Below are 72,089 nucleotides of genomic sequence, written 5' to 3'. Positions count from 1 at the left end.
ACTGTCTTAGAGAAAGGCTTCTTGAGGGGAAAGCTGTAACTGTGTGAGATGATTTCACAGAACACAAAGTAGTTTCTCAGAAAGCTTCTTTCTCTTTGTTATCGGAGGATATTTCCTTTGGCCTTAGTCTTCAAAGGGATCTGAATATCTGTTCTCAGATTCCACAGGAATAATGCTAGCAATGTGATCCACGAAATACAGATGTAACTCTGTGAGGGAATGAACAGAACACTAAGTAGTTTCTCAGAAAGCTTCTTCCCAGATTTCATCTGAGGATATTTCCTTTTTCACCATAGCCTCTATGGGCTTCCAAATATCACTTTGCCAATTCCACAAGAACTGTCTTAGTGAAAGGCCTCTTGAGGGGAAAGCTGTAACTCTGTGAGATGATTTCACAGAACACAAAGAAGTATCTCAGAAAGCTTCTTTCTCTTTGTTATCAGAGGATATTTCCTTTGGCCCTATAGTCTTCAACGGGAAACGAAATATCTGTTCTCAGATTCCACAGAAATAAGGCTAGCAAAGAGATCCACGAAATACAGATGTAAATCCGTGAGTGGAAGTCACACATCACAGAGCAGTTTCTCAGAAAGCTTCTTTCCCGATTTCATCTGAGGATATTTCCTTTTTCACCATAGCCCTCTAGGGGCTTCCAAATATCACTTTGCCAATTCCACAAGAACTGTCTTAGCGAAAGACTTCTTGAGGGTAAAGCTGTTACTCTGTGAGATGATTTCACAGAACACAAAGAAGTTTCTCAGAAAGCTTCTTTCTCTTTGTTATCGGAGGATATTTCCTTTGGCCCTATGGTCTTCAAAGGGATCCGAAATATGTCTTCTCATATTCCACAGAAATAGGGCTAGCAAAGAGATCCACGAAATACAGATGTAACTCTGTGAGTGGAAGTCACACGTCACAGAGCAGTTTCTAAGAAAACTTCTTTCCAAATTTCATCTGAGGATATTTCCTTTTTCAACATAGCCCTCTATGGGCTTCCAAATATCACTTTGCCAATTCCACAAGAACTGTCTTAGCGAAAGGCTTCTTGAGGGGAAAGCTGTAACTCTGTCAGATGATTTCACAAAACACAAAGAAGTTTCTCAGAAAGCTTCTTTCTCTTTGTTATCGGAGGATATTTCCTTTGGCCCTATAGTCTTCAAAAGGATCTGATTATCTGTTCTCAGATTCCACAGAAATAAGGCTAGCAAAGAAATCCACGAAATGCAGATGTAAGTCTGTGAGATGAATGAAGAGAACACTAAGCAGTTTCTCAGAAAACTTCTTTCCAGATTTCATCTGAGGATATTTCCTTTTCATAATAGCCCTCTATGGGCTTCCAAATATCACTTTGTCAATTCCACAAGAACTCTCTTAGCGAAAGGCTTCTTGAGGGGAAAGCTGTAACTCTGTGAGATGATTTCACAGAACACAAAGAAGTTTCTCAGAAAGCTTCTTTCTCTTTGTTATCGGAGGATATTTCCTTTGGACCTATAGTCTTCAAAGGGATCCTAAATATCTGTTGTCAGATTCCACAGAAATAAGGCTAGCAAAGAGATCCACGAAATACAGATGTAACTGTGTGAGTGGAAGTCACACATCACAGAGCAGTTTCTCAGAAAGTTTCTTTCCAGATTTCTTCTGAGGATATTTCCTTTTTCACCGTAGCCCTCTAGGGGCTTCCAAATATCACTTTGCCAATTCCACTAGAACTGTCTTAGCGAAAGGCTTCTTGAGGGGAAAGCTGTAACTCTGTGAGATGATTTCACAGAACACAAAGAAGTTTCTCAGAAAGCTTCTTTCTCTTTGTTATCGGAGGATATTTCCTTTGGACCTATAGTCTTCAAAGGGATCCTAAATATCTGTTCTCAGATTCCACAGAAATAAGGCTAGCAAAGAGATCCAAGAAATACAGATGTAACTCTGTGAGTGGAAGTCACATATCACAGAGCAGTTTCTCAGAAAGTTTCTTTCAAGATTTCATCTGAGGATATTTCCTTTTTCACCGTAGCCCTCTAGGGGCTTCCAAATATCACTTTGCCAATTCCACTAGAACTGTCTTAGCGAAAGGCTTCTTGAGGGGAAAGCTATAACTCTGTGAGATGATTTCACAAAACACAAAGAAGTTTCTCAGAAAGCTTCTTTCTCTTTGTTATCGGAGGATATTTCCTTTGGCCCTATAGTCTTCAAAGGGATCCGAAATATCTGTTCTCAGATTCCACAGAAATAAGGCTAGGAAAGAGATCCACGAAATACAGATGTAACTCTGTGAGTGGAAGTCACACATCACAGAGCAGTTTCTCAGAAAGCTTCTTTCCAGATTTCATCTGAGGATATTTCCTTTTTCACCGTAGCCCTCTATGGGCTTCCAAATATCACTTTGCCAATTCCACAAGAACTGTCTTAGCGAAAGGCTTCTTGAGGGGAAAGCTGTGACTCTGTGAGATGATTTCACAAAACACAAAGAAGTTTCTCAGAAAGCTTCTTTCTCTTTGTTATCGGAGGATATTTCCTTTGGCCCTATAGTCTTCAAAAGGATCTGATTATCTGTTCTCAGATTCCACAGAAATAAGGCTAGCAAAGAGATCCACGAAATACAGATGTAACTCTGTGAGATGAATGAAGAGAACACTTAGCAGTTTCTCAGAAAGCTTCTTTCCAGATTTCATCTGTGGATATTTCCTTTTAACCATAGCCCTCTATGGGCTTCCAAATATCACTTTGTCAATTCCACAAGAACTGTCTTTGCGAAAGGCTTCTTGAGGGGAAAGCTGTAACTCTGTGAGATGATTTCACAGAATACAAAGAAGTTTCTCAGAAAGCTTCTTTCTCTTTGTTATCGGAGGATATTTCCTTTGGCCCTAGAGTCTTCAAACGATCGGAAATATCTGTTCTCAGATTCCACAGAAATAAGGCTAGCAAAGAGATCCACGAAATACAGATGTAACTCTGTGAGATGAATGAAGAGAACACTAAGCAGTTTCTCAGAAAGCTTCTTTCCAGATTTCATCTGTGGATAATTCCTTTTAACCATAGCCCTCTATGGGCTTCCAAATATCACTTTGCCAATTCCACAAGAACTGTCTTAGCGAAAGGCTTCTTGAGGGGAAAGCTGTAACTCTGTGAGATGATTTCACAGAACACAATGAAGTTTCTCAGAAAGCTTCTTTCTCTTTGTTATCAGAGGATATTTCCTTTGGACCTATAGTCTTCAAAGGGATCCTAAATATCTGTTCTCAGATTCCAGAGAAATAAGGCTAGCAAAGAGATCCACGAAATACAGATGTAACTCTGTGAGTGGAAGTCACACATCACAGAGCAGTTTCTCAGAAAGTTTCTTTCCGGATTTCATCTGAGGATATTTCCTTTTTCACCGGAGCCCTCTATGGGCTTCCAAATATCACTTTGCCAATTCCACAAGAACTGTCTTAGCGAAAGGCTTCTTGAGGGGAAAGCTGTAACTCTGTGAGATGATTTCACAGAACACAAAGAAGTTTCTCAGAAAGCTTCTTTCTCTTTGTTATCGGAGGATATTTCCTTTGGCCCTAGAGTCTTCAAACGATCGGAAATATCTGTTCTCAGATTCCACAGAAATAAGGCTAGCAAAGAGATCCACGAAATACAGATGTAACTCTGTTAGATGAATGAACAGAACTGTAAGCAGTTTCTCAGAAAGCTTCTTTCCAGATTTTATCTGAAGATATTTCCTTTTTCACCATAGCCCTCTATGGGATTCCAAATATCACTTTGCCAATTCCATAAGAACTGTCTTAGCGAAAGGCTTCTTGAGGGGAAAGCTGTAACTCTGTGAGATGATTTCACAGAATACCAAGAAGTTTCTCAGAAAGCTTCTTTCTCTTTGTTATCAGAGGATATTTCCTTTGGCCCTATATTCTTCAGGGATCCGAAATATCTGTTCTCAGATTCCACAGAAATAAGGCTAGCAAAGTGATCAACGAAATACAGATGTAACTCTGTGAGTGGAAGTCACACATCACAGAGCAGTTTCTCAGAAAGCTTCTTTCCAGATTTCATCTGAGGATATTTCCTTTTTCACCATAGCCCTCTATGGACTTCCAAATATCACTTTGCCAATTCCACAAGAACTGTCTTAGCGAAAGGCTTCTTGAGGGGAAAGCTGTGACTCTGTGAGATGATTTCACAAAACACAAAGAAGTTTCTCAGAAAGCTTCTTTCTCTTTGTTATCGGAGGATATTTCCTTTGGCCCTATAGTCTTCAAAAGGATCTGATTATCTGTTCTCAGATTCCACAGAAATAAGGCTAGCAAAGAGATTCCCGAAATACAGATGTAAGTCTGTGAGATGAATGAAGAGAACACTTAGCAGTTTCTCAGAAAGCTTCTTTCCAGATTTCATCTGAGGATATTTCCTTTTAACCATAGCCCTCTATGGGCTTCCAAATATCACTTTGTCAATTCCACAAGAACTGTCTTAGCGAAAGGCTTCTTGAGGGGAAAGCTGTAACTCTGTGAGATGATTTCACAGAACACAAAGAAGTTTCTCAGAAAGCTTCTTTCTCTTTGTTATCAGAGGATATTTCCTTTGGAACTATAGTCTTCAAAGGGATCCTAAATATCTGTTCTCAGATTCCACAGAAATAAGGCTAGCAAAGAGATCCACGAAATACAGATGTAACTCTGTGAGTGGAAGTCACACATCACAGAGCAGTTTCTCAGAAAGTTTCTTTCCAGATTTCATCTGAGGATATTTCCTTTTTCACCTGAGCCCTCTATGGGCTTCCAAATATCACTTTGCCAATTCCACAAGAACTGTCTTAGCGAAAGGCTTCTTGAGGGGAAAGCTGTAACTCTGTGAGATGATTTCACAGAACACAAAGAAGTTTCTCAGAAAGCTTCTTTCTCTTTGTTATCGGAGGATATTTCCTTTGGCCCTATAGTCTTCAAAAGGATCTGATTATCTGTTCTCAGATTCCACAGAAATAAGGCTAGCAAAGAGACCCACGAAATACAGATGTAAGTCTGTGAGATGAATGAAGAGAACACTAAGCAGTTTCTCAGAAAGCTTCTTTCCAGATTTCATCTGAGGATATTTCCTTTTTCACCATAGCCCTCTAAGGGCTTCCAAATATCACTTTGCCAATTCCACAAGAACTGTCTTCCGGAAAGGTTTCTTGAGGGGAAAGTTGTAATCTGTGAGATGATTTCACAGAACACAAAGAAGTTTCTCAGAAAGCCTCTTTCTCTTTGTTATCGGAGGATATTTCCTTTGGCCCTATAGTCTTCAAAGGGATCCGAAATATCTGTTCTCAAATTCCACAGAAATAAGGCTAGCAAAGAGATCCACGAAATACAGATGTAACTCTGTGAGTGGAAGTCACACGTCACAGAGCAGTTTCTCAGAAAGCTTCTTTCTAGATTTCATCTGAGGATATTTCCTTTTTCACCATAGCCCTCTATGGACTTCCAAATATCACTTTGCCAATTCCACAAGAACTGTCTTAGCGAAAGGCTTATTGAGGGGAAAGCTGTGACTCTGTGAGATGATTTCACAAAACACAAAGAAGTTTCTCAGAAAGCTTCTTTCTCTTTGTTATCGGAGGATATTTCCTTTGGCCCTATAGTCTTCAAAGGGATCCGAAATATCTGTTCTGAGATTCCACAGAAATAAGGCTAGCAAAGAGATCCACGAAATACAGAAGTAACTCTGTGAGATGAATGAACGGAACACTAAGTAGTTTCTCAGAAAGCTTCTTTCCAGATTTCATCTGAGGATATTTCCTTTTTGACCATAGCCCTCTAAGGGCTTCCAAATATCACTTTGCCAATTCCACAGGAACTGTCTTCGCGCAAGGCTTCTTGAGGGGAAAGCTGTAACTCTGTGAGATGATTTCACAGAACACAAAGTAGTTTCTCAGAAAGCTTCTCTTTGTTATCGGAGGATATTTCCTTTGGCCCTATAGTCTTCAAAGGGATCCGAAATATCTGTTCTCAGATTCCACAGAAATAAGGCTAGCAAAGAGATCCACGAAATACAGATGTAACTCTGTGAGTGGAAGTCACACGTCACAGAGCAGTTTCTCAGAAAGCTTCTTTCCAGATTTCATCTGAGAATATTTCCTTTTTCACCATAGCCCTCTATGGGGTTCCAAATATCACTTTGCCAATTCCACAAGAACTGTCTTAGCGAAAGGCTTCTTGAGGGGAAAGCTGTAAATCTGTGAGATGATTTCACAGAACACAAAGAAGTTTCTCAGAAAGCTTGTTTCTCTTTGTTATCGGAGGATATTTCCTTTGGCCCTATAGTCTTCAAAGGGATCCGAAATATCTGTTCTCAGATTCCACAGAAATAAGGCTAGCAAAGAGATCCACGAAACACAGATGTAACTCTGTGAAATGAATGAACAGAACACTAAGAAGTTTCTCAGAAAGCTTCTTTCCAGATTTCATCTGAGGATATTTCCTTTTTCACCAAGGCCCTCAACGGGCTTCCAAATATCACTTTGCCAATTCCACAAGAACTGTCTTAGCGAAAGGCTTCTTGAGGGGAAAGCTGTAACTCTGTGAGATAATTTCAGAGAACACAAAGAAGTTTCTCAGAAAGCTTCTTTCTCTTTGTTATCGGAGATTATTTCCTTTGGCCCTATAGTCTTCAAAGGTATCCGAAATATCTGTTCTCAGATTCCACAGAAATAAGACTAGCAAAGAGGTCCACGAAATACAGATGTAACTCTGTGAGTGGAAGTCACACATCACAGAGCAGATTCTCTGAAAGCTTCTTTCCAGATTTCATCTGAGGATATTTCCTTTTTCACCATAGCCCTCTATGGGCTTCCAAATATCACTTTGCCAATTCCACAAGACCTGTCTTAGCGAAAGGCTTCTTGAGGGGAAAGCTGTAACTCTGTGAGATGACTTCACAGAACACAAAGAAGTTTCTCAGAAAGCTTCTTTCTCTTTGTAATTGGAGGATATTTCCTTTGGCCCTATAGTCTTCAAAGGGATCCGAAATATCTGTTCTCAGATTCCACAGAAATAAGGCTAGCAAAGAGTTCCACGAAATACGGATGTTACTCTCTGAGATGAATGAACAGAACACTAAGCAGTTTCTCAGAAAGCTTCTTTCCAGATTTCATCTGAAGATATTTCCTTTTTCACCATAGCCCACTATGGGCTTCCAAATATCACTTTGCCAATTCCACAAGAACTATCTTAGCGAAAGGCTTCTTGAGGGGAAAGTTGTAACTCTGTGAGATGATTTCACAGAACACAAAGAAGTTTCTCAGAAAGCTTCTTTCTCTTTGATATCGGAGGATATTTCCTTTGGCCCTGTAGTCTTCAAAGGGATCCGAAATATCTGTTCTCAGATTCCATAGCAATAAGGCTAGCAAAGGGATACACGAAACACATATGTAACTCTGTGAGATGAATGAAAAGAACACTAAGCAGTTTCTCAGAAAGCTTCTTTCAAGATTTCATCTGAGGATATTTCCTTTTTCACCATAGCCCACTATGGGCTTCCAAATATCACTTTGCCAATTCTACAAGAGCTGTCTTAGCGAAAGGCTTCTTCAGGGAAAAGCTGTAACTCTGCGAGATGATTTCACAGAACACAAAGAAGTTTCTTAGAAAGCTTCTTTCGCTTTGTTATCGGAGGATATTTCCTTTGGCCCTATAGTCTTCAAAGGGATCCGAAATATCGGTTCTCAGATTCCACAGAAATGAGGCAAGCAAAGAGATCCACGAAATACAGATGTAACTCTGTGAGATGAAAAACAGAACACTAAGCAGTTTCTCAGAAAGCTTCTTCACAGATTTCATCCGAGGATATTTCCTTTTACACCATAGACGACTATGGGATTCCAAATATCACTTTGCCAATTCCACAAGAACTGTCTTACGGAAAGGTTTCTTGAGGGGAAAGTTGTAATCTGTGATATGATTTCACAGAACACAAAGAAGTTTCTCAGAAAGCCTCTTTCTCTTTGTTATCGGAGGATATTTCCTTTGGCCCTATAGTCTTCAAAGGGATCCGAAATATCTGTTCTCAGACTCCACAGAAATAAGGCTAGCAAAGAGATCCACGAAATACAGATGTAACTCTGTGAGTGGAAGTCACACGTCACAGAGCAGTTTCTCAGAAAGCTTCTTTCTAGATTTCATCTGAGGATATTTCCTTTTTCACCATAGCCCTCTATGGGCTTCCAAATATCACTTTGCCAATTCCACAAGAACTGTCTTAGCGAAAGGCTTCTTGAGGGGAAAGTTGTAACTCTGTGAGATGATTTCACAGAACACAAAGAAGTTCCTCAGAAAGCTTCTTTCTCTTTGTTATCGGAGGATATTTCCTTTGGCCCTATAGTCTTCAAATGGATCGGAAATATCTCTTCTCAGATTCCACAGAAATAAGGCTAGCAAAGAGATCCACGAAATACAGATGTAACTCTGTGAGTGGAAGTCACACATCACAGAGCAGTTTCTCAGAAAGCTTCTTTCCAGATTTCATCTGAGGATATTTCCTTTTTCACCATAGCCCTCTATGGGCTTCCAAATATCACTTTGCCAATTCCACAAGAACTGTATTAGCGAAAGGCTTCTTGATGGGAAAGCTGTAACTCTGTGAGATGATTTCGCAGAACACTAAGAAGTTTCTCAGAAAGCTTCTTTCTATTTGTTATCGGAGGATATTTCCTACGGCCCTGTAGTCCTCAAATGGATCCGAAATATCTGTTCTCAGATTCCACAGAAGTAAGGCGAGCAAAGAGGTCCACGAAATACAGATGTAACTCTGTGAGATGAATGAACAGAACACTAAGGAGTTTCTCAGAAAGCTTCTTTCCAGATTTCATCTGAGGATATTTCCTTTTTCACCGTAGCCCTCTATGGGCTTCCAAATATCACTTTGCAAATTCCACAAGAACTGTGTTAGCGAAAGGCTTCTTGAGGGGAAAGCTGTAACTCAGTGAGATGATTTCACAGAACACAAAGAAGTTTCTCAGAAAGCTTCTTTCTCTTTGTTATCGGAGGATATTTCCTTTGGCCCTATAGTCTTCAAATGGATCTGAATATCTGTTCTCAGATTCCAGAGAAATAAGGCTAGCAAAGAGATCCACGAAATACAGATGTAACTCTGTGAGATGAATGAACAGAACACTAAGGAATTTCTCAGAAAGCTTCTTTCCAGATTTCATCTGAGGATATTTCCTTTTTCACCATAGCCCTGTAGGGGCTTCCAAATATCACTTTGCCTATTCCACAAGAACTGTCTTAGCGAAAGGCTCCTTGAGGGGAAAGCTGTAACTCTGTGAGATGATTTCACAGAACACAAAGAAGTTTCTCAGAAAGCTTCTTTCTCTTTGTTATCGGAGGATATTTCCTTTGGCCCTATAGTGTTCAAAGGGATCCGAAATATCTGTTCTCAGATTCCACAGAAATAAGGCTAGCAAAGAGATCCACGAAATACAGATGTAACTCTGTGAGATGAATGAACAGAACTGTAAGCAGTTTCTCAGAAAGCATCTTTCCAGATTTCATCTGAGGATATTTCCTTTTTCACCATAGCCCTCTATGGGCTTCCAAATATCACTTTGCCAATTCCACAAGAACTGTCTTAGCGAAAGGCTTCTTGAGGGGAAAGCTGTAACTCTGTGAGATGATTTCACAGAACACAAAGAAGTTTCTAAGAAAGCTTCTTTCTCTTTGTTATCGGAGGATATTTCCATTGGCCCTATAGTCTTCACAGAGATCCGAAATATCTGTTTTCAGATTCCACAGAAATAAGGCTAGCAAAGAGATCCACGAAATAAAGATGAAAATCCGTGAGTGGAAGTCACACATCACAGAGCAGTTTCTCTGAAAGCTTCTTTCCCGATTTCATCTGAGGATATTACCTTTTTCACCGTAGCCCTCTATGGGCTTCCAAATATCACCTTGCCAATTCCACAAGAACTGTCTTAGCGAAAGGCTTCTTGAGGGGAAAGCTGTAACTCTGTGAGATGACTTCACAGAACACAAAGAAGTTTCTCAGAAAGCTTCTTTCTCTTTGTTATCGGAGGATATTTCCTTTGGCCCTATAGTCTTCAAAGGGACCCGAAATATCTGTTCTCAGATTCCACAGAAATAAGGCTAGCAAAGAGATCCACGAAATACAGATGTAACTCTGTCAGTGGAAGTCACACATCACAGAGCAGTTTCTCAGAAAGCTTCTTTCCAGATTTCATCTGAGGATATTTCCTTTTTCACTATAGCCCTCTATGGGCTTCCAAATATCACCTTGCCAATTCCAAAAAAACTGTCTTAGCGAAAGGCTTCTTGCGGGGAAAGCTGTAACTCTGTGAGATGATTTCACAGAACACAAAGAAGTTTCTCAGAAAACTTCTTTCTCTTTGTTATCGGAGGATATTTCCTTTGGCCCTATAGTCTTCAAAGGGTTCGGAAATATGTGTTCTCAGATTCCACAGAAATAAGGCTAGCAAAGAGATCCACGAAATACAGATGTAACTCTGTGAGTGGAAGTCACACGTCACAGAGCAGTTTCTCAGAAAGCTTCTTTCCAGATTTCATCTGACGATATTTCCTTTTTGACCATAGCCCTGTGGGGCTTCCAAATATCACTTTGCCAATTCCACAAGAACTGTCTTAGCGAAAGGCTTCTTGAGGGGAAAGCTGTAACTCTGTGAGATGATTTCACAGAAGACAAAGAAGTTTCTCAGAAAGCTTCTTTCTGTTTGTTATCGGAGGATATTTCCTTTGGCTCTAGTGTCTTCAAAGGGATCAAAAATATCTGTTCTCAGATTCCACAGAAATAAGGCTAGCAAAGAGATCCACGAAATACTGATGTAACTCTGTGAGATGAATGAACAGAACACTAAGGAGTTTCTCAGAAAGCTTCTTTCCAGATTTCATCTGAGATTATTTCCTTTTTCACCATAGCCCTCTATGGGCTTCCAAATATCACTTTGCCAATTCCACAAGAACTGTCTTAGCGAAAGGCTTCTTGAGGGGAAAGCTGTAACTCTGTGAGATGATTTCACAGAACACAAAGAAGTTTCTCAGAAAGCTTCTTTCTCTTTGTTATCGGAGGATATTTCCTTTGGCCCTATAGTCTTCAACGGGATACGAAATATCTGTTCTCAGATTCCAGAGAAATAAGGCTAGCAAAGAGATCCACGAAATACAGATGTAACTCTGTGAGTGGAAGTCACACATCACAGAGCAGTTTCTCAGAAAGCTTCTTTCCAGATTTCATATGAGGATATTTCCTTTTTCACCATAGCCCTCTATGGGCTTCCAAATATCACTTTGCCAATTCCACAAGAACTGTCGTAGAGAAAGGCTTCTTGAGGGGAAAGCTGTAACTGTGGTAGACGATTTCAAAGAACTCAAAGAAGTTTCTCAGAAAGCTTCTTTCTCTTTGTTATCGCAGGATATTTCCTTTGGCCCTATAGTCTTCAAAGGGATCCGAAATATCTGTTCTCAGATTCCACAGAAATAAAGCTAGCAAAGAGATCCACGAAATACAGATGTAACTCTGTGAGATGAATGAACAGAACTGTAAGCAGTTTCTCAGAAAGCATCTTTCCAGATTTCATCTGAGGATATTTCCTTTTTCACCATAGCCTTCTATGGGCTTCCAAATATCACTTTGCCAATTCGACAAGTACTGTTTTAGCGAAAGGCTTCTTGAGGGGAAAGCTGTAACTCTGTGAGATGAGTTCACAATACACAAAGAAGTTTCTCAGAAAGCTTCTTTCTCTTTGTTATCGGAGGATATTTCCTTTGGCCCTATAGTCTTCAAAGGGATCCGAAATATCTGTTCTCAGATTCCACAGAAATAAGGCTAGCAAAGAGATCCAAGAAATACCGATGTAACTCTGTGAGTGGAAGTCACACGTCACAGAGTAGTTTCTCAGGAAGCTTTTTCCCAGATTTCATCTAAGGATATTTCCTTTTTCACCGTAGCCCTCTATGGGCTTCCAAATATCACTTTGCCAATTCCACAAGAACTGTGTTAGCGAAAGGCTTCTTGAGGGGAAAGCTGTAACTCAGTGAGATGATTTCACAGAACACAAAGAAGTTTCTCAGAAAGCTTCTTTCTCTTTGTTATCGGAGGATATTTCCTTTGGCCCTATAGTCTTCAAAGGGATCTGAATATCTGTTCTCAGATTCCAGAGAAATAAGGCTAGCAAAGAGATCCACGAAATACAGATGTAACTCTGTGAGATGAATGAACAGAACACTAAGGAATTTCTCAGAAAGCTTCTTTCCAGATTTCATCTGAGGATATTTCCTTTTTCACCATAGCCCTGTAGGGGCTTCCAAATATCACTTTGCCTATTCCACAAGAACTGTCTTAGCGAAAGGCTCCTTGAGGGGAAAGCTGTAACTCTGTGAGATGATTTCACAGAACACAAAGAAGTTTCTCAGAAAGCTTCTTTCTCTTTGTTATCGGAGGATATTTCCTTTGGCCCTATAGTGTTCAAAGGGATCCGAAATATCTGTTCTCAGATTCCACAGAAATAAGGCTAGCAAAGAGATCCACGAAATACAGATGTAACTCTGTGAGATGAATGAACAGAACTGTAAGCAGTTTCTCAGAAAGCATCTTTCCAGATTTCATCTGAGGATATTTCCTTTTTCACCATAGCCCTCTATGGGCTTCCAAATATCACTTTGCCAATTCCACAAGAACTGCCTTAGCGAAAGGCTTCTTGAGGGGAAAGCTGTAACTCTGTGAGATGATTTCACAGAACACAAAGAAGTTTCTAAGAAAGCTTCTTTCTCTTTGTTATCGGAGGATATTTCCATTGGCCCTATAGTCTTCACAGAGATCCGAAATATCTGTTTTCAGATTCCACAGAAATAAGGCTAGCAAAGAGATCCACGAAATAAAGATGAAAATCCGTGAGTGGAAGTCACACATCACAGAGCAGTTTCTCTGAAAGCTTCTTTCCCGATTTCATCTGAGGATATTACCTTTTTCACCGTAGCCCTCTATGGGCTTCCAAATATCACCTTGCCAATTCCACAAGAACTGTCTTAGCGAAAGGCTTCTTGAGGGGAAAGCTGTAACTCTGTGAGATGACTTCACAGAACACAAAGAAGTTTCTCAGAAAGCTTCTTTCTCTTTGTTATCGGAGGATATTTCCTTTGGCCCTATAGTCTTCAAAGGGACCCGAAATATCTGTTCTCAGATTCCACAGAAATAAGGCTAGCAAAGAGATCCACGAAATACAGATGTAACTCTCTCAGTGGAAGTCACACATCACAGAGCAGTTTCTCAGAAAGCTTCTTTCCAGATTTCATCTGAGGATATTTCCTTTTTCACTATAGCCCTCTATGGGCTTCCAAATATCACCTTGCCAATTCCAAAAAAACTGTCTTAGCGAAAGGCTTCTTGAGGGGAAAGCTGTAACTCTGTGAGATGATTTCACAGAACACAAAGAAGTTTCTCAGAAAACTTCTTTCTCTTTGTTATCGGAGGATATTTCCTTTGGCCCTATAGTCTTCAAAGGGTTCGGAAATATGTGTTCTCAGATTCCACAGAAATAAGGCTAGCAAAGAGATCCACGAAATACAGATGTAACTCTGTGAGTGGAAGTCACACGTCACAGAGCAGTTTCTCAGAAAGCTTCTTTCCAGATTTCATCTGACGATATTTCCTTTTTGACCATAGCCCTGTGGGGCTTCCAAATATCACTTTGCCAATTCCACAAGAACTGTCTTAGCGAAAGGCTTCTTGAGGGGAAAGCTGTAACTCTGTGAGATGATTTCACAGAAGACAAAGAAGTTTCTCAGAAAGCTTCTTTCTGTTTGTTATCGGAGGATATTTCCTTTGGCTCTAGTGTCTTCAAAGGGATCAAAAATATCTGTTCTCAGATTCCACAGAAATAAGGCTAGCAAAGAGATCCACGAAATACTGATGTAACTCTGTGAGATGAATGAACAGAACACTAAGGAGTTTCTCAGAAAGCTTCTTTCCAGATTTCATCTGAGATTATTTCCTTTTTCACCATAGCCCTCTATGGGCTTCCAAATATCACTTTGCCAATTCCACAAGAACTGTCTTAGCGAAAGGCTTCTTGAGGGGAAAGCTGTAACTCTGTGAGATGATTTCACAGAACACAAAGAAGTTTCTCAGAAAGCTTCTTTCTCTTTGTTATCGGAGGATATTTCCTTTGGCCCTATAGTCTTCAACGGGATACGAAATATCTGTTCTCAGATTCCAGAGAAATAAGGCTAGGAAAGAGATCCACGAAATACAGATGTAACTCTGTGAGTGGAAGTCACACATCACAGAGCAGTTTCTCAGAAAGCTTCTTTCCAGATTTCATATGAGGATATTTCCTTTTTCACCATAGCCCTCTATGGGCTTCCAAATATCACTTTGCCAATTCCACAAGAACTGTCTTAGAGAAACGCTTCTTGAGGGGAAAGCTGTAACTGTGGTAGACGATTTCAAAGAACTCAAAGAAGTTTCTCAGAAAGCTTCTTTCTCTTTGTTATCGCAGGATATTTCCTTTGGCCCTATAGTCTTCAAAGGGATCCGAAATATCTGTTCTCAGATTCCACAGAAATAAAGCTAGCAAAGAGATCCACGAAATACAGATGTAACTCTGTGAGATGAATGAACAGAACTGTAAGCAGTTTCTCAGAAAGCATCTTTCCAGATTTCATCTGAGGATATTTCCTTTTTCACCATAGCCTTCTATGGGCTTCCAAATATCACTTTGCCAATTCGACAAGTACTGTTTTAGCGAAAGGCTTCTTGAGGGGAAAGCTGTAACTCTGTGAGATGAGTTCACAATACACAAAGAAGTTTCTCAGAAAGCTTCTTTCTCTTTGTTATCGGAGGATATTTCGTTTGGCCCTATAGTCTTCAAAGGGATCCGAAATATCTGTTCTCAGATTCCACAGAAATAAGGCTAGCAAAGAGATCCAAGAAATACCGATGTAACTCTGTGAGTGGAAGTCACACGTCACAGAGTAGTTTCTCAGGAAGCTTTTTCCCAGATTTCATCTAAGGATATTTCCTTTTTCACCGTAGCCCTCTATGGGCTTCCAAATATCACTTTGCCAATTCCACAAGAACTGTGTTAGCGAAAGGCTTACTGAGGGGAAAGCTGTAACTCAGTGAGATGATTTCACAGAACACAAAGAAGTTTCTCAGAAAGCTTCTTTCTCTTTGTTATCGGAGGATATTTCCTTTGGCCCTATAGTCTTCAAAGGGGTCTGAATATCTGTTCTCAGATTCCACAGAAATAAGGCTAGCAAAGAGATCCACGAAATACAGATGTAACTCTGTGAGATGAATGAACAGAACTGTAAGCATTTTCTCAGAAAGCTTCTTTCCAGATTTTATCTGAGGATATTTCCTTTTTCACCAAAGCCCTCTATGGGCTTCCAAATATCACTTTGCCAATTCCACAAGAACTGTGTTAGCGAAAGGCTTCTTGAGGGGAAAGCTGTAACTCTGTGAGATGATTTCACAGTACACAAAGAAGTTTCCCAGAAAGCTTCTTTCTCTTTGTTATCGGAGGATATTTCCTTTGGCCCTATAGTCTTCAAAGGGATCTGAATATCTGTTCTCAGATTCCAGTGAAATAAGGCTAGCAAAGAGATCCACGAAATAGAGATGTAACTCTGTGAGATGAATGAACAGAACACTAAGGAGTTTTTCAGAAAACTTCATTCCAGATTTCATCTGAGGATATTTCCTTTTTCACCATAGCCCTCTTTGGGCTTCCAAATATCACTTTGCCAATTCCACAAGAACTGTCTTAGCGAAAGGCTTCTTGAGGGGAAAGCTGTAACTCTGTGAGATGATTTCAGAGAACACAAAGAAGTTTCTCAGAAAGCTTCTTTCTCTTTGTTATCGGAGGATATTTCCTTTGGCCCTATAGTCTTCAACGGGATACGAAATATCTGTTCTCAGATTCCACAGAAATAAGGCTAGCAAAGAGATCCACGAAATACAGATGTAAATCCGTGAGTGGAAGTCACACATCACAGAACAGTTTCTCAGAAAGCTTCTTTCCCGATTTCATCTGAGGATATTTCCTTTTTCACCGTAGCCCTCTATTGGCTTCCAAATATCACTTTGCCTTTTCCATAAGAACTGTCTTAGCGAAAGGCTTCCTGAGGGGAAAGCTGTTACTCTGTGAGATGATTTCACAAAACACAAAGAAGTTTCTCAGAAAGCTTCTTTCTCTTTGTTATCGGAGGATTTTTCCTTTGGCGCTATATTCTTCAAAGGGATCCGATGTATCTGTTCTCATATTCCACAGAAATAAGGCTAGCAAAGAGAATCACGAAATACAGATGTAACTCTGAGAGTGGAAGTCACACATCACAGAGCAGTTTCTCTGAAAGCTTCTTTCCAGATTTCATCTGAGGATATTTCCTTTTTCACCATAGCCCTCTAAGGGCTTCCAAATATCACTTTGCTAATTCCACAAGAACTGTCTTAGGGAAAGGCATATTGAGGGGAAAGTTGTAACTGTGGTAGACGATTTCACAGAACTCAAAGAAGTTTCTCAGAAAGCTTCTTTCTCTTTGTTATCGGAGGATATTTCCTTTGGCCCTATAGTCTTCAAGGGATCCGAAATATCTGTTCTCAGATTCCAAAGAAATAAGGCTAGCAAAGAGATCCACGAAATACAGATGTAACTCTGTGAGATGAATGAACAGAACTGTAAGCAGTTTCTCAGAAAGCATCATTCCAGATTTCATCTGAGGATATTTCCTTAATCACCATAGCCCTGTAGGGGCTTCCAAATATCACTTTGCCAATTCCACAAGAACTGTCTTAGCGAAAGGCTTCTTGAGGGGAAAGCTGTTACTCTGTGAGATGATTTCACAGAACACAAAGAAGTTTCTCAGAAAGCTTCTTTCTCTTTTTTATCGGAGGATATTTCCTTTGGCCCTATAGTCTTCAAAGGGATCCGAAATATGTCTTCTCATATTCCACAGAAATAGGGCTAGCAAAGAGATCCACGAAATACAGATGTAACTCTGTGAGTGGAAGTCACACATCACAGAGCAGTTTCTCAGAAAGCTTCTTTCCAGATTTCATCTGAGGATATTTCCTTTTTCACCATAGCCCTCTATGGGCTTCCAAATATCACATTGCCAATTCCACAAAAACTGTCTTAGGGAAAGGCATATTGAGGGGAAAGCTGTAACTGTGGTAGACGATTTCACAGAACTCAAAGAAGTTTCTCAGAAAGCTTCTTTCTCTTTGTTATCGGAGGATATTTCCTTTGGCCCTATAGTCTTCAAAGGGATCCGAAATATCTGATCTCAGATTCCACAGAAATAAGGCTAGCAAAGAGATCCACGAAATACAGATGTAACTCTGTGAGTGGAAGTCACACATCACAGAGCAGTTTCTCAGAAAGCATCTTTCCAGATTTCATCTGAGGATATTTCCTTTTTCACCATATCCCTCTATGGGCTTCCAAATATCACTTTGCCAATTCCACAAGAACTGTCTTAAGAAAGGCTTCTTGAGGGGAAGCTGTAACTCTGTGAGATGATTTCACAGAACACAAAGAAGTTTCTCAGAAAGCTTCTTTCTCTTTGTTATCGGAGGATATTTCCTTTGGCCCTATAGTCTTCAAAGGGATTCGAAATATCTGTTCTCAGATTCCACAGAAGTAAGGCTAGCAAAGAGATCCACGAAATACAGATGTAACTCTGTGAGTGAAAGTAACACTTCACAGAGCAGTTTCTCAGAAAGCTTTTTTCCAGATTTCATCTATGGATATTTCCTTTTTCACCGTAGCCCTCTATGGGCTTCCAAATATCACTTTGCCAATTCCACAAGAACTGTCTTAGCGAAAGGCTTCTTGAGGGGAAAGCTGTAACTCAGTGAGATGATTTCACAGAACACAAAGAAGTTTCTCAGAAAGCTTCTTTCTCTTTGTTATCGGAAGATATTTCCTTTGGCCTTATAGTCTTCAAAGGGATCTGAATATCTTTTCTCAGATTCCAGAGAAATAAGGCTAGCAAAGAGATCCACGGAATACAGATGTAACTCTGTGAGATGAATGAACAGATCACTAAGGAGTTTCTCAGAAAGCTTCTTTCCAGATTTCATCTGAGGATATTTCCTTTTTCACCATAGCCCTCTATGGGCTTCCAAATATCACTTTGCCAATTACACAAGAACTGTCTTAGCGAAAGGCTTCTTGAGGGGAAAGCTGTAACTCTGTGAGATGATTTCACAGAACACAAAGAAGTTTCTCAGAAAGCTTCTTTCTCTTTGTTATCGGAAGATATTTCCTTTGGCCCTATAGTCTTCAACGGGATACGAAATATCTGTTCTCAGATTCCACAGAAATAAGGCTATCAAAGAGATCCACGAAATACAGATGTAAATCCGTCAGTGGAAGTCACACATCACAGAGCAGTTTCTTAGAAAGCTTCTTTCCCGATTTCATCTGAGGATATTTCCTTTTTCACCGTAGCCCTCTATGGGCTTCCAAATATCACTTTGCCAATTCCACAGGAACTGTCTTAGCGAAAGCCTTCTTGAGGGGAAAGCTGTTACTCTGTGAGATGATTTCACAGAACACAAAGAAGTTTCTCAGAAAGCTTCTTTCTCTTTGTTATCGGAGGATATTTCCTTTGGCCCTATAGTCTTCAAAGGGATCCGAAATATGTCTTCTCATATTCCACAGGAATAGGGCTAGCAAAGAGATCCAAGAAATACAGATGTAACTCTGTAAGTGGAAGTCACATATCACAGAGCAGTTTCTCAGAAAGCTTCTTTCCAGATTTCATATGAGGATATTTCCTTTTTCACCATAGCCCTCTATGGGCTTCCAAATATCACTTTGCCAATTCCACAAGAACTGTCTTAGCGAAAGGCTTACTGAGGGGAAAGCTGTACCTCAGTGAGATGATTTCACAGAACACAAAGAAGTTTCTCAGAAAGCTTGTTTCTCTTTGTTATCGGAGGATATTTCCTTTGGCCCTATAGTCTTCAAAGGGATCTGAATATCTGTTCTCAGATTCCAGAGAAATAAGGCTAGCAAAGAGATCCACGAAATACAGATGTAACTCTGTGAGATGAATGAACAGAACTGTAAGCATTTTCTCAGAAAGCTTCTTTCCAGATTTTATCTGAGGATATTTCCTTTTTCACCAAAGCCCTCTATGTGCTTCCAAATATCACTTTGCCAATTCCACAAGAACTGTGTTAGCGAAAGGCTTCTTGAGGGGAAAGCTGTAACTCTGTGAGATGATTTCACAGTACACAAAGAAGTTTCTCAGAAAGCTTCTTTCTCTTTGTTATCGGAGGATATTTCCTTTGGCCCTATAGTCTTCCAAGGGATCTGAATATCTGTTCTCAGATTCCAGTGAAATAAGGCTAGCAAAGAGATCCACGAAATACAGATGTAACTCTGTGAGATGAATGAACAGAACACTAAGGAGTTTCTCAGAAAGCTTCATTCCAGATTTCATCTGAGGATATTTCCTTTTTCACCATAGCCCTCTATGGGCTTCCAAATATCACTTTGCCAATTCCACAAGAACTGTCTTAGCGAAAGGCTTCTTGAGGGGAAAGCTGTAACTCTGTGAGATGATTTCACAGAACACAAAGAAGTTTCTCAGAAAGCTTCTTTCTCTTTGTTATCGGAGGATATTTCCTTTGGCCCTATAGTCTTCAACGGGATACGAAATATCTGTTCTCAGATTCCACAGAAATAAGGCTAGCAAAGAGATCCACGAAATACAGATGTAAATCCGTGAGTGGAAGTCACACATCACAGAGCAGTTTCTCAGAAAGCTTCTTTCCCGATTTCATCTGAGGATATTTCCTTTTTCACCGTAGCCCTCTATTGGCTTCCAAATATCACTTTGCCAATTCCACAAGAACTGTCTTAGCGAAGGGCTTCTTGAGGGGAAAGCTGTTACTCTGTGAGATGATTTCACAGAACACAAAGAAGTTTCTCAGAAAGCTTCTTTCTCTTTGTTATCGGAGGATTTTTCCTTTGGCGCTATATTCTTCAAAGGGATCCGATGTATCTGTTCTCATATTCCAGAGAAATAAGGCTAGCAAAGAGATCCACGAAATACGATGTAACTCTGTGAGATGAATGAACAGAACTGTAAGCAGTTTCTCAGAAAGCATCTTTCCAGATTTCATCTGAGGATATTTCCTTAATCACCATAGCCCTGTAGGGGCTTCCAAATATCACTTTGCCAATTCCACAAGAACTGTCTTAGCGAAAGGCTTCTTGAGGGGAAAGCTGTTACTCTGTGAGATGATTTCACAGAACACAAAGAAGTTTCTCAGAAAGCTTCTTTCTCTTTTTTATCGGAGGATATTTCCTTTGGCCCTATAGTCTTCAAAGGGATCCGAAATATGTCTTCTCATATTCCACAGAAATAGGACTAGCAAAGAGATCCACGAAATACAGATGTAACTCTGTGAGTGGAAGTCACACATCACAGAGCAGTTTCTCAGAAAGCTTCTTTCCAGATTTCATCTGAGGATATTTCCTTTTTCACCATAGCCCTCTATGGGCTTCCAAATATCACTTTGCCAATTCCACAAAAACTGTCTTAGAGAAAGGCATATTGAGGGGAAAGCTGTAACTGTGGTAGACGATTTCACAGAACTCAAAGAATTTTCTCAGAAAGCTTCTTTTTCTTTGTTATCGTAGGATATTTCCTTTGGCCCTATAGTCTTCAAAGGGATCCGAAATATCTGTTCTCAGATTCCACAGAAATAAGGCTAGCAAAGAGATCCACGAAATACAGATGTAACTCTGTGAGATGAATGAAGAGAACTGTAAGCAGTTTCTCAGAAAGCATCTTTCCAGATTTCATCTGAGGATATTTCCTTAATCACCATTGCCCTCTTAGGGCTTCCAAATATCACTTTGCCAATTCCACAAGAACTGTCTTAGCGAAAGGCTTCTTGAGGGGAAAGCTGTAACTCTGTGAGGTGATTTCACAATATACAAAGAAGTTTCTCAGAAAGCTTCTTTCTCTTTGTTATCGGAGGATATTTCCTTTGGCCCTAGAGTCTTCACAGGGATCCGAAATATCTGTTCTCAGATTCCACAGAAATAAGGCTAGCAAAGAGATCCACGAAATACAGATGTAACTCTGTGAGTGGAAGTCACACGTCACAGAGCAGTATCTCAGAAAGCTTTTTTCCAGATTTCATCTAAGGATATTTCCTTTTTCACCGTAGCCCTCTATGGGCTTCCAAATATCACTTTGCCAATTCCACAAGAACCGTGTTAGCGAAAGTCTTCTTGAGGGGAAAGCTGTAACTCTGTGAGATGATTTCACAGAACACAAAGAAGTTTCTCAGAAAGCTTCTTTCTCTTTGTTATCGGAGGATATTTCCTTTGGCCCTATTGTCTTCAAAGGGATCTGAATATCTGTTCTCAGATTCCAGAGAAATAAGGCTAGCAAAGAGATCCACGAAATACAGATGTAACTCTGTGAGATGAATGAACAGAACACTAAGGAGTTTCTCAGAAAGCTTCTTTCCAGATTTCATCTGAGGATATTTCCTTTTTCACCATAGCCCTCTATGGGTTTCCAAATATCACTTTGCCAATTGCACAAGAACTGTCTTAGCGAAAGGCTTCTTGAGGGGAAAGCTGTAACTCTATGAGATGATTTCACAGAACACAAAGAAGTTTCTCAGAAAGCTTCTTTCTCTTTGTTATCGGAGGATATTTCCTTTGGCCCTATAGTCTTCAACGGGATACGAAATATCTGTTCTCAGATTCCAGAGAAATAAGGCTATCAAAGAGATCCACGAAATACAGATGTAAATCCGTGAGTGGAAGTCACACATCACAGAGCAGATTCTCAGAAAGCTTCTTTCCCGATTTCATCTGAGGATATTTCCTTTCTCACCGTAGCCCTCTATGGGCTTCCAAATATCACTTTGCCAATTGCACAAGAACTGTCTTAGCGAAAGGCTTCTTGAGGGGAAAGCTGTAACTCTGTGAGATGACTTCACAGAAAACAAAGAAGTTTCTCAGAAAGCTTTTTTGTCTTTGTTATCGGACTATATTTCCTTTGGCCCTATAGTCTTCAAAGGGATCGGAAATATCTGATCTCAGATTCCACAGAAATAAGGCTAGCAAAGAGATCCACGAAATACAGATGTAACTCTGTGAGTGGAAGTCACAGATCACAGAGCAGTTTCTCAGAAAGCATCTTTCCAGATTTCATGTGAGGATATTTCCTTTTTCACCATATCCCTCTATGGGCTTCCAAATATCACTTTGCCAATTCCACAAGAACTGTCTTAAGAAAGGCTTCTTGAGGGGAAAGCTGTAACTCTGTGAGATGATTTCACAGAACACAAAGAAGTTTCTCAGAACGCTTCTTTCTCTTTGTTATCGGAGGATATTTCCTTTGGCCCTATAGTCTTCAAAGGGATTCGAAATATCTGTTCTCAGATTCCACAGAAGTAAGGCTAGCAAAGAGATCCACGAAATACAGATGTAACCCTGTGAGTGAAAGGCACACTTCACAGAGCAGTTTCTCAGAAAGCTTTTTTCCAGATTTCATCTAAGGATATTTCCTTTTTCACCGTAGCCCTCTATGGGCTTCCAAATATCACTTTGCCAATTCCACAAGAACTGTGTTAGCGAAAGGCTTCTTGAGGGGAAAGCTGTAACTCAGTGAGATGATTTCACAGAACACAAAGAAGTTTCTCAGAAACCTTCTTTCTCTTTGTTATCGGAGGATATTTCCTTTGGCCCTATAGTCTTCAAAGGGATCTGAATATCTGTTCTCAGATTCCAGAGAAATAAGGCTAGCAAAGAGATCCACGAAATACAGATGTAACTCTGTGAGATGAATGAACAGAACACTAAGGAGTTTCTCAGAAAGCTTCATTCCAGATTTCATCTGAGGATATTTCCTCTTTCACCATAGCCCTCTATGGGCTTCCAAATATCACTTTGCCAATTCCACAAGAACTGTCTTAGCGAAAGGCTTCTTGAGGGGAAAGCTGTAACTCTGTGAGTTGATTTCACAGAACACAAAGAAGTTTCTCAGAAAGCTTCTTTCTCTTTGTTATCGGAGGATATTTCCTTTGGCCCTATAGTCTTCAACGGGATACGAAATATCTGTTCTCAGATTCCACAGAAATAAGGCTAGCAAAGATATCCACGAAATACAGATGTAAATCCGTGAGTGGAAGTCACACATCACAGAGCAGTTTCTCAGAAAGCTTCTTTCCCGATTTCATCTGAGGATATTTCCTTTTTCACCGTAGCCCTCTATTGGCTGCCAAATATCACTTTGCCAATTCCACAAGAACTGTCTTAGCGAAAGGCTTCTTGAGGGGAAAGCTGTTACTCTGTGAGATGATTTCACAAAACACAAAGAAGTTTCTCAGAAAGCTTCTTTCTCTTTGTTATCGGAGGATTTTTCCTTTGGCGCTATATTCTTCAAAGGGATCCGATGTATCTGTTCTCATATTCCACAGAAATAAGGCTAGCAAAGAGATTCACGAAATACAGATGTAACTCTGAGAGTGGAAGTCACACATCACAGAGCAGTTTCTCTGAAAGCTTCTTTCCAGATTTCATCTGAGGATATTTCCTTTTTCACCACAGCCCTCTATGGGCTTCCAAATATCACTTTGCTAATTCCACAAGAACTGTCTTAGGGAAAGGCATATTGAGGGGAAAGCTGTAACTGTGGTAGACGATTTCACAGAACTCAAAGAAGTTTCTCAGAAAGCTTCTTTCTCTTTGTTATCGGAGGATATTTCCTTTGGCCCTATAGTCTTCAAGGGATCCGAAATATCTGTTCTCAGATTCCAAAGAAATAAGGCTAGCAAAGAGATCCACGAAATACAGATGTAACTCTGTGAGATGAATGAACAGAACTGTAAGCAGTTTCTCAGAAAGCATCATTCCAGATTTCATCTGAGGATATTTCCTTAATCACCATAGCCCTGTAGGGGCTTCCAAATATCACTTTGCCAATTCCACAAGAACTGTCTTAGCGAAAGGCTTCTTGAGGGGAAAGCTGTTACTCTGTGAGATGATTTCACAGAACACAAAGAAGTTTCTCAGAAAGCTTCTTTCTCTTTTTTATCGGAGGATATTTCCTTTGGCCCTATAGTCTTCAAAGGGATCCGAAATATGTCTTCTCATATTCCACAGAAATAGGGCTAGCAAAGAGATCCACGAAATACAGATGTAACTCTGTGAGTGGAAGTCACACATCACAGAGCAGTTTCTCAGAAAACATCTTTCCAGATTTCATCTGAGGATATTTCCTTTTTCACCATATCCCTCTATGGGCTTCCAAATATCACTTTGCCAATTCCACAAGAACTGTCTTAAGAAAGGCTTCTTGAGGGGAAAGCTGTAACTCTGTGAGATGATTTCACAGAACACAAAGAAGTTTCTCAGAAAGCTTCTTTCTCTTTGTTATCGGAGGATATTTCCTTTGGCCCTATAGTCTTCAAAGGGATCCGAAATATGTCTTCTCATATTCCACAGGAATAGGGCTAGCAAAGAGATCCAGGAAATACAGATGTAACTCTGTGAGTGGAAGTCACATATCACAGAGCAGTTTCTCAGAAAGCTTCTTTCCAGATTTCATATGAGGATATTTCCTTTTTCACCATAGCCCTCTATGGGCTTCCAAATATCACTTTGCCAATTCCACAAGAACTGTCTTAGCGAAAGGCTTACTGAGGGGAAAGCTGTACCTCAGTGAGATGATTTCACAGAACACAAAGAAGTTTCTCAGAAAGCTTCTTTCTCTTTGTTATCGGAGGATATTTCCTTTGGCCCTATAGTCTTCAAAGGGATCTGAATATCTGTTCTCAGATTCCAGAGAAATAAGGCTAGCAAAGAGATCCACGAAATACAGATGTAACTCTGTGAGATGAATGAACAGAACTGTAAGCATTTTCTCAGAAAGCTTCTTTCCAGATTTTATCTGAGGATATTTCCTTTTTCACCAAAGCCCTCTATGTGTTTCCAAATATCACTTTGCCAATTCCACAAGAACTGTGTTAGCGAAAGGCTTCTTGAGGGGAAAGCTGTAACTCTGTGAGATGATTTCACAGTACACAAAGAAGTTTCTCAGAAAGCTTCTTTCTCTTTGTTATCGGAGGGTATTTCCTTTGGCCCTATAGTCTTCAAAGGGATCTGAATATCTGTTCTCAGATTCCAGTGAAATAAGGCTAGCAAAGAGATCCACGAAATACAGATGTAACTCTGTGAGATGAATGAACAGAACACTAAGGAGTTTCTCAGAAAGCTTCATTCCAGATTTCATCTGAGGATATTTCCTTTTTCACCATAGCCCTCTAAGGGCTTCCAAATATCACTTTGCCAATTCCACAAGAACTGTCTTAGCGAAAGGCTTCTTGAGGGGAAAGCTGTAACTCTGTGAGATGATTTCACAGAACACAAAGAAGTTTCTCAGAAAGCTTCTTTCTCTTTGTTATCGGAGGATATTTCCTTTGGCCCTATAGTCTTCAACGGGATACGAAATATCTGTTCTCAGATTCCACAGAAATAAGGCTAGCAAAGAGATCCACGAAATACAGATGTAACTCTGTGAGTGGAAGTCACACATCACAGAGCAGTTTCTCAGAAAGCTTCTTTCCAGATTTCATCTGAGGATATTTCCTTTTTCACCATAGCCCTCTATGGGCTTCCAAATATCACTTTGCCAATTCCACAAAAACTGTCTTAGAGAAAGGCATATTGAGGGGAAAGCTGTAACTGTGGTAGACGATTTCACAGAACTCAAAGAAGTTTCTCAGAAAGCTTCTTTCTCTTTGTTATCGGAGGATATTTCCTTTGGCCCTATAGTCTTCAAAGGGATCCGAAATATCTGTTCTCAGATTCCACAGAAATAAGGCTAGCAAAGAGATCCACGAAATACAGATGTAACTCTGTGAGATGAATGAACAGAACTGTAAGCAGTTTCTCAGAAAGCATCTTTCCAGATTTCATCTGAGGATATTTCCTTAATCACCATAGCCCTCTAATGGCTTCCAAATATCACTTTGCCAATTCCACAAGAACTGTCTCAGCGAAAGGCTTCTTGAGGGGAAAGCTGTAACTCTGTGAGGTGATTTCACAATATAAAAAGAAGTTTCTCAGAAAGCTTCTTTCTCTTTGTTATCGGAGGATATTTCCTTTGGCCCTATAGTCTTCACAGGGATCCGAAATATCTGTTCTCAGATTCCACAGAAATAAGGCTAGCAAAGAGATCCACGAAATACAGATGTAACTCTGTGAGTGGAAGTCACACGTCACAGAGCAGTTTCTCAGAAAGCTTTTTTCCAGATTTCATCTAAGGATATTTCCTTTTTCACCGTAGCCCTCTATGGGCTTCCAAATATCACTTTGCCAATTCCACAAGAACTGTCTTAGCGAAAGGCTTCTTGAGGAGAAAGCTGTAACTCTGTGAGATGACTTCACAGAATACAAAGAAGTTTCTCAGAAAGCTTTTTTGTCTTTGTTATCGGACTATATTTCCTTTGGCCCTATAGTCTTCAAAGGGATCGGAAATATCTGATCTCAGATTCCACAGAAATAAGGCTAGCAAAGAGATCCACGAAATACAGATGTAACTCTGTGAGTGGAAGTCACACATCACAGAGCAGTTTCTCAGAAAGCATCTTTCCAGATTTCATCTGAGGATATTTCCTTTTTCACCATATCCGTCTATGGGCTTCCAAATATCACTTTGCCAATTCCACAAGAACTGTCTTAAGAAAGGCTTCTTGAGGGGAAAGCTGTAACTCTGTGAGATGATTTCAGAGAACACAAAGAAGTTTCTAAGAAAGCTTCTTTCTCTTTGTTATCGGAGGATATTTCCTTTGGCCCTATAGTCTTCAAAGGGATTCGAAATATCTGTTCTCAGATTCCACAGAAGTAAGGCTAGCAAAGAGATCCACGAAATACAGATGTAACTCTGTGAGTGAAAGTCACACTTCACAGAGCAGTTTCTCAGAAAGCTTTTTTCCAGATTTCATCTAAGGATATTTCCTTTTTCACCGTAGCCCTCTATGGGCTTCCAAATATCACTTTGCCAATTCCACAAGAACTGTGTTAGCGAAAGGCTTCTTGAGGGGAAAGCTGTAACTCTGTGAGATGATTTCACAGAACACAAAGAAGTTTCTCACAAAGCTTCTTTCTCTTTGTTATCGGAGGATATTTCCTTTGGCCCTATAGTCTTCAAAGGGATCTGAATATCTGTTCTCAGATTCCAGAGAAATAAGGCTAGGAAAGAGATCCACGAAATACAGATGTAACTCTGTGAGATGAATGAACAGAACACTAAGGAGTTTCTCAGAAAGCTTCATTCCAGATTTCATCTGAGGATATTTCCTATTTCACCATAGCCCTCTATGGGTTTCCAAATATCACTTTGCCAATTCCACAAGAACTGTCTTAGCGAAAGGCTTCTTGAGGGGAAAGCTGTAACTCTGTGAGATGATTTCACAGAACACAAAGAAGTTTCTCAGAAAGCTTCTTTCTCTTTTTTATCGGAGGATATTTCCTTTGGCCCTATAGTCTTCAACGGGATACGAAATATCTGTTCTCAGATTCCACAGAAATAAGGCTAGCAAAGAGATCCACGAAATACAGATGTAAATCCGTGAGTGGAAGTCACACATCACAGAGCAGTTTCTCAGAGAGCTTCTTTCCCGATTTCATCTGAGGATATTTCCTTTTTCACCATAGCCCTCTATGGGCTTCCAAATATCACTTTGCCAATTCCACAAAAACTGTCTTAGAGAAAGGCATATTGAGGGAAAAGCTGTAACTGTGGTAGACGATTTCACAGAACTCAAAGAAGTTTCTCAGAAAGCTTCTTTCTCTTTGTTATCGGAGGATATTTCCTTTGGCCCTAAAGTCTTCAAAGGGATCGGAAATATGTGTTCTCAGATTCCACAGAAATAAGGCTAGCAAAGAGATCCACGAAATACAGATGTAACTCTGTGAGATGAATGAACAGAACTGTAAGCAGTTTCTCAGAAAGCATCTTTCCAGATTTCATCTGAGGATATTTCCTTAATCACCATAGCCCTCTAAGGGCTTCCAAATATCACTTTGCCAATTCCACAGGAACTGTCTTAGCGAAAGGCTTCTTGAGGGGAAAGCTGTAACTCTGTGAGGTGATTTCACAATATACAAAGAAGTTTCTCAGAAAGCTTCTTTCTCTTTGTTATCGGAGGATATTTCCTTTGGCCCTATAGTCTTCACAGGGATCCGAAATATCTCTTCTCAGATTCCACAGAAATAAGGCTAGCAAAGAGATCCACGAAATACAGATGTAACTCTGTGAGTGGAAGTCACACGTCACAGAGCAGTTTCTCAGAAAGCTTTTTTCCATATTTCATCTAAGGATATTTCCTTTTTCACCGTAGCCCTCTATGGGCTTCCAAATATCACTTTGCCAATTCCACAAGAACCGTGTTAGCGAAAGGCTTCTTGAGGGGAAAGCTGTCACTCTGTGAGATGATTTCACAGAACACAAAGAAGTTTCTCAGAAAGCTTCTTTCTCTTTGTTATCGGAGGATATTTCCTTTGGCCCTATTGTCTTCAAAGGGATCTGAATATCTGTTCTCAGATTCCAGAGAAATAAGGCTAGCAAAGAGATCCACGAAATACAGATGTAACTCTGTGAGATGAATGAACAGAACACTAAGGAGTTTCTCAGAAAGCTTCTTTCCAGATTTCATCTGAGGATATTTCCTTTTTCACCATAGCCCTCTATGGGCTTCGAAATATCACTTTGCCCATTGCACAAGAACTGTCTCAGCGAAAGGCTTCTTGAGGGGAAAGCCGTAACTCTGTGAGATGATTTCACAGAACACAAAGAAGTTTCTCAGAAAGCTTCTTTCTCTTTGTTATCGGAGGATATTTCCTTTGGCCCTATAGTCTTCAACGGGATACGAAATATCTGTTCTCAGATTCCACAGAAATAAGGCTAGCAAAGAGATCCAAGAAATACAGATGTAAATCCGTGAGTGGAAGTCACACATCACAGAGCAGTTTCTCAGAAAGCTTCTTTCCCGATTTCATCTGAGGATATTTCCTTTTTCACCGTAGCCCTCTATGGGCTTCCAAATATCACTTTGCCAATTCCACAAGAACTGTCTTACCGAAAGGCTTCTTGAGGGGAAAGCTGTAACTCTGTGAGATGACTTCACAGAATACAAAGAAGTTTCTCAGAAAGCTTTTTTGTCTTTGTTATCGGACTATATTTCCTTTGGCCCTATAGTCTTCAAAGGGATCGGAAATATCTGATCTCAGATTCCACAGAAATAAGGCTAGCAAAGAGATCCACGAAATACAGATGTAACTCTGTGAGTGGAAGTCACACATCACAGAGCAGTTTCTCAGAAAGCATCTTTCCAGATTTCATCTGAGGATATTTCCTTTTTCACCATATCCCTCTATGGGCTTCCAAATATCACTTTGCCAATTCCACAAGAACTGTCTTAAGAAAGGCTTCTTGAGGGGAAGCTGTAACTCTGTGAGATGATTTCACAGAACACAAAGAAGTTTCTCAGAAAGCTTCTTTCTCTTTGTTATCGGAGGATATTTCCTTTGGCCCTATAGTCTTCAAAGGGATTCGAAATATCTGTTCTCAGATTCCACAGAAGTAAGGCTAGCAAAGAGATCCACGAAATACAGATGTAACTCTGTGAGTGAAAGTCACACTTCACAGAGCAGTTTCTCAGAAAGCTTTTTTCCAGATTTCATCTAAGGATATTTCCTTTTTCACCGTAGCCCTCTATGGGCTTCCAAATATCACTTTGCCAATTCCACAAGAACTGTCTTAGCGAAAGGCTTCTTGAGGGGAAAGCTGTAACTCAGTGAGATGATTTCACAGAACACAAAGAAGTTTCTCAGAAAGCTTCTTTCTCTTTGTTATCGGAGGATATTTCCTTTGGCCCTATAGTCTTCAAAGGGATCTGAATATCTGTTCTCAGATTCCAGAGAAATAAGGCTAGCAAAGAGATCCACGGAATACAGATGTAACTCTGTGAGATGAATGAACAGAACACTAAGGAGTTTCTCAGAAAGCTTCTTTCCAGATTTCATCTGAGGATATTTCCTTTTTCACCATAGCCCTCTATGGGCTTCCAAATATCACTTTGCCAATTACACAAGAACTGTCTTAGCGAAAGGCTTCTTGAGGGGAAAGCTGTAACTCTGTGAGATGATTTCACAGAACACAAAGAAGTTTCTCAGAAAGCTTCTTTCTCTTTGTTATCGGAGGATATTTCCTTTGGCCCTATAGTCTTCAACGGGATACGAAATATCTGTTCTCAGATTCCACAGAAATAAGGCTAGCAAAGAGATCCACGAAATACAGATGTAAATCCGTGAGTGGAAGTCACACATCACAAAGCAGTTTCTTAGAAAGCTTCTTTCCCGATTTCATCTGAGGATATTTCCTTTTTCACCGTAGCCCTCTATGGGCTTCCAAATATCACTTTGCCAATTCCACAGGAACTGTCTTAGCGAAAGCCTTCTTGAGGGGAAAGCTGTTACTCTGTGAGATGATTTCACAGAACACAAAGAAATTTCTCAGAAAGCTTCTTTCTCTTTGTTATCGGAGGATATTTCCTTTGGCCCTATAGTCTTCAAAGGGATCCGAAATATGTCTTCTCATATTCCACAGGAATAGGGCTAGCAAAGAGATCCACGAAATACAGATGTAACTCTGTGAGTGGAAGTCACATATCACAGAGCAGTTTCTCAGAAAGCTTCTTTCCAGATTTCATATGAGGATATATCCTTTTTCACCATAGCCCTCTATGGGCTTCCAAATATCACTTTGCCAATTCCACAAGAACTGTCTTAGCGAAAGGCTTACTGAGGGGAAAGCTGTAACTCAGTGAGATGATTTCACAGAACACAAAGAAGTTTATCAGAAAGCTTCTTTCTCTTTGTTATCGGAGGATATTTCCTTTGGCCCTATAGTCTTCAAAGGGATCTGAATATCTGTTCTCAGATTCCAGAGAAATAAGGCTAGCAAAGAGATCCACGAAATACAGATGTAACTCTGTGAGATGAATGAACAGAACTGTAAGCATTTTCTCAGAAAGCTTCTTTCCAGATTTTATCTGAGGATATTTCCTTTTTCACCAAAGCCCTCTATGTGCTTCCAAATATCACTTTGCCAATTCCACAAGAACTGTGTTAGCGAAAGGCTTCTTGAGGGGAAAGCTGTAACTCTGTGAGATGATTTCACAGTACACAAAGAAGTTTCTCAGAAAGCTTCTTTCTCTTTGTTATCGGAGGATATTTCCTTTGGCCCTATAGTCTTCAAAGGGATCTGAATATCTGTTCTCAGATTCCAGTGAAATAAGTCTAGCAAAGTGATCCACGAAATACAGATGTAACTCTGTGAGATGAATGAACAGAACACTAAGGAGTTTCTCAGAAAGCTTCATTCCAGATTTCATCTGAGGATATTTCCTTTTTCACCATAGCCCTCTATGGGCTTCCAAATATCACTTTGCCAATTCCACAAGAACTGTCTTAGCGAAAGGCTTCTTGAGGGGAAAGCTGTAACTCTGTGAGATGATTTCACAGAACACAAAGAAGTTTCTCAGAAAGCTTCTTTCTCTTTGTTATCGGAGGATATTTCCTTTGGCCCTATAGTCTTCAACGGGATACGAAATATCTGTTCTCAGATTCCACAGAAATAAGGCTAGCAAAGAGATCCACGAAATACAGATGTAAATCCGTGAGTGGAAGTCACACATCACAGAGCAGTTTCTCAGAAAGCTTCTTTCCCGATTTCATCTGAGGATATTTCCTTTTTCACCGTAGCCCTCTAATGGCTTCCAAGTATCACTTTGCCAATTCCACAAGAACTGTTAGAGCGAAAGGCTTCTTGATGGGAAAGCTGTTACTCTGTGAGATGATTTCACAGAACACAAAGAAGTTTCTCAGAAAGCTTCTTTCACTTTGTTATCGGAGGATTTTTCCTTTGCCGCTATATTCTTCAAAGGGATCCGATGTATCTGTTCTCATATTCCAGAGAAATAAGGCTAGCAAAGAGATCCACGAAATACAGATGTAACTCTGTGAGATGAATGAACAGAACTGTAAGCAGTTTCTCAGAAAGCATCTTTCCAGATTTCATCTGAGGATATTTCCTTAATCACCATAGCCCTGTAGGGGCTTCCAAATATCACTTTGCCAATTCCACAAGAACTGTCTTAGCGAAAGGCTTCTTGAGGGGAAAGCTGTTACTCTGTGAGATGATTTCACAGAACACAAAGAAGTTTCTCAGAAAGCTTCTTTCTCTTTTTTATCGGAGGATATTTTCTTTGGCCCTATAGTCTTCAAAGGGATCCGAAATATGTCTTCTCATATTCCACAGAAATAGGGCTAGCAAAGAGATCCACGAAATACAGATGTAACTCTGTGAGTGGAAGTCACACATCACAGAGCAGTTTCTCAGAAAGCTTCTTTCCAGATTTCATCTGAGGATATTTCCTTTTTCACCATATCCCTCTATGGGCTTCCAAATATCACTTTGCCAATTCCACAAGAACTGTCTTAAGAAAGGCTTCTTGAGGGGAAGCTGTAACTCTGTGAGAAGATTTCACAGAACACAAAGAAGTTTCTCAGAAAGCTTCTTTCTCTTTGTTATCGGAGGATATTTCCTTTGGCCCTATAGTCTTCAAAGGGATTCGAAATATCTGTTCTCAGATTCCACAGAAGTAAGGCTAGCAAAGAGATCCACGAAATACAGATGTAACTCTGTGAGTGAAAGTCACACTTCACAGAGCAGTTTCTCAGAAAGCTTTTTTCCAGATTTCATCTAAGGATATTTCCTTTTTCACCGTAGCCCTCTATGGGCTTCCAAATATCACTTTGCCAATTCCACAAGAACTGTCTTAGCGAAAGGCTTCTTGAGGGGAAAGCTGTAACTCAGTGAGATGATTTCACAGAACACTAAGAAGTTTCTCAGAAAGCTTCTTTCTCTTTGTTATCGGAGGATATTTCCTTTGGCCCTATAGTCTTCAAAGGGATCTGAATATCTGTTCTCAGATTCCAGAGAAATAAGGCTAGCAAAGAGATCCACGGAATACAGATGTAACTCTGTGAGATGAATGAACAGAACACTACGGAGTTTCTCAGAAAGCTTCTTTCCAGATTTCATCTGAGGATATTTCCTTTTTCACCATAGCCCTCTATGGGCTTCCAAATATCACTTTGCCAATTACACAAGAACTGTCTTAGCGAAAGGCTTCTTGAGGGGAAAGCTGTAACTCTGTGAGATGATTTCACAGAACACAAAGAAGTTTCTCAGAAAGCTTCTTTCTCTTTGTTATCGGAGGATATTTCCTTTGGCCCTATAGTCTTCAACGGGATACGAAATATCTGTTCTCAGATTCCACAGAAATAAGGCTAGCAAAGAGATCCACGAAATACAGATGTAAATCCGTGAGTGGAAGTCACACATCACAAAGCAGTTTCTTAGAAACTTCTTTCCCGATTTCATCTGAGGATATTTCCTTTTTCACCGTAGCCCTCTATGGGCTTCCAAATATCACTTTGCCAATTCCACAGGAACTGTCTTAGCGAAAGCCTTCTTGAGGGGAAAGCTGTTACTCTGTGAGATGATTTCACAGAACACAAAGAAATTTCTCAGAAAGCTTCTTTCTCTTTGTTATCGGAGGATATTTCCTTTGGCCCTATAGTCTTCAAAGGGATCCGAAATATGTCTTCTCATATTCCACAGGAATAGGGCTAGCAAAGAGATCCACGAAATACAGATGTAACTCTGTGAGTGGAAGTCACATATCACAGAGCAGTTTCTCAGAAAGCTTCTTTCCAGATTTCATATGAGGATATATCCTTTTTCACCATAGCCCTCTATGGGCTTCCAAATATCACTTTGCCAATTCCACAAGAACTGTCTTAGCGAAAGGCTTACTGAGGGGAAAGCTGTAACTCAGTGAGATGATTTCACAGAACACAAAGAAGTTTATCAGAAAGCTTCTTTCTCTTTGTTATCGGAGGATATTTCCTTTGGCCCTATAGTCTTCAAAGGGATCTGAATATCTGTTCTCAGATTCCAGAGAAATAAGGCTAGCAAAGAGATCCACGAAATACAGATGTAACTCTGTGAGATGAATGAACAGAACTGTAAGCATTTTCTCAGAAAGCTTCTTTCCAGATTTTATCTGAGGATATTTCCTTTTTCACCAAAGCCCTCTATGTGCTTCCAAATATCACTTTGCCAATTCCACAAGAACTGTGTTAGCGAAAGGCTTCTTGAGGGGAAAGCTGTAACTCTGTGAGATGATTTCACAGAACACAAAGAAGTTTCTCAGAAAGCTTCTTTCTCTTTGTTATCGGAGGATATTTCCTTTGGCCCTATAGTCTTCAACGGGATACGAAATATCTGTTCTCAGATTCCACAGAAATAAGGCTAGCAAAGAGATCCACGAAATACAGATGTAAATCCGTGAGTGGAAGTCACACATCACAGAGCAGTTTCTCAGAAAGCTTCTTTCCCGATTTCATCTGAGGATATTTCCTTTTTCACCGTAGCCCTCTATTGGCTTCCAAGTATCACTTTGCCAATTCCACAAGAACTGTCTTAGCGAAAGGCTTCTTGATGGGAAAGCTGTTACTCTGTGAGATGATTTCACAGAACACAAAGAAGTTTCTCAGAAAGCTTCTTTCACTTTGTTATCGGAGGATTTTTCCTTTGGCGCTATATTCTTCAAAGGGATCCGATGTATCTGTTCTCATATTCCAGAGAAATAAGGCTAGCAAAGAGATCCACGAAATACAGATGTAACTCTGTGAGATGAATGAACAGAACTGTAAGCAGTTTCTCAGAAAGCATCTTTCCAGATTTCATCTGAGGATATTTCCTGAATCACCATAGCCCTGTAGGGGCTTCCAAATATCACTTTGCCAATTCCACAAGAACTGTCTTAGCGAAAGGCTTCTTGAGGGGAAAGCTGTTACTCTGTGAGATGATTTCACAGAACACAAAGAAGTTTCTCCGAAAGCTTCTTTCTCTTTTTTATCGGAGGATATTTTCTTTGGCCCTATAGTCTTCAAAGGGATCCGAAATATGTCTTCTCATATTCCACAGAAATAGGGCTAGCAAAGAGATCCACGAAATACAGAAGTAACTCTGTGAGTGGAAGTCACACATCACAGAGCAGTTTCTCAGAAAGCTTCTTTCCAGATTTCATCTGTGGATATTTCCTTTTTCACCATAGCCCTCTATGGGTTTCCAAATATCACTTTGCCAATTCTACAAAAACTGTCTTAGAGAAAGTCATATTGAGGGGAAAGCTGTAACTGTGGTAGACGATTTCACAGAACTCAAAGAAGTTTCTCAGAAAGCTTCTTTCTCTTTGTTATCGGAGGATATTTCCTTTGGCCCTATAGTCTTCAAAGGGATCCGAAATATCTGTTCTCAGATTCCACAGAAATAAGGCTAGCAAAGAGATCCACGAAATACAGATGTAACTCTGTGAGATGAATGAACAGAACTGTAAGCAGTTTCTCAGAAAGCATCTTTCCAGATTTCATCTGAGGATATTTCCTTAATCACCATAGCCCTCTAAGGGCTTCCAAATATCACTTTGCCAAGTCCACAAGAACTGTCTTAGCGAAAGGCTTCTTGAGGGGAAAGCTGTAACTCTGTGAGGTGATTTCACAATATAAAAAGAAGTTTCTCAGAAAGCTTCTTTCTCTTTGTTATCGGAGGATATTTCCTTTGGCCCTATAGTCTTCACAGGGATCCGAAATATCTGTTCTCAGATTCCACAGAAATAAGGCTAGCAAAGAGATCCACGAAATACAGATGTAACTCTGTGAGTGGAAGTCACACGTCACAGAGCAGTTTCTCAGAAAGCTTTTTTCCAGATTTCATCTAAGGATATTTCCTTTTTCACCGTAGCCCTCTATGGGCTTCCAAATATCACTTTGCCAATTCCATAAGAACCGTGTTAGCGAAAGGCTTCTTGAGGGGAAAGCTGTAACTCTGTGAGATGATTTCACAGAACACAAAGAAGTTTCTCAGAAAGCTTCTTTCTCTTTGTTATCGGAGGATATTTCCTTTGGCCCTATTGTCTTCAAAGGGATCTGAATATCTGTTCTCAGATTCCAGAGAAATAAGGCTAGGAAAGAGATCCACGAAATACAGATGTAACTCTGTGAGATGAATGAACAGAACACTAAGGAGTTTCTCAGAAAGCTTCTTTCCAGATTTCATCTGAGGATATTTCCTTTTTCACCATAGCCCTCTATGGGTTTCCAAATATCACTTTGCCAATTGCACAAGAACTGTCTTAGCGAAAGGCTTCTTGAGGGGAAAGCTGTAACTCTGTGAGATGATTTCACAGAACACAAAGAAGTTTCTCAGAAAGCTTCTTTCTCTTTGTTATCGGAGGATATTTCCTTTGGCCCTATAGTCTTCAACGGGATACGAAATATCTGTTCTCAGATTCCACAGAAATAAGGCTAGCAAAGAGATCCACGAAATACAGATGTAAATCCGTGAGTGGAAGTCACACATCACAGAGCAGTTTCTCAGAAAGCTTCTTTCCCGATTTCATCTGAGGATATTTCCTTTTTCACCGTAGCCCTCTATGGGCTTCCAAATATCACTTTGCCAATTCCACAAGAACTGTCTTAGCGAAAGGCTTCTTGAGGGGAAAGCTGTAACTCTGTGAGATGACTTCACAGAATACAAAGAAGTTTCTCAGAAAGCTTCTTTCTCTTTGTTATCGGAGGATTTTTCCTTTGGCGCTATATTCTTCAAAGGGATCCGATGTATCTGTTCTCATATTCCACAGAAATAAGGCTAGCAAAGAGATCCACGAAATACAGATGTAACTCTGTGAGATGAATGAACAGAACACTAAGGAGTTTCTCAGAAAGCTTCTTTCCAGATTTCATCTGAGGATATTTCCTTTTTCACCATAGCCCTCTATGGGTTTCCAAATATCACTTTGCCAATTGCACAAGAACTGTCTTAGCGAAAGGCTTCTTGAGGGGAAAGCTGTAACTCTGTGAGATGATTTCACAGAACACAAAGAAGTTTCTCAGAAAGCTTCTTTCTCTTTGTTATCGGAGGATATTTCCTTTGGCCCTATAGTCTTCAACGGGATACGAAATATCTGTTCTCAGATTCCACAGAAATAAGGCTAGCAAAGAGATCCACGAAATACAGATGTAAATCCGTGAGTGGAAGTCACACATCACAGAGCAGTTTCTCAGAAAGCTTCTTTCCCGATTTCATCTGAGGATATTTCCTTTTTCACCGTAGCCCTCTATGGGCTTCCAAATATCACTTTGCCAATTCCACAAGAACTGTCTTAGCGAAAGGCTTCTTGAGGGGAAAGCTGTAACTCTGTGAGATGACTTCACAGAATACAAAGAAGTTTCTCAGAAAGCTTCTTTCTCTTTGTTATCGGAGGATTTTTCCTTTGGCGCTATATTCTTCAAAGGGATCCGATGTATCTGTTCTCATATTCCACAGAAATAAGGCTAGCAAAGAGATCCACGAAATACAGATGTAACTCTGAGAGTGGAAGTCACACATCACAGAGCAGTTTCTCAGAAAGCTTCTTTCCAGATTTCATCTGAGGATATTTCCTTTTTCACCATAGCCCTCTATGGGCTTCCAAATATCACTTTGCTAATTCCACAAGAACTGTCTTAGGGAAAGGCTTATTGAGGGGAAAGCTGTAACTGTGGTAGACGATTTCACAGAACTCAAAGAAGTTTCTCAGAAAGCTTCTTTCTCTTTGTTATCGGAGGATATTTCCTTTGGCCCTATAGTCTTCAAAGGGATCCGAAATATCTGTTCTCAGATTCCAAAGAAATAAGGCTAGCAAAGAGATCCACGAAATACAGATGTAACTCTGTGAGATGAATGAACAGAACTGTAAGCAGTTTCTCAGAAAGCATCTTTCCAGATTTCATCTGAGGATATTTCCTTAATCACCATAGCCCTGTAGGGGCTTCCAAATATCACTTTGCCAATTCCACAAGAACTGTCTTAGCGAAAGGCTTCTTGAGGGGAAAGCTGTTACTCTGTGAGATGATGTCACAGAACACAAAGAAGTTTCTCAGAAAGCTTCTTTCTCTTTGTTATCGGAGGATATTTCCTTTGGCCCTATAGTCTTCAAAGGGATCCGAAATATGTCTTCTCATATTCCACAGAAATAGGGCTAGCAAAGAGATCCACGAAATACAGATGTAACTCTGTGAGTGGAAGTCACACATCACAGAGCAGTTTCTCAGAAAGCTTCTTTCCAGATTTCATCTGAGGATATTTCCTTTTTCACCATAGCCCTCTATGGGCTTCCAAATATCACTTTGCCAATTCCACAAAAACTGTCTTAGAGAAAGGCATATTGAGGGGAAAGCTGTAACTGTGGTAGACGATTTCACAGAACTCAAAGAAGTTTCTCAGAAAGCTTCTTTCTCTTTGTTATCGGAGGATATTTCCTTTGGCCCTATAGTCTTCAAAGGGATCCGAAATATCTGTTCTCAGATTCCACAGAAATAAGGCTAGCAAAGAGATCCACGAAATACAGATGTAACTCTGTGAGATGAATGAACAGAACTGTAAGCAGTTTCTCAGAAAGCATCTTTCCAGATTTCATCTGAGGATATTTCCTTAATCACCATAGCCCTCTAAGGGCTTCCAAATATCACTTTGCCAATTCCACAAGAACTGTCTTAGCGAAAGGCTTCTTGAGGGGAAAGCTGTAACTCTGTGAGGTGATTTCACAATATACAAAGAAGTTTCTCAGAAAGCTTCTTTCTCTTTGTTATCGGAGGATATTTCCTTTGGCCCTATAGTCTTCAACGGGATACGAAATATCTGTTCTCAGATTCCACAGAAATAAGGCTAGCAAAGAGATCCACGAAATACAGATGTAACTCTGTGAGTGGAAGTCACACATCACAGAGCAGTTTCTCAGAGAGCATCTTTCCAGATTTCATCTGAGGATATTTCCTTTTTCTCCATAGCCCTCTATGGGATTCCAAATATCACTTTGCCAATTCCACAAGAACTGTCTTAGCGAAAGGCTTCTTGAGGGGAAAGCTGTAACTCTGTGAGATGATTTCACAGAATACAAAGAAGTTTCTCAGAAAGCTTCTTTCTCTTTGTTATCAGAGGATATTTCCTTTGGCCCTATATTCTTCAAAGGGATCCGATATATCTGTTCTCAGATTCCACAGAAATAAGGCTAGCAAAGAGATCCACGAAATACAGATGTAACTCTGTGAGTGGAAGTCACACATCACAGAGCAGTTTCTCAGAAAGCTTCTTTCCAAATTTCATCTGAGTATATTTCCTTTTTCAACATAACCCTCTATGGGCTTCCAAATATCACTTTGCCAATTCCACAAGAACTGTCTTAGCGAAAGGCTTCTTGAGGGGAAAGCTGTAACTCTGTGAGATGATTTCACAAAACACAAAGAAGTTTCTCAGAAAGCTTTTTTCTCTTTGTTATCGGAGGATATTTCCTTTGGCACTATAGTCTTCAAAAGGATCTGATTATCTTTTCTCAGATTCCACAGAAATAAGGCTAGCAAAGTGATCCACGAAATACAGATGTAAGTCTGTGAGATGAATGAAGAGAACACTAAGCAGTTTCTCAGAAAGCTTCTTTCCAGATTTCATCTGAGGATATTTCCTTTTCACCATAGCCCTCTATGGGCTTCCAAATATCACTTTTTCAATTCCACAAGAAATGTCTTAGCGAAAGGCTTCTTGAGGGGAAAGCTGTAACTCTGTGAGATGATTTCACAGAACACAAAGAAGTTTCTCAGAAAGCTTCTTTCTCTTTGTTATCGGAGGATATTTATTTTGGCTCTATACTCTTCAAAGGGATCCCAAATATCGTTTCTCAGATTCCAGAGAAATAAGGCTAGCAAAGAGTTCCATGAAATACAGATGTAACTCGGTGAGTGGAAGTCACACGTCACAGAGCAGTTTCTCAGAAAGCTTCTTTCCAGATTTCATCTGAGGATATTTCCTTTTTCACCGTAGCCCTCTATGGGCTTCCAAATATCACTTTGCCAATTCCACAAGAACTGTGTTAGCGAAAGGCTTCTTGAGGGGAAAGCTGTAACACTGTGAGGTGATTTCACAGAACACAAAGAAGTTTCTCAGAAAGCTTCTTTCTCTTTGTTATCGGAGGATATTTCCTTTGGCCCTATAGTCTTCAAAGGGATCCGAAATATCTGTTCTCAGATTCCACAGAAATAAGGCTAGCAAAGAGATCCACGAAATACTGATGTAACTCTGTGAGTGGAAGTCACACATCACAGAGCAGTTTCTCAGAAATCTTATTTCCAGATTTCATCTGAGGATATTTCCTTTTTCACCATAGCCCTCTATGGGCTTCCAAATATCACTTTGCCAATTACACAAGAACCGCCTTAGCGAAAGGCTTCTTGAGGGGAAACCTGTAACTCTGTGAGATGATTTCACAGAACACAAAGAAGTTTCTCAGAAAGCTTCTTTCTCTTTGTTATCGGAGGATATTTCCTTTGGCCCTATAGTCTTCAAAGGGATCGGAAATATCTGTTCTCAGATTCCACAGAAATAAGGCTAGCAAAGAGATCCAGGAAATACAGATTTAACTGTGTGAGTGGAAGTCACACATCACAGAGCAGTTTCTCAGAAAGCTTCTTTCCAGATTTCATCTGAGGATATTTCCCTTTTCACCGTAGCCCTCTATGGGCTTCCGAATACCACTTAGCCAATTCCACAAGAACTGTCTTAGCGAAAGGCTTCTTGAGGGGAAAGCTGTAACTCTGTGAGATGATTTCACAGAACACAAAGAAGTTTCTCAGAAAGCTTCTTTCTCTTTGTTATCAGAGGATATTTCCTTTGGAACTATAGTCTTCAAAGGGATCCTAAATATCTGTTCTCAGATTCCACAGAAATAAGGCTAGCAAAGAGATCCACGAAATACAGATGTAACTCTGTGAGTAGAAGTCACACATCACAGAGCAGTTTCTCAGAAAGTTTCTTTCCAGATTTCATCTGAGGATATTTCCTTTTTCACCATAGCCCTCTATGGGCTTCCAAATATCACTTTGCCAATTCCACAAGAACTGTCTTAGCGAAAGGCTTCTTGAGGGGAAAGCTGTAACTCTGTGAGATGATTTCACAGAACACAAAGAAGTTTCTCAGAAAGCTTCTTTCTCTTTGTTATCGGAGGATATTTCCTTTGGCCCTATAGTGTTCAAAGGGATCGGAAATATCTGTTCTCAGATTCCACAGAAATAAGGCTAGCAAAGAGATCCACGAAATACATATGTAACTCTGTTAGATGAATGAACAGAACTGTAAGCAGTTTCTCAGAAAGCTTCTTTCCAGATTTTATCTGAGGATATTTCCTTTTTCTCCATAGCCCTCTATGGGATTCCAAATATCACTTTGCCAATTCCACAAGAACTGTCTTAGCGAAAGGCTTCTTGAAGGGAAAGCTCTAACTCTGTGAGATGATTTCACAGAACACAAAGAAGTTTCTCAGAAAGCTTCTTTCTCTTTGTTATTGGAGGATATTTCCTTTGGCCCTATAGTCTTCAAAGGGATCCGAAATATCTGTTCTCAGATTCCACAGAAATAAGGCTAGCAAAGAGATCCACGAAAAACAGATGTAACTCTGTGAGTGACAGTCACACATCACAGAGCAGTTTCTCAGAAAGCTTCTTTCCCGATTTCATCTGAGGATATTTCCTTTTTCACCGTAGCCTTCTATGGGCTTCCAAATATCACTTTGCCAATTCCACAAGAACTGTCTTAGCGAAAGGCTCCTTGAGGGGAAAGCTGTAACTCTGTGAGATGATTTCACACAACACAAAGAAGTTTCTCAGAAAGCTTCTTTCTCTTTGTTATCGGAGGATATTTCCTATGGCCCTATAGTCTTCAAAGGGATCGGAAATATCTATTCTCAGATTCCACAGAAATAAGGCTAGCAAAGAGATCCACGAAATACAGATGTAACTCTCTGAGTGGAAGTCAGACGTCACAGAGCAATTTCTCAGAAAGCTTCTTTCCAGATTTCATCTGAGGATATTTCCTTTTTCACCATAGCCCTCTATGGGCTTCCAAATATCACTTTGCCAATTCCACAAGAACTGTCTTAGCGAAAGGCTTCTTGAGGGGAAAGCTGTTACTCTGTGAGATGATTTCACAGAACACAAAGAAGTTTCTCAGAAAGCTTGTTTCTCTTTGTTATCGGAGGATATTTCCTTTGGCCCTATAGTCTTCAAAGGGATCCGAAATATCTGTTCTCAGATTCCACAGAAATAAGGCTTGCAAAGTCATCAACGAAATTCAGATGTAACTCTGTGAGTAGAAGTCACACATCACAGAGCAGTTTCTCAGAAAGCTTCTTTCCAGATTTCATCTGAGGATATTTCCGTTTTCACCATAGCCCTCTATGGACTTCCAAATATCACTTTGCCAATTCCACAAGAACTGTCTTAGCGAAAGGCTTCTTAAAGGGAAAGCTGTAACTCTGTGAGATAATTTCACAGAACACAAAGAAGTTTCTCAGAAAGCTTCTTTCTCTTTGTTATCGCAGATTATTTCCTTTGGCCCTATAGTCTTCAAAGGGATCCGAAATATCTGTTGTCAGATTCCACAGAAATAAGACTAGCAAAGAGATCCACGAAATACAGATGTAACTCTGTGGGTGGAAGTCACACATCACAGAGCAGTTTCTCAGAAAACTTCTTTCCAGATTTCATCTCAGGATATTTCCTTTTTCACCATAGCCCTCTATGGGCTTCCAAATATCACTTTACCAATTCCACAAGAACTGTATAAGCCAAAGGCTTCTTGAGGGGAAAGCTGTAACTCTGGGTGATGATTTCACAGAACGCAAAGAAGTTTCTCAGAAAGCTTCTTTCTCTTTGTTATCGGAGGATATTTCCTTTGGCCCTAGGGTCGTCAAAGGGATCCGAAATATCTGTTCTCATATTCCACAGAAATAAGGCTAGCAAAGAGATCCACGAAATACAGATGTAACTCTGTGAGATGAATGAAGAGAACACTTAGCAGTTTCTCAGAAAGCTTCTTTCCAGATTTCATCTGAGGATAATTCCTTCTTCACCGTAGCCCTCTATGGGCTTCCAAATATCACTTTGCCAATTCCAAAAGAACTGTCTTAGCGAAAGGCTTCTTGAGGGGAAAGCTGCACCTCTGTGAGATGATTTCACAGAACACAAAGAAGTTTCTCAGAAACCTTCTTTCTCTTTGTTATCCGAGGATATTTCCTTTGGCCCTATAGTCTTCAAAGGGATCCGAAATATCTGTTCTCAGATTCCATAGAAATAAGACTAGCAAAGAGATCCACGAAATACGGATGTTACTCTGTGAGATGAATGAACAGAACACTAAGCAGTTTCTCAGAAAGCTTCTTTCCAGATTTCATCTGAGGATATTTCCTTTTTCTCCATAGCCCTCCATGGGCTTCCAAATATCACTTTGCCAATTAGACAAGAAGTGTTTTAGCAAAAGGCTTCTTGAGGGGAAAGCTGTAACTCTGTGAGATGATTTCAAAGAACACAAAGAAGTTTCTCAGAAAGCTTCTTTCTCTTTGTTATCGGAGGATATTTCCTTTGGCCCTATAGTCTTCAATGGGATCCGAAATATCTGTTGTCAGATTCCACAGAAATAAGGCTAGCAAAGAGATCCACGAAATACAGGTGTAACTCTGTTAGTGGAAGTCACACATCACAGAGCACTTTCTCAGAAAGCTTCTTTCCAGATTTCATCTAAGGATATTTCCATTTTCACCATAGCCCACTATGGGCTTCCAAATATCACTTTGCCAATCCACAAGAACTGTCTTAGCGAAAGGCTTCTTGAGGGGAAAGCTGTAAATCTGTGAGATGATGTCACAGAACACAAAGAAGTTTCTCAGAAAGCTTCTTTCACTTTTTTATCGGAGGATATTTCCTTTGGCCCTATAGTCTTCAAAGGGATCCGAAATATCTGTTCTCAGATTCCACAGAAATAAGACTAGCAAAGAGATCCACGATATACAGATGTAACTCTGTGAGATGAATGAACAGAACACTAAGCAGTTTCTCAAAAAGCTTCTTTCCAGATTTCATCTGTGGATATTTCCTTTTTCACCATAGCCCTCTAGGGGCTTCCAAATATCACTTTGCCAATTCCACAAGAACTGTCTTAGCGAAAGGGTTCTTGAGGGGAAAGCTGTAACTCTGTGATATGATTTCACAGAACACAAAGAAGTTTCTCAGAAAGCTTCCTTCTCTTTGTTATCGGAGGATATTTCCTTTGGCCCTCTAGTCCTCAAAGGGATCCGAAATATCTGTTCTCAGATTCCACAGAAATAAGGCTAGCAAAGAGATCCACGAAATACAGATGTAACTCTGTGAGTGGAAGCCACACGTCACAGAGCAGTTTCTCAGAAAGCTTCTTTCCAGATTTCATCTGAGGATATTTCCTTTTTCACCATAGCCCTCTATGGGCTTCCAAATATGACTTTGCCAATTCCACAAGAACTGTTTTAGCGAAAGGATTCTTGAGGGGAATGCTGTAACTCTGTGAGATGATTTCACAGAACACAAAGAAGTTTCTCAGAAAGATTCTTTCTCTTTGTTATCGGAGGATATTTCCTTTGGCCCTATAGACTTCAAAGGGATCCGAAATTTCTGTTCTCAGATTCCACAGAAATAAGGCTAGCAAAGAGATCCACGAAATACAGATGTAACTCTGTGAGTGGAAGTCACACGTCACAGAGCAGTTTCTCAGAAAGCTTCTTTCCAGATTTCATCTGAGGATATTTCCTTTTTCACCGTAGCCCTTTATGGGCTTCCAAATATCACTTTGCCAATTCCACAAGAACTGTCTTAGCGAAAGGCTTCTTGAGGGGAAAGCTGTAACTCTGTGAGATGATTTCACAGAACACAAAGAAGTTTCTCAGAAAGCTTCTTTCTCTTTGTTATCGGAGGATATTTCCTTTGGCCCTATAGTCTTCAAAGGGATCCGAAATATCTGTTCTGAGATTCCACAGAAATAAGGCTAGCAAAGAGATCCACGAAATACAGAAGTAACTCTGTGAGATGAATGAACAGAACACTAAGCAGTTTCTCAGAAAGCTTCTTTCCAGATTTCATCTGAGGATATTTCCTTTTTTACCGTAGCCCTCTAAGGGCTTCCAAATATCACTTTGCCAATTCCACAAGAACTGTCTTCGCGAAAGGCTTCTTGAGGGGAAAGCTGTAACTCTGTGAGATGATTTCACAGAACACAAAGAAGTTTCTCAGAAAGCTTCTCTTTGTTATCGGAGGATATTTCCTTTGGCCCTATAGTCTTCAAAGGGATCCGAAATATCTGTTCTCAGATTCCACAGAAATAAGGCTAGCAAAGACATCCACGAAATACAGATGTAACTCTGTGAGTGGAAGTCACACGTCACAGAGCAGTTTCTCAGAAAGCTTCTTTCCAGATTTCATCTGAGAATATTTCCTTTTTCACCATAGCCCTCTATGGGGTTCCAAATATCACTTTGCCAATTCCACAAGAACTGTCTTAGCCAAAGGCTTCTTGAGGGGATAGCTGTAACTCTGTGAGATGATTTCACAGAACACAAGGAAGTTTCTCAGAAAGCTTCTTTCTCTTTGTTATCGGAGGATATTTCCTTTGGCCCTATAGTCTTCAATGGGATCCGAAATATCTGTTGTCAGATTCCACAGAAATAAGGCTAGCAAAGATATCCACGAAATACAGGTGTAACTCTGTGAGTGGAAGTCACACATCACAGAGCACTTTCTCAGAGAGCTTCTTTCCAGATTTCGTCTAAGGATATTTCCATTTTCACCATAGCCCTCTATGGGCTTCCAAATATCACTTTGCCAATCCACAAGAACTGTCTTAGCGAAAGGCTTCTTGAGGGGAAAGCTGTAACTCTGTGAGATGATGTCACAGAACACAAAGAAGTTTCTCAGAAAGCTTCTTTCTCTTTTTTATCGGAGGATATTTCCTTTGGCCCTATAGTCTTCAAAGGGATCCGAAATATCTGTTCTCAGATTCCACAGAAATAAGACTAGCAAAGAGATCCACGAAATACAGATGTAACTCTGTGAGATGAATGAACAGAACACTAAGCAGTTTCTCAAAAAGCTTCTTTCCAGATTTCATCTGAGGATATTTCCTTTTTCACCATAGCCCTCCAGGGGCTTCCAAATATCACTTTGCCAATTCCACAAGAACTGTCTTAGCGAAAGGCTTCTTGAGGGGAAAGCTGTAACTCTGTGATATGATTTCACAGAACACAAAGAAGTTTCTCAGAAAGCTTCTTTCTCTTTGTTATCGGAGGATATTTCCTTTGGCCCTCTAGTCTTCAAAGGGATCCGAAATATCTGTTCTCAGATTCCACAGAAATAAGGCTAGCAAAGAGATCCACGAAATACAGATGTAACTCTGTGAGTGGAAGCCACACGTCACAGAGCAGTTTCTCAGAAAGCTTCTTTCCATATTTCATCTGAGGATATTTCCTTTTTCACCATAGCCCTCTATGGGCTTCCAAATATGTCTTTGCCAATTCCACAAGAACTGTTTTAGCGAAAGGATTCTTGCGGGGAAAGCTGTAACTCTGTGAGATGATTTCACAGAACACAAAGAAGTTTCTCAGAAAGATTCTTTCTCTTTGTTATCGGAGGATATTTCCTTTGGCCCTATAGACTTCAAAGGGATCCGAAATTTCTGTTCTCAGATTCCGTAGAAATAAGGCTAGCAAAGAGATCCACGAAATACAGATGTAACTCTGTGAGTGGAAGTCACACGTCACAGAGCAGTTTCTCAGAAAGCTTCTTTCCAGATTTCATCTGAGGATATTTCCTTTTTCACCGTAGCCCTTTATGGGCTTCCAAATATCACTTTGCCAATTCCACAAGAACTGTCTTAGCGAAAGGCTTCTTGAGGGGAAAGCTGTAACTCTGTGAGATGATTTCACAGAACACAAAGAAGTTTCTCAGAAAGCTTCTTTCTCTTTGTTATCGGAGGATATTTCCTTTGGCCCTATAGTCTTCAAAGGGATTCGAAATATCTGTTCTGAGATTCCACAGAAATAAGGCTAGCAAAGAGATCCACGAAATACAGAAGTAACTCTGTGAGATGAATGAACAGAACACTAAGCAGTTTCTCAGAAAGCTTCTTTCCAGATTTCATCTGAGGATATTTCCTTTTTTACCGTAGCCCTCTAAGGGCTTCCAAATATCACTTTGCCAATTGAACAAGAACTGTCTTCGCGAAAGGCTTCTTGAGGGGAAAGCTGTAACTCTGTGAGATGATTTCACAGAACACAAAGAAGTTTCTCAGAAAGCTTCTCTTTGTTATCGGAGGATATTTCCTTTGGCCCTATAGTCTTCAAAGGGATCCGAAATATCTGTTCTCAGATTCCACAGAAATAAGGCTAGCAAAGAGATCCACGAAATACAGATGTAACTCTGTGAGTGGAAGTCACACGTCACAGAGCAGTTTCTCAGAAAGCTTCTTTCCAGATTTCATCTGAGAATATTTCCTTTTTCACCATAGCCCTCTATGGGGTTCCAAATATCACTTTGCCAATTCCACAAGAACTGTCTTAGCCAAAGGCTTCTTGAGGGGATAGCTGTAACTCTGTGAGATGATTTCACAGAACACAAAGAAGTTTCTCAGAAAGCTTCTTTCTGTTTGTTATCGGAGGATATTTCCTTTGGCCCTATAGTCCTCAAAGGGATCCGAAATATCTATTCTCAGTTTCCACAGAAATAAGACTAGCAAAGAGATCCACGAAACACAGATGTAACTCTGTGAGATGAATGAACATAACACTAAGCAGTTTCTCAGAAAGCTTCTTTCCAGATTTCATCTGAGGATATTTCCTTTTTCACCGTAGCCCACTGTGGGCTTCCAAATATCACTTTGCCAATTCCACAAGAACTGTCTTAGCGAAAGGCTTCTTGAGGGGAAAGCTGTAACTCTGTGAGATGATTTCACAGAACACAAAGAAGTTTCTCAGAAAGCTTCTTTCTCTTTGTTATCGGAGGATATTTCCTTTGGCCCTATAGTCTTCAAAGGGATCCGAAATATCTGTTCTGAGATTCCACAGAAATAAGGCTACTAAAGAGATCCACGAAATACAGAAGTAACTCTGTGAGATGAATGAACGGAACACTAAGTAGTTTCTCAGAAAGCTTCTTTCCAGATTTCATCTGAGGGTATTTCCTTTTTGACCATAGCCCTCTAAGGGCTTCCAAATATCACTTTGCCAATTCCACAGGAACTGTCTTCGCGCAAGGCTTCTTGAGGGGAAAGCTGTAACTCTGTGAGATGATTTCACAGAACACAAAGTAGTTTCTCAGAAAGCTTCTCTTTGTTATCGGAGGATATTTCCTTTGGCCCTATAGTCTTCAAAGGGATCCGAAATATCTGTTCTCAGATTCCACAGAAATAAGGCTAGCAAAGAGATCCACGAAATACAGATGTAACTCTGTGAGTGGAAGTCACACGTCACAGAGCAGTTTCTCAGAAAGCTTCTTTCCAGATTTCATCTGAGAATATTTCCTTTTTCACCATAGCCCTCTATGGGGTTCCAAATATCACTTTGCCAATTCCACAAGAACTGTCTTAGCGAAAGGCTTCTTGAGGGGAAAGCTGTAAATCTGTGAGATGATTTCACAGAACACAAAGAAGTTTCTCAGAAAGCTTGTTTCTCTTTGTTATCGGAGGATACTTCCTTTGGCCCTATAGTCTTCAAAGGGATCCGAAATATCTGTTCTCAGATTCCACAGAAATAAGGCTAGCAAAGAGATCCACGAAACACAGATGTAACGCTGTGAAATGAATGAACAGAACACTAAGAAGTTTCTCAGAAAGCTTCTTTCCAGATTTCAACTGAGGATATTTCCTTTTTCACCCTAGCCCTCAACGGGCTTCCAAATATCACTTTGCCAATTCCATAACAACTGTCTTAGCGAAAGGCTTCTTGAGGGGAAAGCTGCAACTCTGTGAGATGATTTCACAGAACACAAAGAAGTTTCTCAGAAAGCTTCTTTCTCTTTTTTTTCGGAGGATATTTCCTTTGTCCCTATAGTCTTCAAAGGGATCCAAAATATCTGTTCTCAGATTCCACAGAAATAAGGCAGGCAAAGAGATCCACGAAATACAGATGTAACTCTGTGAGATGAATGAACAGAACACTAAGCAGTTTCTCAGAAAGCTTCTTTCCAGATTTCATCTGAGGATATTTCCTTTTTCACCTTAGCCCTCTATGGGCTTCCAAATATCACTTTGCCAATTCCACAAGAACTGTCCTAGCGAAAGGCTTCTTGAAGGGAAAGCTGTAACTCTGTGAGATGATTTCACAGAACACAAAGAAGTTTCTCAGAAAGCTTCTTTCTCTTTGTTATCGGAGGATATTTGCTTTGGCCCTATTGTCTTCAAAGGGATCCGAAATATCTGTTCTCAGATTCCACAAGAATAAGGCTAGAAAAGAGATCCACGAAATACAGATGTAACTCTGTGAGTGGAAGTCACACCTCACAGAGCAGTTTCTCAGAAAGCTTCTTTCCAGATTTCATCTGAGGATATTTCCTTTTTCACCGTAGCCTACTGTGGGCTTCCAAATATCACTTTGCCAATTCCACAAGAACTGTCTTAGCGAAAGGCTTCTTGAGGGGAAAGCTGTAACTGTGTGAGATGATTTCACAGAACACAAAGTAGTTTCTCAGAAAGCTTCTTTCTCTTTGTTATCGGAGGATATTTCCTTTGGCCCTATAGTCTTCAAAGGGATCCGAAATATCTGTTCTCAGATTCCACAGACAGAAGGCTAGCAAAGAGATCAACGAAATACAGATGTAACTCTCTGAGATGAATGAGCAGAACACTAAGCAGTTTCTCAGAAAGCTTCTTTTCCGATTTCATCTGAAGATATTTCCTTTTTCACTATAGACCTCTATGGGCTTCCAAATATCACTTTGCCAATTCCACAAGAACTGTCTTAGCGAAAGGCTTCTTGAGGGGAAAGCTGTTACTCTGTGAGATGATTTCACAGAACACAAAGAAGTTTCTCAGAAAACTTCTTTCTCTTTGTTATCGGAGGATATTTCTTTTGGCCCTATAGTCTTCAAATGGATCCGAAATATGTCTTCTCATATTCCACAGAAATAGGGCTAGCAAAGAGATCCACGAAATACAGATGTAACTCTGTGAGTGGAAGTCACACATCACAGAGCAGTTTCTCAGAAAGCTTCTTTCCAGATTTCATCTGAGGATATTTCCTTTTTCACCATAGCCCTCTAAGGGCTTCCAAATATCACTTTGCCAATTCCACAAGAACTGTCTTAGAGAAAGGCTTCTTGAGGGGAAAGCTGTAACTGTGTGAGATGATTTCACAGAACACAAAGTAGTTTCTCAGAAAGCTTCTTTCTCTTTGTTATCGGAGGATATTTCCTTTGGCCTTAGTCTTCAAAGGGATCTGAATATCTGTTCTCAGATTCCACAGAAATAATGCTAGCAATGTGATCCACGAAATACAGATGTAACTCTGTGAGGTGAATGAACAGAACACTAAGTAGTTTCTCAGAAAGCTTCTTTCCAGATTTCATCTGAGGATATTTCCTTTTTCACCATAGCCTCTATGGGCTTCCAAATATCACTTTGCCAATTCCACAAGAAGTGTCTTAGTGAAAGGCTTCTTGAGGGGAAAGCTGTAACTCTGTGAGATGATTTCACAGAATACAAAGAAGTTTCTCAGAAAGCTTCTTTCTCTTTGTTATCAGAGGATATTTCCTTTGGCCCTATATTCTTCAGGGATCCGAAATATCTGTTCTCAGATTCCACAGAAATAAGGCTAGCAAAGTGATCAACGAAATACAGATGTAACTCTGTGAGTGGAAGTCACACATCACAGAGCAGTTTCTCAGAAAGCTTCTTTCCAGATTTCATCTGAGGATATTTCCTTTTTCACCATAGCCCTCTATGGACTTCCAAATATCACTTTGCCAATTCCACAAGAACTGTCTTAGCGAAAGGCTTCTTGAGGGGAAAGCTGTGACTCTGTGAGATGATTTCACAAAACACAAAGAAGTTTCTCAGAAAGATTCTTTCTCTTTGTTATCGGAGGATATTTCCTTTGGCCCTATAGTCTTCAAAAGGATCTGATTATCTGTTCTCAGATTCCACAGAAATACGGCTAGCAAAGAGATCCACGAAATACAGATGTAACTCTGTGAGATGAATGAAGAGAACACTTAGCAGTTTCTCAGAAAGCTTCTTTCCAGATTTCATCTGTGGATATTTCCTTTTAACCATAGCCCTCTATGGGCTTCCAAATATCACTTTGTCAATTCCACAAGAACTGTCTTTGCGAAAGGCTTCTTGAGGGGAAAGCTGTAACTCTGTGAGATGATTTCACAGAATACAAAGAAGTTTCTCAGAAAGCTTCTTTCTCTTTGTTATCGGAGGATATTTCCTTTGGCCCTAGAGTCTTCAAACGATCGGAAATATCTGTTCTCAGATTCCACAGAAATAAGGCTAGCAAAGAGATCCACGAAATACAGATGTAACTCTGTGAGATGAATGAAGAGAACACTAAGCAGTTTCTCAGAAAGCTTCTTTCCAGATTTCATCTGAGGATATTTCCTTTTCACCATAGCCCTCTATGGGCTTCCAAATATCACTTTGTCAATTCCACAAGAACTGTCTTAGCGAAAGGCTTCTTGAGGGGAAAGCTGTAACTCTGTGAGATGATTTCACAGAACACAATGAAGTTTCTCAGAAAGCTTCTTTCTCTTTGTTATCAGAGGATATTTCCTTTGGACCTATAGTCTTCAAAGGGATCCTAAATATCTGTTCTCAGATTCCAGAGAGATAAGGCTAGCAAACAGATCCACGAAATACAGATGTAACTCTGTGAGTGGAAGTCACACATCACAGAGCAGTTTCTCAGAAAGTTTCTTTCCGGATTTCATCTGAGGATATTTCCTTTTTCACCGGAGCCCTCTATGGGCTTCCAAATATCACTTTGCCAATTCCACAAGAACTGTCTTAGCGAAAGGCTTCTTGAGGGGAAAGCTGTAACTCTGTGAGATGATTTCACAGAACACAAAGAAGTTTCTCAGAAAGCTTCTTTCTCTTTGTTATCGGAGGATATTTCCTTTGGCCCTAGAGTCTTCAAACGATCGGAAATATCTGTTCTCAGATTCCACAGAAATAAGGCTAGCAAAGAGATCCACGAAATACAGATGTAACTCTGTTAGATGAATGAACAGAACTGTAAGCAGTTTCTCAGAAAGCTTCTTTCCAGATTTTATCTGAAGATATTTCCTTTTTCACCATAGCCCTCTATGGGATTCCGAATATCACTTTTCCAATTCCATAAGAACTGTCTTAGCGAAAGGCTTCTTGAGGGGAAAGCTGTAACTCTGTGAGATGATTTCACAGAATACCAAGAAGTTTCTCAGAAAGCTTCTTTCTCTTTGTTATCAGAGGATATTTCCTTTGGCCCTATATTCTTCAGGGATCCGAAATATCTGTTCTCAGATTCCACAGAAATAAGGCTAGCAAAGTGATCAACGAAATACAGATGTAACTCTGTGAGTGGAAGTCACACATCACAGAGCAGTTTCTCAGAAAGCTTCATTCCAGATTTCATCTGAGGATATTTCCTTTTTCACCATAGCCCTCTATGGACTTCCAAATATCACTTTGCCAATTCCACAAGAACTGTCTTAGCGAAAGGCTTCTTGAGGGGAAAGCTGTGACTCTGTGAGATGATTTCACAAAACACAAAGAAGTTTCTCAGAAAGCTTCTTTCTCTTTGTTATCGGAGGATATTTCCTTTGGCCCTATAGTCTTCAAAAGGATCTGATTATCTGTTCTCAGATTCCACAGAAATAAGGCTAGCAAAGAGATTCCCGAAATACAGATGTAAGTCTGTGAGATGAATGAAGAGAACACTTAGCAGTTTCTCAGAAAGCTTCTTTCCAGATTTCATCTGAGGATATTTCCTTTTAACCATAGCCCTCTATGGGCTTCCAAATATCACTTTGTCAATTCCACAAGAACTGTCTTAGCGAAAGGCTTCTTGAGGGAAAAGCTGTAACTCTGTGAGATGATTTCACAGAACACAAAGAAGTTTCTCAGAAAGCTTATTTCTCTTTGTTATCAGAGGATATTTCCTTTGGAACTATAGTCTTCAAAGGGATCCTAAATATCTGTTCTCAGATTCCACAGAAATAAGGCTAGCAAAGAGATCCACGAAATACAGATGTAACTCTGTGAGTGGAAGTCACACATCACAGAGCAGTTTCTCAGAAAGTTTCTTTCCAGATTTCATCTGAGGATATTTCCTTTTTCACCGGAGCCCTCTATGGGCTTCCAAATATCACTTTGCCAATTCCACAAGAACTGTCTTAGCGAAAGGCTTCTTGAGGGGAAAGCTGTAACTCTGTGAGATGATTTCACAGAACACAAAGAAGTTTCTCAGAAAGCTTCTTTCTCTTTGTTATCGGAGGATATTTCCTTTGGCCCTATAGTCTTCAAAAGGATCTGATTATCTGTTCTCAGATTCCACAGAAATAAGGCTAGCAAAGAGATCCACGAAATACAGATGTAAGTCTGTGAGATGAATGAAGAGAACACTAAGCAGTTTCTCAGAAAGCTTCTTTCCAGATTTCATCTGAGGATATTTCCTTTTCACCATAGCCCTCTATGGGCTTCCAAATATCACTTTGTCAATTCCACAAGAAATGTCTTAGCGAAAGGCTTCTTGAGGGGAAAGCTGTAACTCTGTGAGATGATTTCAGAGAACACAAAGTAGTTTCTCAGAAAGCTTCTTTCTCTTTGTTATCGGAGGATATTTCCTTTGGCCCTAGAGTCTTCAAAGGAATCCGAAATATCTGTTCTCAGATTCCACAGAAATAAGGCTAGCAAACAGATCCACGAAATACAGATGTAACTCTGTCAGTGGAAGTCACACATCACAGAGCAGTTTCTCAGAAAGCTTCTTTCCAGATTTCATCTGAGGATATTTCCTTTTTCACCATAGCCCTCTATGGGTTTCCAAATATCACCTTGCCAATTCCAAAAAAACTGCCTTAGCGAAAGGCTTCTTGAGGGGAAAGCTGTAACTCTGTGAGATGATTTCACAGAACACAAAGAAGTTTCTCAGAAAGCTTGTTTCTCTTTGTTATCGGAGGATATTTCCTTTGGCCCTATAGTCTTCAAAGGGATCCGAAATATCTGTTCTCAGATTCCACAGAAATAAGGCTTGCAAAGTCATCAACGAAATTCAGATGTAACTCTGTGAGTAGAAGTCACACATCACAGAGCAGTTTCTCAGAAAGCTTCTTTCCAGATTTCATCTGAGGATATTTCCTTTTTCACCATAGCCCTCTATGGACTTCCAAATATCACTTTGCCAATTCCACAAGAACTGTCTTAGCGAAAGGCTTCTTGAAGGGAAAGCTGTAACTCTGTGAGATAATTTCACAGAACACAAAGAAGTTTCTCAGAAAGCTTCTTTCTCTTTGTTATCGCAGATTATTTCCTTTGGCCCTATAGTCTTCAAAGGGATCCGAAATATCTGTTGTCAGATTCCACAGAAATAAGACTAGCAAAGAGATCCACGAAATACAGATGTAACTCTGTGGGTGGAAGTCACACATCACAGAGCAGTTTCTCAGAAAGCTTCTTTCCAGATTTCATCTGAGGATATTTCCTTTTTCACCATAGCCCTCTAAGGGCTTCCAAATATCACTTTACCAATTCCACAAGAACTGTCTTAGCCAAAGGCTTCTTGAGGGGAAAGCTGTAACTCTGGGAGATGATTTCACAGAACGCAAAGAAGTTTCTCAGAAAGCTTCTTTCTCTTTGTTATCGGAGGATATTTCCTTTGGCCCTATGGTCGTCAAAGGGATCCGAAATATCTGTTCTCATATTCCACAGAAATAAGGCTAGCAAAGAGATCCACGAAATACAGATGTAACTCTGTGAGATGAATGAAGAGAACACTTAGCAGTTTCTCAGAAAGCTTCTTTCCAGATTTCATCTGAGGATAATTCCTTCTTCACCGTAGCCCTCTATGGGCTTCCAAATATCACTTTGCCAATTCCAAAAGAACTGTCTTAGCGAAAGGCTTCTTGAGGGGAAAGCTGCACCTCTGTGAGATGATTTCACAGAACACAAAGAAGTTTCTCAGAAACCTTCTTTCTCTTTGTTATCCGAGGATATTTCCTTTGGCCCTATAGTCTTCAAAGGGATCCGAAATATCTGTTCTCAGATTCCACAGAAATAAGACTAGCAAAGAGATCCACGAAATACGGATGTTACTCTGTGAGATGAATGAACAGAACACTAAGCAGTTTCTCAGAAAGCTTCTTTCCAGATTTCATCTGAGGATATTTCCTTTTTCTCCATAGCCCTCCATGGGCTTCCAAATATCACTTTGCCAATTAGACAAGAAGTGTTTTAGCAAAAGGCTTCTTGAGGGGAAAGCTGTAACTCTGTGAGATGATTTCACAGAACACAAAGAAGTTTCTCAGAAAGCTTCTTTCTCTTTGTTATCGGAGGATATTTCCTTTGGCCCTATAGTCTTCAATGGGATCCGAAATATCTGTTGTCAGATTCCACAGAAATAAGGCTAGCAAAGAGATCCACGAAATACAGGTGTAATTCTGTTAGTGGAAGTCACACATCACAGAGCACTTTCTCAGAAAGCTTCTTTCCAGATTTCGTCTAAGGATATTTCCATTTTCACCGTAGCCCACTATGGGCTTCCAAATATCACTTTGCCAATCCACAAGAACTGTCTTAGCGAAAGGCTTCTTGAGGGGAAAGCTGTAACTCTGTGAGATGATGTCACAGAACACAAAGAAGTTTCTCAGAAAGCTTCTTTCTCTTTTTTATCGGAGGATATTTCCTTTGGCCCTATAGTCTTCAAAGGGATCCGAAATATCTGTTCTCAGATTCCACAGAAATAAGACTAGCAAAGAGATCCACGAAATACAGATGTAACTCTGTGAGATGAATGAACAGAACACTAAGCAGTTTCTCAAAAAGCTTCTTTCCAGATTTCATCTGAGGATATTTCCTTTTTCACCATAGCCCTCTAGGGGCTTCCAAATATCACTTTGCCAATTCCACAAGAACTGTCTTAGCGAAAGGCTTCTTGAGGGGAAAGCTGTAACTCTGTGATATGATTTCACAGAACACAAAGAAGTTTCTCAGAAAGCTTCTTTCTCTTTGTTATCGGAGGATATTTCCTTTGGCCCTCTAGTCTTCAAAGGGATCCGAAATATCTGTTCTCAGATTCCACAGAAATAAGGCTAGCAAAGAGATCCACGAAATACAGATGTAACTCTGTGAGTGGAAGCCACACGTCACAGAGCAGTTTCTCAGAAAGCTTCTTTCCAGATATCATCTGAGGATATTTCCTTTTTCACCATAGCCCTCTATGGGCTTCCAAATATGACTTTGCCAATTCCACAAGAACTGTTTTAGCGAAAGGATTCTTGAGGGGAAAGCTGTAACTCTGTGAGATGATTTCACAGAACACAAAGAAGTTTCTCAGAAAGATTCTTTCTCTTTGTTATCGGAGGATATTTCCTTTGGCCCTATAGACTTCAAAGGGATCCGAAATTTCTGTTCTCAGATTCCACAGAAATAAGGCTAGCAAAGAGATCCACGAAATACAGATGTAACTCTGTGAGTGGAAGTCACACGTCACAGAGCAGTTTCTCAGAAAGCTTCTTTCCAGATTTCATCTGAGGATATTTCCTTTTTCACCGTAGCCCTTTATGGGCTTCCAAATATCACTTTGCCAATTCCACAAGAACTGTCTTAGCGAAAGACTTCTTGAGGGGAAAGCTGTAACTCTGTGAGATGATTTCACAGAACACAAAGAAGTTTCTCAGAAAGCTTCTTTCTCTTTGTTATCGGAGGATATTTCCTTTGGCCCTATAGTCTTCAAAGGGATCCGAAATATCTGTTCTGAGATTCCACAGAAATAAGGCTAGCAAAGAGATCCACGAAATACAGAAGTAACTCTGTGAGATGAATGAACAGAACACTAAGCAGTTTCTCAGAAAGCTTCTTTCCAGATTTCATCTGAGGATATTTCCTTTTTTACCGTAGCCCTCTAAGGGCTTCCAAATATCACTTTGCCAATTCCACTAGAACTGTCTTCGCGAAAGGCTTCTTGAGGGGAAAGCTGTAACTCTGTGAGATGATTTCACAGAACACAAAGAAGTTTCTCAGAAAGCTTCTCTTTGTTATCGGAGGATATTTCCTTTGGCCCTATAGTCTTCAAAGGGATCCGAAATATCTGTTCTCAGATTCCACAGAAATAAGGCTAGCAAAGAGATCCACGAAATACAGATGTAACTCTGTGAGTGGAAGTCACACGTCACAGAGCAGTTTCTCAGAAAGCTTCTTTCCAGAATTCATCTGAGAATATTTCCTTTTTCACCATAGCCCTCTATGGGGTTCCAAATATCACTTTGCCAATTCCACAAGAACTGTCTTAGCCAAAGGCTTCTTGAGGGGATAGCTGTAACTCTGTGAGATGATTTCACAGAACACAAGGAAGTTTCTCAGAAAGCTTCTTTCTCTTTGTTATCGGAGGATATTTCCTTTGGCCCTATAGTCTTCAATGGGATCCGAAATATCTGTTGTCAGATTCCACAGAAATAAGGCTAGCAAAGATATCCACGAAATACAGGTGTAACTCTGTGAGGGGAAGTCACACATCACAGAGCACTTTCTCAGAAAGCTTCTTTCCAGATTTCGTCTAAGGATATTTCCATTTTCACCATAGCCCTCTATGGGCTTCCAAATATCACTTTGCCAATCCACAAGAACTGTCTTAGCGAAAGGCTTCTTGAGGGGAAAGCTGTAACTCTGTGAGATGATGTCACAGAACACAAAGAAGTTTCTCAGAAAGCTTCTTTCTCTTTTTTATCGGAGGATATTTCCTTTGGCCCTATAGTCTTCAAAGGGATCCGAAATATCTGTTCTCAGATTCCACAGAAATAAGACTAGCAAAGAGATCCACGAAATACAGATGTAACTCTGTGAGATGAATGAACAGAACACTAAGCAGTTTCTCAAAAAGCTTCTTTCCAGATTTCATCTGAGGATATTTCCTTTTTCACCATAGCCCTCTAGGGGCTTCCAAATATCACTTTGCCAATTCCACAAGAACTGTCTTAGCGAAAGGCTTCTTGAGGGGAAAGCTGTAACTCTGTGATATGATTTCACAGAACACAAAGAAGTTTCTCAGAAAGCTTCTTTCTCTTTGTTATCGGAGGATATTTCCTTTGGCCCTCTAGTCTTCAAAGGGATCCGAAATATCTGTTCTCAGATTCCACAGAAATAAGGCTAGCAAAGAGATCCACGAAATACAGATGTAACTCTGTGAGTGGAAGCCACACGTCACAGAGCAGTTTCTCAGAAAGCTTCTTTCCAGATTTCATCTGAGGATATTTCCTTTTTCACCATAGCCCTCTATGGGCTTCCAAATATGACTTTGCCAATTCCACAAGAACTGTTTTAGCGAAAGGATTCTTGAGGGGAAAGCTGTAAGTCTGTGAGATGATTTCACAGAACACAAAGAAGTTTCTCAGAAAGATTCTTTCTCTTTGTTATCGGAGGATATTTCCTTTGGCCCTATAGACTTCAAAGGGATCCGAAATTTCTGTTCTCAGATTCCATAGAAATAAGGCTAGCAAAGAGATCCACGAAATACAGATGTAACTCTGTGAGTGGAAGTCACACGTCACAGAGCAGTTTCTCAGAAAGCTTCTTTCCAGATTTCATCTGAGGATATTTCCTTTTTCACCGTAGCCCTTTATGGGCTTCCAAATATCACTTTGCCAATTCCACAAGAACTGTCTTAGCGAAAGGCTTCTTGAGGGGAAAGCTGTAACTCTGTGAGATGATTTCACAGAACACAAAGAAGTTTCTCAGAAAGCTTCTTTCTCTTTGTTATCGGAGGATATTTCCTTTGGCCCTATAGTCTTCAAAGGGATCCGAAATATCTGTTCTGAGATTCCACAGAAATAAGGCTAGCAAAGAGATCCACGAAATACAGAAGTAACTCTGTGAGATGAATGAACAGAACACTAAGCAGTTTCTCAGAAAGCTTCTTTCCAGATTTCATCTGAGGATATTTCCTTTTTTACCGTAGCCCTCTAAGGGCTTCCAAATATCACTTTGCCAATTCCACAAGAACTGTCTTAGCGAAAGGCTTCTTGAGGGGAAAGCTGTAACTCTGTGATATGATTTCACAGAACACAAAGAAGTTTCTCAGAAAGCTTCTTTCTCTTTGTTATCGGAGGATATTTCCTTTGGCCCTCTAGTCTTCAAAGGGATCCGAAATGTCTGTTCTCAGATTCCACAGAATTGAGGCTAGCAAAGAGATCCACGAAATACAGATGTAACTCTGTGAGTGGAAGCCACACGTCACAGAGCAGTTTCTCAGAAAGCTTCTTTCCAGATTTCTTCTGAGGATATTTCCTTTTTCACCATAGCCCTCTATGGGCTTCCAAATATGACTTTGCCAATTCCACAAGAACTGTTTTAGCGAAAGGATTCTTGAGGGGAAAGCTGTAACTCTGTGAGATGATTTCACAGGACACAAAGAAGTTTCTCAGAAAGATTCTTTCTCTTTGTTATCGGAGGATATTTCCTTTGGCCCTATAGTCTTCAAAGGGATCCGAAATATCTGTTCTCAGATTCCACAGAAATAAGGCTAGCAAAGAGATCCACGAAATACAGATGTAACTCTGTGAGTGGAAGTCACACGTCACAGAGCAGTTTCTCAGAAAGCTTCTTTCCAGATTTCATCTGAGAATATTTCCTTTTTCACCATAGCCCTCAATGGGGTTCCAAATATCACTTTGCCAATTCCACAAGAACTGTCTTAGCGAAAGGCTTCTTGAGGGGAAAGCTGTAACTCTGTGAGATGATTTCACAGAACACAAAGAAGTTTCTCAGAAAGCTTGTTTCTCTTTGTTATCGGAGGATATTTCCTTTGGCCCTATAGTCTTCAAAGGGATCCGAAATATCTGTTCTCAGATTCCACAGAAATAAGGCTAGCAAAGAGATCCACGAAACACAGATGTAACTCTGTGAAATGAATGAACAGAACACTAAGAAGTTTCTCAGAAAGCTTCTTTCCAGATTTCATCTGAGGATATTTCCTTTTTCACCATAGCCCTCTATGGGCTTCCAAATATCACTTTGCCAATTCCACAAGAACTGTCTTAGCGAAAGGCTTCTTGAGGGGAAAGCTGTAACTCTGTGAGATGATTTCACAGAACACAAAGAAGTTTCTAAGAAAGCTTCTTTCTCTTTGTTATCGGAGGATATTTCCATTGGCCCTATAGTCTTCACAGAGATCCGAAATATCTGTTTTCAGATTCCACAGAAATAAGGCTAGCAAAGAGATCCACGAAATAAAGATGAAAATCCGTGAGTGGAAGTCACACATCACAGAGCAGTTTCTCAGAAAGCTTCTTTCCCGATTTCATCTGAGGATATTTCCTTTTTCACCGTAGCCCTCTATGGGCTTCCAAATATCACCTTGCCAATTCCACAAGAACTGTCTTAGCGAAAGGCTTCTTGAGGGGAAAGCTGTAACTCTGTGAGATGACTTCACAGAACACAAAGAAGTTTCTCAGAAAGCTTCTTTCTCTTTGTTATCGGAGGATATTTCCTTTGGCCCTATAGTCTTCAAAGGGATCCGAAATATCTGTTCTCAGATTCCACAGAAATAAGGCTAGCAAAGAGATCCACGAAATACAGATGTAACTCTGTGAGATGAATGAACAGAACTGTAAGCAGTTTCTCAGAAAGCATCTTTCCAGATTTCATCTGAGGATATTTCCTTAATCACCATAGCCCTGTAGGGGCTTCCAAATATCACTTTGCCAATTCCACAAGAACTGTCTTAGCGAAAGGCTTCTTGAGGGGAAAGCTGTTACTCTGTGAGATGATTTCACAGAACACAAAGAAGTTTCTCAGAAAGCTTCTTTCTCTTTTTTATCGGAGGATATTTCCTTTGGCCCTATAGTCTTCAAAGGGATCCGAAATATGTCTTCTCATATTCCACAGAAATAGGGCTAGCAAAGAGATCCACGGAATACAGATGTAACTCTGTGAGTGGAAGTCACACATCACAGAGCAGTTTCTCAGAAAGCTTCTTTCCAGATTTCATCTGAGGATATTTCCTTTTTCACCATAGCCCTCTATGGGCTTCCAAATATCACTTTGCCAATTCCACAAAAACTGTCTTAGAGGAAGGCATATTGAGGGGAAAGCTGTAACTGTGGTAGACGATTTCACAGAACTCAAAGAAGTTTCTCAGAAAGCTTCTTTCTCTTTGTTATCGGAGGATATTTCCTTTGGCCCTATAGTCTTCAAAGGGATCCGAAATATCTGTTCTCAGATTCCACAGAAATAAGGCTAGCAAAGAGATCCACGAAATACAGATGTAACTCTGTGAGATGAATGAACAGAACTGTAAGCAGTTTCTCAGAAAGCATCTTTCCAGATTTCATCTGAGGATATTTCCTTAATCACCATAGCCCTCTAAGGGCTTCCAAATATCACTTTGCCAATTCCACAAGAACTGTCTTAGCGAAAGGCTTCTTGAGGGGAAAGCTGTAACTCTGTGAGGTGATTTCACAATATAAAAAGAAGTTTCTCAGAAAGCTTCTTTCTCTTTGTTATCGGAGGATATTTCCTTTGGCCCTATAGTCTTCACAGGGATCCGAAATATCTGTTCTCAGATTCCACAGAAATAAGGCTAGCAAAGAGATCCACGAAATACAGATGTAACTCTGTGAGTGGAAGTCACACGTCACAGAGCAGTTTCTCAGAAAGCTTTTTTCCAGATTTCATCTAAGGATATTTCCTTTTTCACCGTAGCCCTCTATGGGCTTCCAAATATCACTTTGCCAATTCCACAAGAACTGTCTTAGCGAAAGGCTTCTTGAGGGGAAAGCTGTAACTCTGTGAGATGACTTCACAGAATACAAAGAAGTTTCTCAGAAAGCTTTTTTGTCTTTGTTATCGGACTATATTTCCTTTGGCCCTATAGTCTTCAAAGGGATCGGAAATATCTGATCTCAGATTCCACAGAAATAAGGCTAGCAAAGAGATCCACGAAATAAAGATGTAACTCTGTGAGTGGAAGTCACACATCACAGAGCAGTTTCTCAGAAAGCATCTTTCCAGATTTCATCTGAGGATATTTCCTTTTTCACCATATCCCTCTATGGGCTTCCAAATATCACTTTGCCAATTCCACAAGAACTGTCTTAAGAAAGGCTTCTTGAGGGGAAAGCTGTAACTCTGTGAGATGATTTCACAGAACACAAAGAAGTTTCTCAGAAAGCTTCTTTCTCTTTGTTATCGGAGGATATTTCCTTTGGCCCTATAGTCTTCAAAGGGATTCGAAATATCTGTTCTCAGATTCCACAGAAGTAAGGCTAGCAAAGAGATCCACGAAATACAGATGTAACTCTGTGAGTGAAAGTCACACTTCACAGAGCAGTTTCTCAGAAAGCTTTTTTTCAGATTTCATCTAAGGATATTTCCTTTTTCACCGTAGCCCTCTATGGGCTTCCAAATATCACTTTGCCAATTCCACAAGAACTGTGTTAGCGAAAGGCTTCTTGAGGGGAAAGCTGTAACTCTGTGAGATGATTTCACAGAACACAAAGAAGTTTCTCAGAAAGCTTCTTTCTCTTTGTTATCGGAGGATATTTCCTTTGGCCCTATAGTCTTCAAAGGGATCTGAATATCTGTTCTCAGATTCCAGAGAAATAAGGCTAGCAAAGAGATCCACGGAATACAGATGTAACTCTGTGAGATGAATGAACAGAACACTAAGGAGTTTCTCAGAAAGCTTCTTTCCAGATTTCATCTGAGGATATTTCCTTTTTCACCATAGCCCTCTATGGGCTTCCAAATATCACTTTGCCAATTACACAAGAACTGTCTTAGCGAAAGGCTTCTTGAGGGGAAAGCTGTAACTCTGTGAGATGATTTCACAGAACACAAAGAAGTTTCTCAGAAAGCTTCTTTCTCTTTGTTATCGGAGGATATTTCCTTTGGCCCTATAATCTTCAACGGGATACGAAATATCTGTTCTCAGATTCCACAGAAATAAGGCTATCAAAGAGATCCACGAAATACAGATGTAAATCCGTGAGTGGAAGTCACACATCACAGAGCAGTTTCTTAGAAAGCTTCTTTCCCGATTTCATCTGAGGATATTTCCTTTTTCACCGTAGCCCTCTATGGGCTTCCAAATATCACTTGGCCAATTCCACAGGAACTGTCTTAGCGAAAGCCTTCTTGAGGGGAAAGCTGTTACTCTGTGAGATGATTTCATAGAACACAAAGAAGTTTCTCAGAAAGCTTCTTTCTCTTTGTTATCGGAGGATATTTCCTTTGGCCCTATAGTCTTCAAAGGGATCCGAAATATGTCTTCTCATATTCCACAGGAATAGGGCTAGCAAAGAGATCCACGAAATACAGATGTAACTCTGTGAGTGGAAGTCACACGTCACAGAGCAGTTTCTCAGAAAGCTTCTTTCCAGATTTCATCTGAGGATATTTCCTTTTTCACCGTAGCCCTCTATGGGCTTCCAAATATCACCTTGCCAATTCCACAAGAACTGTCTTAGCGAAAGGCTTCTTGAGGGGAAAGCTGTAACTCTGTGAGATGACTTCACAGAACACAAAGAAGTTTCTCAGAAAGCTTCTTTCTCTTTGTTATCGGAGGATATTTCCTTTGGCCCTATAGTCTTCAAAGGGATCCGAAATATCTGTTCTCAGATTCCACAGAAATAAGGCTAGCAAAGAGATCCACGAAATACAGATGTAACTCTGTCAGTGGAAGTCACACATCACAGAGCAGTTTCTCAGAAAGCTTCTTTCCAGATTTCATCTGAGGATATTTCCTTTTTCACTATAGCCCTCTATGGGCTTCCAAATATCACCTTGCCAATTCCAAAAAAACTGTCTTAGCGAAAGGCTTCTTGAGGGGAAAGCTGTAACTCTGTGAGATGATTTCACAGAACACAAAGAAGTTTCTCAGAAAACTTCTTTCTCTTTGTTATCGGAGGATATTTCCTTTGGCCCTATAGTCTTCAAAGGGATCGGAAATATGTGTTCTCAGATTCCACAGAAATAAGGCTAGCAAAGAGATCCACGAAATACAGATGTAACTCTGTGAGATGAATGAACAGAACTGTAAGCAGTTTCTCAGAAAGCATCTTTCCAGATTTCATCTGAGGATATTTCCTTAATCACCATAGCCCTGTAGGGGCTTCCAAATATCACTTTGCCAATTCCACAAGAACTGTCTTAGCGAAAGGCTTCTTGAGGGGAAAGCTGTTACTCTGTGAGATGATTTCACAGAACACAAAGAAGTTTCTCAGAAAGCTTTTCTCTTTTTTATCGGAGGATATTTCCTTTGGCCCTATAGTCTTCAAAGGGATCCGAAATATGTCTTCTCATATTCCACAGAAATAGGGCTAGCAAAGAGATCCACGGAATACAGATGTAACTCTGTGAGTGGAAGTCACACATCACAGAGCAGTTTCTCAGAAAGCTTCTTTCCAGATTTCATCTGAGGATATTTCCTTTTTCACCATAGCCCTCTATGGGCTTCCAAATATCACTTTGCCAATTCCACAAAAACTGTCTTAGAGAAAGGCATATTGAGGGGAATGCTGTAACTGTGGTAGACGATTTCACAGAACTCAAAGAAGTTTCTCAGAAAGCTTCTTTCTCTTTGTTATCGGAGGATATTTCCTTTGGCCCTATAGTCTTCAAAGGGATCCGAAATATCTGTTCTCAGATTCCACAGAAATAAGGCTAGCAAAGAGATCCACGAAATACAGATGTAACTCTGTGAGATGAATGAACAGAACTGTAAGCAGTTTCTCAGAAAGCATCTTTCCAGATTTCATCTGAGGATATTTCCTTAATCACCATAGCCCTCTAAGGGCTTCCAAATATCACTTTGCCAATTCCACAAGAACTGTCTTAGCAAAAGGCTTCTTGAGGGGAAAGCTGTAACTCTGTGAGGTGATTTCACAATATAAAAAGAAGTTTCTCAGAAAGCTTCTTTCTCTTTGTTATCGGAGGATATTTCCTTTGGCCCTATAGTCTTCACAGGGATCCGAAATATCTGTTCTCAGATTCCACAGAAATAAGGCTAGCAAAGAGATCCACGAAATACAGATGTAACTCTGTGAGTGGAAGTCACACGTCACAGAGCAGTTTCTCAGAAAGCTTTTTTCCAGATTTCATCTAAGGATATTTCCTTTTTCACCGTAGCCCTCTATGGGCTTCCAAATATCACTTTGCCAATTCCACAAGAACTGTCTTAGCGAAAGGCTTCTTGAGGGGAAAGCTGTAACTCTGTGAGATGACTTCACAGAATACAAAGAAGTTTCTCAGAAAGCTTTTTTGTCTTTGTTATCGGACTATATTTCCTTTGGCCCTATAGTCTTCAAAGGGATCGGAAATATCTGATCTCAGATTCCACAGAAATAAGGCTAGCAAAGAGATCCACGAAATACAGATGTAACTCTGTGAGTGGAAGTCACACATCACAGAGCAGTTTCTCAGAAAGCATCTTTCCAGATTTCATCTGAGGATATTTCCTTTTTCACCATATCCCTCTATGGGCTTCCAAATATCACTTTGCCAATTCCACAAGAACTGTCTTAAGAAAGGCTTCTTGAGGGGAAAGCTGTAACTCTGTGAGATGATTTCACAGAACACAAAGAAGTTTCTCAGAAAGCTTCTTTCTCTTTGTTATCGGAGGATATTTCCTTTGGCCCTATAGTCTTCAAAGGGATCTGAATATCTGTTCTCAGATTCCAGAGAAATAAGGCTAGCAAAGAGATCCACGGAATACAGATGTAACTCTGTGAGATGAATGAACAGAACACTAAGGAGTTTCTCAGAAAGCTTCTTTCCAGATTTCATCTGAGGATATTTCCTTTTTCACCATAGCCCTCTATGGGCTTCCAAATATCACTTTGCCAATTACACAAGAACTGTCTTAGCGAAAGGCTTCTTGAGGGGAAAGCTGTAACTCTGTGAGATGATTTCACAGAACACAAAGAAGTTTCTCAGAAAGCTTCTTTCTCTTTGTTATCGGAGGATATTTCCTTTGGCCCTATAATCTTCAACGGGATACGAAATATCTGTTCTCAGATTCCACAGAAATAAGGCTATCAAAGAGATCCAAGAAATACAGATGTAAATCCGTGAGTGGAAGTCACACATCACAGAGCAGTTTCTTAGAAAGCTTCTTTCCCGATTTCATCTGAGGATATTTCCTTTTTCACCGTAGCCCTCTATGGGCTTCCAAATATCACTTGGCCAATTCCACAGGAACTGTCTTAGCGAAAGCCTTCTTGAGGGGAAAGCTGTTACTCTGTGAGATGATTTCATAGAACACAAAGAAGTTTCTCAGAAAGCTTCTTTCTCTTTGTTATCGGAGGATATTTCCTTTGGCCCTATAGTCTTCAAAGGGATCCGAAATATGTCTTCTCATATTCCACAGGAATAGGGCTAGCAAAGAGATCCACGAAATACAGATGTAACTCTGTGAGTGGAAGTCACATATCACAGAGCAGTTTCTCAGAAAGCTTCTTTCCAGATTTCATATGAGGATATTTCCTTTTTCACCATAGCCCTCTATGGGCTTCCAAATATCACTTTGCCAATTCCACAAGAACTGTCTTAGCGAAAGGCTTACTGAGGGGAAAGCTGTACCTCAGTGAGATGATTTCACAGAACACAAAGAAGTTTCTCAGAAAGCTTCTTTCTCTTTGTTATCGGAGGATATTTCCTTTGGCCCTATAGTCTTCAAAGGGATCTGAATATCTGTTCTCAGTTTCCAGAGAAATAAGGCTAGCAAAGAGATCCACGAAATACAGATGTAACTCTGTGAGATGAATGAACAGAACTGTAAGCATTTTCTCAGAAAGCTTCTTTCCAGATTTTATCTGAGGATATTTCCTTTTTCACCAAAGCCCTCTATGTGTTTCCAAATATCACTTTGCCAATTCCACAAGAACTGTGTTAGCGAAAGGCTTCTTGAGGGGAAAGCTGTAACTCTGTGAGATGATTTCACAGTACACAAAGAAGTTTCTCAGAAAGCTTCTTTCTCTTTGTTATCGGAGGGTATTTCCTTTGGCCCTATAGTCTTCAAAGGGATCTGAATATCTGTTCTCAGATTCCAGTGAAATAAGGCTAGCAAAGAGATCCACGAAATACAGATGTAACACTGTGAGATGAATGAACAGAACACTAAGGAGTTTCTCAGAAAGCTTCATTCCAGATTTCATCTGAGGATATTTCCTTTTTCACCATAGCCCTCTATGGGCTTCCAAATATCACTTTGCCAATTCCACAAGAACTGTCTTAGCGAAAGGCTTCTTGAGGGGAAAGCTGTAACTCTGTGAGATGATTTCACAGAACACAAAGAAGTTTCTCAGAAAGCTTCTTTCTCTTTGTTATCGGAGGATATTTCCTTTGGCCCTATAGTCTTCAACGGGATACGAAATATCTGTTCTCAGATTCCACAGAAATAAGGCTAGCAAAGAGATCCACGAAATACAGATGTAAATCCGTGAGTGGAAGTCACACATCACAGAGCAGTTTCTCAGAAAGCATCTTTCCCGATTTCATCTGAGAATATTTCCTTTTTCACCGTAGCCCTCTATTGGCTTCCAAATATCACTTTGCCAATTCCACAAGAACTGTCTTAGCGAAAGCCTTCTTGAGGGGAAAGCTGTTACTCTGTGAGAAGATTTCACAGAACACAAAGAAGTTTCTCAGAAAGCTTCTTTCTCTTTGTTATCGGAGGATTTTTCCTTTGGCGCTATATTCTTCAAAGGGATCCGATGTATCTGTTCTCATATTCCAGAGAAATAAGGCGAGCAAAGAGATCCACGAAATACAGATGTAACTCTGTGAGATGAATGAACAGAACTGTAAGCAGTTTCTCAGAAAGCATCTTTCCAGATTTCATCTGAGGATATTTCCTTAATCACCATAGCCCTGTAGGGGCTTCCAAATATCACTTTGCCAATTCCACAAGAACTGTCTTAGCGAAAGGCTTCTTGAGGGGAAAGCTGTAACTCTGTGAGATGATTTCACAGAACACAAAGAAGTTTCTCAGAAAGCTTCTTTCTCTTTGTTATCGGAGGATATTTCCTTTGGCCCTATAGTCTTCAACGGGATACGAAATATCTGTTCTCAGATTCCACAGAAATAAGGCGAACAAAGAGATCCACGAAATACAGATGTAACTCTGTGAGTGGAAGTCACACATCACAGAGCAGTTTCTCAGAAAGCTTCTTTCCAGATTTCATCTGAGGATATTTCCTTTTTCACCATAGCCCTCTATGGGCTTCCAAATATCACTTTGCCAATTCCACAAAAACTGTCTTAGAGAAAGGCATATTGAGGGGAAAGCTGTAACTGTGGTAGACGATTTCACAGAACTCAAAGAAGTTTCTCAGAAAGCTTCTTTCTCTTTGTTATCGGAGGATATTTCCTTTGGCCCTAAAGTCTTCAAAGGGATCGGAAATATGTGTTCTCAGATTCCACAGAAATAAGGCTAGCAAAGAGATCCACGAAATACACATGTAACTCTGTGAGATGAATGAACAGAACTGTAAGCAGTTTCTCAGAAACATCTTTCCAGATTTCATCTGAGGATATTTCCTTAATCACCATAGCCCTCTAAGGGCTTCCAAATATCACTTTGCCAATTCCACAGGAACTGTCTTAGCGAAAGGCTTCTTGAGGGGAAAGCTGTAACTCTGTGAGGTGATTTCACAATATACAAAGAAGTTTCTCAGAAAGCTTCTTTCTCTTTGTTATCGGAGGATATTTCCTTTGGCCCTATAGTCTTCACAGGGATCCGAAATATCTGTTCTCAGATTCCACAGAAATAAGGCTAGCAAAGAGATCCACGAAATACAGATGTAACTCTGTGAGTGGAAGTCACACGTCACAGAGCAGTTTCTCAGAAAGCTTTTTTCCAGATTTCATCTAAGGATATTTCCTTTTTCACCGTAGCCCTCTATGGGCTTCCAAATATCACTTTGCCAATTCCACAAGAACTGTCTTAGCGAAAGGCTTCTTGAGGGGAAAGCTGTAACTCTGTGAGATGACTTCACAGAATACAAAGAAGTTTCTCAGAAAGCATTTTTGTCTTTGTTATCGGACTATATTTCCTTTGGCCCTATAGTCTTCAAAGGGATCGGAAATATCTGATCTCAGATTCCACAGAAATAAGGCTAGCAAAGAGATCCACGAAATACAGATATAACTCTGTGAGTGGAAGTCACACATCACAGAGCAGTTTCTCAGAAAGCATCTTTCCAGATTTCATCTGAGGATATTTCCTTTTTCACCATATCCCTCTATGGGCTTCCAAATATCACTTTGCCAATTCCACAAGAACTGTCTTAAGAAAGGCTTCTTGAGGAGAAAGCTGTAACTCTGTGAGATGATTTCACAGAACACAAAGAAGTTTCTCAGAAAGCTTCTTTCTCTTTGTTATCGGAGGATATTTCCTTTGGCCCTATAGTCTTCAAAGGGATTCGAAATATCTGTTCTCAGATTCCACAGAAGTAAGGCTAGCAAAGAGATCCACGAAATACAGATGTAACTCTGTGAGTGAAAGTCACACTTCACAGAGCAGTTTCTCAGAAAGCTTTTTTCCAGATTTCATCTAAGGATATTTCCTTTTTCACCGTAGCCCTCTATGGGCTTCCAAATATCACTTTGCCAATTCCACAAGAACTGTGTTAGCGAAAGGCTTCTTGAGGGGAAAGCTGTAACTCTGTGAGATGATTTCACAGAACACAAAGAAGTTTCTCAGAAAGCTTCTTTCTCTTTGTTATCGGAGGATATTTCCTTTGGCCCTATAGTCTTCAAAGGGATCTGAATATCTGTTCTCAGATTCCAGAGAAATAAGGCTAGCAAAGAGATCCACGAAATACAGATGTAACTCTGTGAGATGAATGAACAGAACACTAAGGAGTTTCTCAGAAAGCTTCATTCCAGATTTCATCTGAGGATATTTCCTATTTCACCATAGCCCTCTATGGGCTTCCAAATATCACTTTGCCAATTCCACAAGAACTGTCTTAGCGAAAGGCTTCTTGAGGGGAAAGCTGTAACTCTGTGAGATGATTTCACAGAACACAAAGAAGTTTCTCAGAAAGCTTCTTTCTCTTTTTTATCGGAGGATATTTCCTTTGGCCCTATAGTCTTCAACGGGATACGAAATATCTGTTCTCAGATTCCACAGAAATAAGGCTAGCAAAGAGATCCACGAAATACAGATGTAAATCCGTGAGTGGAAGTCACACATCACAGAGCAGTTTCTCAGAGAGCTTCTTTCCCGATTTCATCTGAGGATATTTCCTTTTTCACCATAGCCCTCTATGGGCTTCCAAATATCACTTTGCCAATTCCACAAAAACTGTCTTAGAGAAAGGCATATTGAGGGGAAAGCTGTAACTGTGGTAGACGATTTCACAGAACTCAAAGAAGTTTCTCAGAAAGCTTCTTTCTCTTTGTTATCGGAGGATATTTCCTTTGGCCCTAAAGTCTTCAAAGGGATCGGAAATATGTGTTCTCAGATTCCACAGAAATAAGGCTAGCAAAGAGATTCACGAAATACAGATGTAACTCTGTGAGATGAATGAACAGAACTGTAAGCAGTTTCTCAGAAAGCATCTTTCCAGATTTCATCTGAGGATATTTCCTTAATCACCATAGCCCTCTAAGGGCTTCCAAATATCACTTTGCCAATTCCACAGGAACTGTCTTAGCGAAAGGCTTCTTGAGGGGAAAGCTGTAACTCTGTGAGGTGATTTCACAATATACAAAGAAGTTTCTCAGAAAGCTTCTTTCTCTTTGTTATCCGAGGATATTTCCTTTGGCCCTATAGTCTTCACAGGGATCCGAAATATCTGTTCTCAGATTCCACAGAAATAAGGCTAGCAAAGAGATCCACGAAATACAGATGTAACTCTGTGAGTGGAAGTCACACGTCACAGAGCAGTTTCTCAGAAAGCTTTTTTCCAGATTTCATCTAAGGATATTTCCTTTTTCACCGTAGCCCTCTATGGGCTTCCAAATATCACTTTGCCAATTCCACAAGAACCGTGTTAGCGAAAGGCTTCTTGAGGGGAAAGCTGTCACTCTGTGAGATGATTTCACAGAACACAAAGAAGTTTCTCAGAAAGCTTCTTTCTCTTTGTTATCGGAGGATATTTCCTTTGGCCCTATTGTCTTCAAAGGGATCTGAATATCTGTTCTCAGATTCCAGAGAAATAAGGCTAGCAAAGAGATCCACGAAATACAGATGTAACTCTGTGAGATGAATGAACAGAACACTAAGGAGTTTCTCAGAAAGCTTCTTTCCAGATTTCATCTGAGGATATTTCCTTTTTCACCGTAGCCCTCTATGGGCTTCCAAATATCACTTTGCCCATTGCACAAGAACTGTCTCAGCGAAAGGCTTCTTGAGGCGAAAGCCGTAACTCTGTGAGATGATTTCAAAGAACACAAAGAAGTTTCTCAGAAAGCTTCTTTCTCTTTGTTATCGGAGGATATTTCCTTTGGCCCTATAGTCTTCAACGGGATACGAAATATCTGTTCTCAGATTCCACAGAAATAAGGTTGGCAAAGAGATCCAAGAAATACAGATGTAAATCCGTGAGTGGAAGTCACACATCACAGAGCAGTTTCTCAGAAAGCTTCTTTCCCGATTTCATCTGAGGATATTTCCTTTTTCACCGTAGCCCTCTATGGGCTTCCAAATATCACTTTGCCAATTCCACAAGAACTGTCTTAGCGAAAGGCTTCTTGAGGGGAAAGCTGTAACTCTGTGAGATGACTTCACAGAATACAAAGAAGTTTGTCAGAAAGCTTTTTTGTCTTTGTTATCGGACTATATTTCCTTTGGCCCTATAGTCTTCAAAGGGATCGGAAATATCTGATCTCAGATTCCAC

This window comes from Macaca fascicularis, chromosome 8 (assembly GCF_037993035.2).
Source record: "Macaca fascicularis isolate 582-1 chromosome 8, T2T-MFA8v1.1".
In the NCBI taxonomy this organism is placed as follows: Eukaryota; Metazoa; Chordata; class Mammalia; order Primates; family Cercopithecidae; genus Macaca; species Macaca fascicularis.
Note: the sequence above shows the minus strand (reverse complement) of the source record.